This window comes from Larus michahellis, chromosome 3 (genome assembly GCF_964199755.1).
Source record: "Larus michahellis chromosome 3, bLarMic1.1, whole genome shotgun sequence".
In the NCBI taxonomy this organism is placed as follows: Eukaryota; Metazoa; Chordata; class Aves; order Charadriiformes; family Laridae; genus Larus; species Larus michahellis.
Window position 1 is genome coordinate 62,677,301 of NC_133898.1, and position 64,211 is coordinate 62,741,511.

General features: G+C 41.7%; 1 protein-coding gene across 1 annotated transcript; it reads left to right on the forward strand.

Annotated features, from left to right (window-relative positions):
• Window positions 1-27,125: 27,125 nt before the first annotated feature.
• OPRM1 (opioid receptor mu 1) lies at window positions 27,126-52,870 on the forward strand. The gene is made up of 4 exons (XM_074580454.1): window positions 27,126-27,631; window positions 42,453-42,805; window positions 43,931-44,451; window positions 50,432-52,870. Exons 1-4 carry the CDS (start codon window positions 27,285-27,287, stop codon window positions 50,468-50,470), a joined length of 1,260 nt encoding a protein of 419 aa, XP_074436555.1. The 5' UTR covers window positions 27,126-27,284; the 3' UTR covers window positions 50,471-52,870.
• Window positions 52,871-64,211: the final 11,341 nt, after the last annotated feature.

The window sequence follows — 64,211 nt, forward strand, 5'->3', positions numbered from 1 at the left end:
CATCTTCAAATGACATCTTATATGGGCTTCCTTTACTTTGCAATAAACTGGAAATGTCACAGTCTGATACAGTGCCTCAGCTGAGAGAAAAGCTGCTAGCAACTCGGGGTGGCAACTGGATGCTAGTTGTTCTATTTAATATTGTCAGGTAGCTGTCAGTGGGGATAGCTGAAATGAACTTTAAGTCAGTGCCAAAGTCCAATGTTAAATCTTAATTCAGATGTCTACAGTCCTTTCACAGATCTTGACGTAACGTAACATTTCTGCCATGCATATACCTCCATATAATATCATCTCTGAATCATGCACAGCAGCTACCTAGAGTGGTTTGGAAGTCTCCCTTTGCCCATTTTCAATATGTCACAACCACCAAAGCAAACTGAACGTACAGATGTTTTACCGAAATCAAACATAAAACAACCTTCTTTTTTTCTTTAATTTAAGCTACATTAAACAAACTGTAAATGTTGAACTTGTGACTTTCTGCTTGTCACAAACATCACCTTTCTCTGCACCTACCCAAAACTCAGCATCTCACTCTTCCCTTACAATTATTTTACCAAAACGTTACAAACAATGAAGTCCCTGGAAAGCTGATTATATTCCTATCTAGCCCTCAAAGAACCTATCAGTAGTCAGTACTTACATAGACACTTGCATAGAGTTCAATTAGTAAGCGACAGCAATTTGACCTCAGAGGGAATTACTTGCACAGAAGGAATGCAAACCTGGGCCTACTTATTGATTCATTTTTCCTGTTTCTTTAAACACCATCAGACGTATGACAAATATTGTTAGTTCCTTATTTAAAATTTCACAAAGCATGGGGCATGCTATCAGAGCTTGTCTTCCATGTACCAGTGAGCAGACTGCAGGTGTCACAAAGTTCAGTCTAACTCTTCTCAAATTTTTGCCCATGTGGCATCTTCTTCCCCTGGTACCAGAACCTGGTCCACCCTGTTCTCAAACAAACCTTGGACTGAAACCTCTGAAGGGCTGAACTGTCAGCAGCAAAAGTCTACCAATTGAGTCTTCTCCCTTTTCTTCCTTCCCATTCTTCTCTTAACTGCGTACTTCTGACTTCACATAAAACCTTGAAGCATCCCATGTGATAATTAATAATTTGAGCCAAAAGCTGTCAAGACAGCCTACTTTTACCTCTGGTTTTGCACAAAATTAAACTAGAAATTATGGAGAACACTACTCAGAATGACTAAATGAATGATTAAAATGATTAAATGACTGAATGAATAATAAAAACGATTAAACTAAAAACGACCCTAAAAACGGAAGGTCATCTACTCTGTGCCTCCCTAATCAGGATTAGTTGCTGATGAATGACAGGTGGGCTACTCTCCAACTCTCTCTAAACTCTCCAGTGCTGAAGATCCCATGACCTCCCTAGGCAGGGGTTAGCTGTCCCTGAGGAAGACACTCCATGGCAGGGTCAGAGAATGGTCCCAGGCAGTAAGTGGTCCTGTCTCACCTGTGACACAACAGTCCCCAAAGCATCAGGCAGACCAATGGCCCGTTATATTGCCTCAGCTCCAAGGTATGCTTCAAAGATCAGGTTTAGACTTAACTACTAAGCTACTCATAGGTTTTGCACTTAAAAAAGAGCTCAGCTATTACAGTATAAAACAAACCCATCAAATTGAAATAGTACCTTTGGAATGAAACCAAACTTCCTCCCTTAAGCTTTCTGTCCTGTGTTTGACTCAAGCCACAGATCAGGGAAGACTGAAACAAGAATCTCACCATACTAAGTGCAAAACAATTTTTATATCAATTATTCTGATTATTCAGACTACTAAAATGATTGAGTGATAGAGGTGAATTCCTAAAATCTTCCTTTCCTCTAAAAGCTAGAAGCCTATCTGGCACTAAGTAAAACCACAATCTGTAGCTATCGGATCTGGGAGAAAGAAGGAACAACATAATTGCAGCCTTCAAAGGAATCTCTTCGCTACAGTTGTTTCTAGCTGTTCATTGAACAGCATTTAAAATGTGTATCATTGGTGGTTATGTGGATACCAATTGAAAAAAAAAAATGTGAGAGGAAAAACAAAACTATTAAAAATCAGAAGTCAGACCCATATATAAAGCTAACTCATTAAAGTAGAAAATTTTGCCTACAATCAGAGGAAAGTTTCAAGGAGGTTTCTGAAGCATGTGGAAAATTCAGCATGTATATGAATTCAGTGCCAGAGGAGCACCACCTTGGCAAAGGACTATTCTTTTATCTTAATCACTAATATAAAATCATTTTACTGTATATAAAATCATTTTAATATATATAAAATGACTGGATACCTTTTTAACAAAATAAGATAAAATATACGTCCACTGCATTCTTTATGGTTAAGCTAGGCATTCTTGCTGGTGGAAATCCGTAAGTCACCTCTTTTTCTCATGTTAGTTTTCCAGTCACCTAATTTTCAAGTTAACTAAAGCTATGCTGATATAAACCCCTTGAAACAGTTACTCATATATGCTACGCTGCTACTTGTATCTCACTGTGTCCCTAGTGGCTGTCACGTATTATTTCCTATATTATCTGACAGTAACAGCTACAGTTAGGACTGCTAGAAGAACTGGTTTAAATGCATAAATAGTATCTGAAGAAACTGCTAATTGTGCTTACTTTTAGAGCCAGCCCTGACTTTAATTAACCTAAAGCACGCAATTTAAATAGGAGGTGAATGCATGGATACCTCTCTGGCTGAATCACAAATCAGGAATTCATATACTAAGGTCACAGCTTTCTTAACATTCATAAGGCATGTCTACAGATTCGATTTTTTCCTCCAAACATGGGAGCAATTCAAATAACACCAAAAATTAATCCATCACTGCGTTTTTGCTCATGCAGTAAACAGCACTCTCTTCCTGAGGAGAAACCAAATGAGGTAAGACTAGCAGTCCTAAGCCAGTTTTTCTCAAGCTGTGAGGAAGGGGCAAAGAAAAAGGACAAGAAAAAAAGGAAGCATTCTTTTTTTTTTTCCTAAAAAAAGAGAAGAGCTTACTTTTCTGTTCTTGCACTTTGTTTTCTTTGACAAAAATATTTTTTACAACCCCAAGGCTCTCTAGCTTTGCATGCCTTATCCCAGTAGTTTTCTTAATGGAACAGCAGATGAGGACGTGCCCAGCAAATTCATTCAGCTTTGATGTAGTAAAGGACAATGTGGAGCAAAGTGTAGGTGCAGCTTTAGCAAAAAAAACGTAACTGCATTCTCAGACTGCATGAATTATGAAATGTATTCCCACTGCAGGAGCTATTCACAAAGGTAGTACTAGATGTATGTGTAAAGCATGCTGAAGCAAACTGGATGGTCAGGGTGCTTGTTTGCATGCCAGCACTCAGGAAACTCCTGCACCCTGCAGACCTCGCGTGGCAGCGGCCCAGCCTGAGGCCTCGGAGTCAGTCTGAAAAACGTAAGCTTCTTCCAGCCTCTACAGGCTAGTCTGAGCACTTTCATGGCCAAAACTAGGCAAGCAAATAGTTCTTCGCATCTGCAGTGCTGTGCAGTTATACACAGAGGTTCATAAATTCATAACTGGCACCAAATCAGTGAATAGGGAAGGATTCTTCCCTGTTTCATTCATTACAAGAAGAATGCCCTGTAGTGTTGCCCTGCAGTACTGGAAAAGCTTTTTCCAGCTGCTACAGACTTGACAAAAGATGCTGTTAGTCTTATGCAAACCAGAGCCAAAACAGAAAAGTCAAACAGTGGCATTGATCCAATGACAACTATTTAAATTCAGATTTTACAATGGCATGACACCAGATTAATCAGAAAACCAATTAGAGGTCAGCAAGTCACTGTTAAGAACGCACAGGTAGTGGATGGCAAACAGTGGCCAAAAAAAGCAGAATATCATACAAGAAGAAATATGAATTGTTGTAGAAAATGTCTGCATGCCTAACATTCCAATATTGTGTCTTCAGAAATCATTGAACTCCATCCCTAATTGCATTGCCTACTGGCAGTCATGATGCATCGGTAGGGGCAGAGACACTGACATTTGGAAATATTACATGAAGTACAGATAGGTATTAATGTCTTTTAGACAAGAGAGGGCTAAATGCAAAATGCCTACGATTAAATTCTGTTGTTATTTGGACCTGAGAGTGGATTTCGGATTAATATATTGGGATAAGGATGGGTGTAGGCTGATCTCAGACAGTAGTAAATAGCATTACCATGTACCGTACTTAGTTGTCTATGAAAAAGAATAAAAAAGCTAAAAATGGGGGCCAGGGAAGGCTCACTGACGGTTCCCCACGGATTATTATAGCTCGTTATTACCATATTTATAATAATAAAAACTCTTTCACCTAGGAGAAAAAAAAAGAAAAAAAGAAAAAAATAAAACCGGTTGAGGAATAAGAAATCCAAGCATTCTTAACTGGCATTGCAATAGTGACTGGAGAGTGATTCCACACAATTTCTTTTTGGAACATCTCAGTAGAAACTAGCACGTATCTTTTTTCAAAATGAACAAATGGAAATATTTCTAACATAATGGATTGTTAAATCACGTACTCCTGAATGCTGTGGATGGTAAGAGTTTACATAGGTTCAAAGGGGACTGAATGAATTCCAAGAAAAAATAAGTTGTGTCTTAGCAAATGCAAAGATATCCCCTCTGTCTCGGGAAGTCCCCAAGTGAAAACCTGTGGAAACCAGAAGAAAATCTGTGCTGCTTGTCCTGCTACTATCCTGTTCCCAATAAACCTGCTATTGATCACTATCAGAGTCAGGAATTAGGCTAACATCCTTATATTCTTACCCCATACGTGGTTCTGTAAACCATAAATGGTATTCCAGCTTTCCCCAGTAAGCACAGCCTTGGTCTTTCAAAGGTCTGAGTTCTGCTGAAACATGTCAGTAGGTGATATGTTCACTTCAGCATTTGCTTACCACTGAATTCAGTGGAACTGCGATATGATTCACTGTAAATAAAACATAAGGACAGGATTCTCGTACTATTTAAGGACACCATATGGCTGCAATGACACAAGACTTCCTGGGGAGCCAGGGGGCCAGGAGAACACCATATAGGATATCTTTAATGACAACATATGTCTATGTTCAAGCAACTGAACTTCACCCTGTCTGGATTGTCCACTGAGAAAGGCTACAACAGTTCGGGACTGAGCCCTATAATTCCAGTTCAGCAGCCTACATTTCACAAAGCTTTTAGGCACATAACTGCTAAAGAACACTTAAATGCTCTGCTGCCTTGGGACACAGAGAAGGTACTAATTGTCTACAAGCCAGAGGAGAAGGAATGCTCCAGGACCTGCTCTGGAGAAGGTCAGAAACTTAAAGATTTTGTTCATTTCATTGATTAACGTAATTCCAATCTTTTTGATAATGAGAGAAACAACAGTGACTCCAACACTGAGTAATACAACGGTGCAGAGTGAGAAGATCATTCCATGTATAGAAGCAACATGGTGAACCTTATAGAGGTGGAGTGATAGAAAGAGACAAAAGGACTTGGTATCTGAAATGGAGGTTCTGGGAATGCCAAAACATTACACAGAGTGTCATGATTGTGGTGCAAACTGATTTTGATTGCAACTTTCATTTTAAAATTACAATTAGAGCAGATGAGACAAATCAGAATAAATCATAGATAGAAAAAAGGAAAAAAAAAGAAATTGTTTGGAAAGTAAAACTTTGCTCTGTGAATTTTTTATTTTTTTTTTAATTGTTTCTTGGCAAATTTTAAAATGTCAGGTTTCATACAAAATTGGAATGAAAGTAAATTTTTAAAACTCTAAATTTCTCTGAGAGAATGAATTTCTACTTTGTGCGTCTCAGAAAGGGATTCTGGCTGGGCTTGAGAAATTTACACAGGAACAAGTAATTTTAGAAGGAGACAGAAAAAGATGCAAGTAAAAGTAAATCATTGAAATTTGCACTGTCAGGCAATTTGAAACTGAATTGCCTTTTAGCTGCTGGACTTGTAAATTACATCCGAACCTTGCTTGGACATAAGGAGAAGGTATTTTAAATGAAAGTCACATTATGGCCAGACAGAGACAGCAGCTTGTGCTCTCCATTTGTGGAGTTGTTTGGGACATATATGTTAGAATGGGTCGCTTATTTTTTGGCGCCCCCAGTTTAAATTTGGAATATAGATTCCTGATTTCTTGTACGGTGTCCTTTCAGAGAGAGATATCAGAGGGAGACAAAGGACTTGATCTTTTCTTCTATCTGGAGGACCATACGAAGGAAGTCACGTGTTGTATACATAATATTTTCTCTCCACAGGTAGGCTGCCTTCTCTTTTTCTCTCCCTTCTTTCCCCTTTCTTCTACTCTTAATGCTAGAAATAAGCTTCACAAGTTTGGTGGGCTTCGTAGGAGTGGGAAGTTAAGGCCAAAATAGAGATATAGATCCATCCTTGTATTAAAGAACATCACATAAATTGAACGTTGATAATAACCATCCCTATACATCCTTAAACGCCATTCTGGGATTACAAGCAAACTCTTTTTTTAAAAGTGAATGGCTTCTATCCTGCAGGGCACAAATCTATTTCCCAAGATGACTGGAAATGTCTGGTAATGATGCCTCATCCCCTCTTCCCCATAAATATCTGTTAGGTTGGAATGAGCAAATCCTTTAAAAAGGAGATATCAGGTTGTTCTGATAGCACATTGGGACAGAAATCAGTCCTTTGCTCTTACAAAAGAGTGCATAAAGCTACTCTACTTATGTTTTTCTATACCACCAACAAAAATTCAAATCAACAGTTAAAAATAGTAAGATATCTATGGTGAGAAGACACTCACATCATCTGCTAACATCTGATGACAGATACTTTGGTTTATTTGCTAGTGTTGCATATAGAAAACCACAAAAAAAAAAAAAAAAAACAACAAAAAAACCCCACAAAAACAAAACAACAAAAAAAAAAAGAGGAAAATGTAGAGCAGTATGTACCAAGCGAGGAATCAGCCCAGGCACATCCTAAGGGTACCTGCCAGAGAGGCAGGTGTTATAGTGGTCACCCAACACAGCGAGGGCACAGCCTGGGATCTGAATCCATGTTGACACATCCAGCAGCAAGGAGCCGTCTGTTAACACATCAGACAGGGAATGTGCCCAGCTCCAGTTCAGGGTTCAATGCCTTTGTGCATGCACTGGTGTCTGGATGAAGAAGCGAGGAGGAGTAGCAAACAAGTCCTTTTATCAGCAAGTTACATCAGGTCAACTGATCTGTTCTCCCCAACTCCTTTCAACATCCACGCTGAAAATAAGACTCAAACCACCCCCACTCAGTTGTTGCAGCTCACCTGCATCTCTTTCCCCCTCTCCAGGGCTGTGACAAGCATCAGAGTCTAACCCAAAGAAAGAAGCTGGTACTTTATTATACCACAAACTTACAAGGAATACTAAGCAGAATGAATTCAAGAGAATATAGTACCAGCTGTCTTGAAAAGGCACAAGCCCACTGGCTCCTGCAAAGCTACCTCAATTTACAGCCAATAGAGAAAAAAAGCTGTTTCTTCCTGTCTTACAGTGCCATGGAAGAAAAGACATAGATAAACTTAAGTCAAACTTCTGTTGCCTTAGCCTGAAAACCTCGTGATTTTAGTCAATCAAAATGATTTCAGTTTATCCCCAGGTAATATAGGACACAATATGTTCTCATGAGCAAGTTATCACATGGGAATTAATTAAATTGAAGTCTACCTGCATTTTAATTACATTTGGGCACTTAACAGGGGCACCTCTGTTAGGGATTTTGAGGTCCAATTTAGTCCAGCATAGACAAAGTCAATGGAGAGACAGAAGCTTCCTCAGGAGGAAGAAAGCCCTCTCGCACACAATTCAATGTACTTCCCACTCTGATAGTAACAAATACTTCTCCCCACTGGAGTTCTGTTCTCTCTCCCTCTTGTACCTCCTGCGGAACTGGGACTCTCTCTTCAGTTCCTGGCAGGAAGGAAATCTCATTACAGCTGTGCTGGAATAACAGCAGGTGCCACAAGAAAAGTGATACTGGAAGTTGCTGCACTCTTATAATACTTGAGCACGAAGCATAACTTTCCTAGCAGGACCTGGAAGGGAAGAAATAAGCTCACTACCTTGCTGAGTTATTTATTATAGCCAGATCCTTAGCTGCAATTAACTCTTCTGTGCTACAGCTGAAGGACTGTATGCATTTGCTTACATTTTATTTTGCACTCATGCTCTAACCCCAAATAGCATTTGATGGTACAATGCTGTCCTGGGTGCTTGCGTTTCAAGAGCTCCATTAGAAGGGCCACCTGACTGATCAAGTGGGCTATTGGAAAGCATGAATCACTGGGTGCTCTGAAACCAGCTTCACCATACTTGTATATAAAAAGCCTTTATTCATTCAAAGAGGGCAGACTGACTTCAGCCTTTCTTCTGTGCAAATGATTCATTCCAGAACTAATGAAACTTCAAGGTTTTGGCAATCCATCCTCCCACAATCTGCCATATCAAAAGGCAAACTTACAATGATGATCTGAACTCTAAATTCATGTTCTAATTACTATGCTTACTCTACTTGACCTTAGAAGTGGTGCAGGGACCGCAAAGACAGTCATGCATGGCAGGTGAAATCTTCACAGTGCAGGATCATGGCTCCTGCCTTCTACGCTTCCTTTCATTTGTGCTTATTCTCACTCACGCTGACTTCATAAGCTCTTATGAGTTGCAGGATTTAGAATTGTTGTGATTTTCATATAAATAAAGTCTTCACAATGATTTGTCATTCTCCCTTCAAATGTGAGTGATACCAATGAGCAAAAAAATCTCACACCTCTTAATGCTATATTTGGCTAGTACCGCTGCACCACTTCAAGTGGCCTTCTAACCAAGAAAAGAACACTTCTACCCAAGAGTAACTTGATGAAAGATATATGTGCATGAAAAATTATGCATTCAATGGGTAATAACCATTTTGTGTGCTTCCACTGTACATGTCATCTGAGGATTGCAGAATACTTCTGAAATGTTAATTGAACTTTGTAATACCCTTCTGAGATACATAAAAGATGTAATGGATGCTTCAGCTCCACAGTAAAATGTACTAGCTTCTGAGAGAGAACCAAGAAATTATCTGACAGTATATACACACTTCAACAGGAAGTGAGAAATGACAGCATATTACTTTGAAATAAAACAAGGGAATTCAGTAGCAGTTTATTCTAGAAGGCTAAGGCATCTTTTGCATCAGATCTACCGAATCATTAATCAACACTTCAGTCAAGAATTCACTTATCTATCCTATTAGGACAGCAGATCCTTTAGTAATGCAAGTGCCCCCAAGCTCCTTGTGAAGTACTGGTGCAGTAACAAAAAGTGCCATCCATTGTTCCTCCATCTCCTGCAGCATTTGTTATCACCACGTGGTAGCTATACCATTAAATATGCCTACTGCAGAACCTCCCAAACTTCCCAACCCTGACATGGCTGCAGTGCAAGATGGTGTGGCCCCAGGCACCACCGAGTAGGCAGAGGGCTTCTTGTTGTTGTTTTCTTTCTCCTTGTCAGCCCCAGTCTGTGGGACCAAGGCTTTATTGACATTGTTTGCCACAACTCTTTGCCCTGGTGCTCCACACAATTAGTTATAGCAAAAGGGAGACCTTTTTCCCCTCAGAACTTGCAGTCTAAGTAAATCAATATACCAGACAGAATTTGTGTCCCCTGGTAACAATAACTGACAGGTCTTTTCTCAAGTTCCTGTTGTCCTGTGCAGCTCCACTAGTTTCAGTGGAATCATACCTTATATACTCCAGTAATATCAAAGCCAAATTAGATTTATAGTTTTCTTTTTAATTAGATGTTTTATGGTATACAAAGAATAGCGGCACCCACAAAAGGAAGTTTTACTATTTGAATGTGATGCTAAGGGTAGCATATCCAAAACAGGCAATAATAAGATACTACTATTCTATCATTTCAAGCACCTCAAGCACATAAAAACATTTGAAAACAAAACAAAAAAAAAAAAACCGCAACTATGACATCCATGTTTTTAGTCATCCATCATGCAGCTTTCCATTGCATATCCCATATGTGCTGCCATTTACCTCAGGCAAAAATGCACATGCTTCTTCACTCTATTAATTCTTCCAGCCGAAGACAGCATCAAAGTCACACTTCAGAGGTTACAAGAAATGTCAACCTAATAGACTACAGATATTTCATTGGAGAGAGAAAAGATTTTCTCACACAGTTGAAATTATGGAACTTACTGTAAACAATCATTTCTACAACCCCAAAAGGGCAAAAAAGACTATTTTTTCCTTTCACTTCAAATGTCAGTGTACCCAAACAAGACACCTTCTCATTGCCAGTGGCTGCTAGCATCCAGGATCTTAGTGACAAAATTAAAGGTCGTCTTCCTATATGTCATCTCCTACTTCGAATTAGCTTTTGCAGTCACTAATTGATGAGAAATTACAAGTGCTTATTATACAGACAAGTGTGAGAGCTTCACTTCAAGTTGTTTTCTTTCTACTATTGTGGGTTTTTTGGAAATGAATCATCTCCTACACTCTTTTTTTAGTAACTGCAGGCTACTTTATTTTTATAAATAAACAGAAAATAAAAAAGGAAGGAAGACAGAACAAAAACCAGAGAAATCAGAAACAAATGTCTCTTTCAAATTTTAGTTTTTATGTCACTTAAAAACACATAGATAAATACAGGACGTACTTACAACCTTTCATCCTGTTATAAGTAGTAGTATTATCCTTCCTATACAAATGTGAAAACTATGACTCAGGCAAGTTGTGTAGTTTGCTGACTCTGTTATGCATTTGATAAAGAGGCTTAATAATCACTGAGCAGAGTCTATGCACGCTTGCACGCATTCACAACACAACTACTTTATGATACTCTGAATACATAATACATCTTCACGTTCCACTGAAATCCTATGCCATGTGGCACCAAGAAAGATTACTACCTGTTCGTAAGCTATCATCTCTTGTACTTGCTTCACAGAAAGAAGCTGAGCAAGTGTACCTCTATGACAAAAATGAGCCAGGAAAACTTTGTTCTCTTGCAACGTCTCCTTTCACCGGGTTCATCACTCAAAATGGAGTAGTGTGGGAACAAGGGAACAGCAGTTCATCTCTTTCCTCAGCCCGTGAACAGGCAAGCAACAGGTGAAAGAAGAATCATCCCAAGATAGTTCTGCTTTCTGAGGCAACAAAAGTGAAGAAGTCTAAGTGCCTTTCTTTGGTGCATTATGTAGAGACACAATACTTGTAAGATGCAATCTTGAACATTTGTCAAAGGTATGACAAGGACGAATGCAAGTAAGCAAGCTCAGAAAGAACTTGCTTATTTTCTGTCATAAATCTAAACTGAAGCTCAGAAGACTACATCAGCATTCTGCTTAAGCTACTCCATTTAGACAATGTTATCATCTGGCAACAGTCATCTATAGAGGTGGTTTGAGTGCAAAACCAAGGGTGTCTTTACAGCAGGCATTTGCAAACGTTAAAAGGAATTTGAACACCAAAATCAGCAGTTCTGCTTGGGACTTAAGCTCCCTAACCCTACATTTCAGGGAGATGCCTCCCTCTAGTTTGAAATCACAACCACAATGACTTCTTCCACTGCTGGGTGCCCATCTCCATGTCACTTCATACATCACTGCTACTGCTGTGACACTTTTTCCTTCATACATCCTAACCAGCTCCTCAAGGACAGGAATACCTGCCCAGCAGCTGGAAGGCCTGAACTCACCTCTCTCATGAGATCAAAAGAACTTAAGCATAATATTTGGACAAGTGCCTAAACAGTAGTTGATATTCTGGGTGAGATGGGCAGAAAAGCGGAAGTGAAAGCTCTTTCTGTTTGGAAGCTGCTCCCCTTGACTTTGGATAATTAACCATTTACTTAGCCAGAGCAAAGGAACAATGATAATTCCTAATTCAGCAATTAAGGAGCTTTCCTTCTTGAGCTGAACCTTAGTACCTGTTCCTATTCCGATGAACACTGTAAGGATAAAATAGTTAGCATCTAGTGATGAATGGCAGCCAAATAGAAGTGTGGAACTTTATATTTTGGAAAAGGTTTGTGATTCGGTGGTTGCATACCTAAACCCTTTGGTCAAACTGACCCTTCATGGCTAAACTGATGACTTGACCTTTATTAATTCAAGTTGAGCTATGTTGCATCTTAAGGCGACTGTTCCCACCACCTAGTGACCCAAACTGAGTTTCAGGCTCCCTCACTGTTCTCAGGGGTTTCTATGGCTGCACCTGGTGTGTATGAGAAGCCAGAGTTTGACATCAGACTCTTTATGGAATTCAAGCTTTTCCGGCGTGTTTCTTCCTTTTCTGTTCTTTATAACTTTTCTCTGTCTTTAGCTCTGCTTCTGCCGTCTGGTCTATGTCTGTTTAACGCAAGCTTTAAAGTGTTGTGCTCAGTTACAGAAAACAGGCGGTCTTCCAGACCAGTTTTGAAAGCAGCAAGGCACACTGCCCGAAGCAAGAGCGCACACAAATGTTTCAAGGAGTATTTTGAGTATTCACTGCCATAGCAGACAAATCGAGCAGGAAACAACAATTACTTTCATGAGCTGGCAAACAAGGGGCCTTCTTTTACACTAATTGATACTTACCGGGAAGACAAAAGAGAGATTAATTCACCTTACAATATCAGTTACTGCGGAAAGGTTTGACAAGAAAAGCCCAAGGCATGCCTGTAGGTAATTGCTCCCAGTTGGGTTTGTTTCTGGTGGCTTTTGCAGAAACTGTTGAGAGGACACTGCTTTCATGATTTATAAGAGCATTTAAAATTATCTCCTATAAATTACTGTAGATATGGTGGTGAAGTGTGCTTCGTCTGCATGTGTAAGAATACAAAGATAAAGGCTGTAAGAAGGTGCAATGATTTTTTATTTTGGCTCATCGCAGTGGTGTCTCAGCTCTGGCTTATGTTTTTGTGAGGGAGCAAGGGTATTTGAAGGGCACATCAACAGTTTTCTCTCTTTATCCCCATTTTATTCAACTTAGCCTGGGGAAAAGAAAAGAAAATAATAGCAAAAAAATCCTAAAATGTAATATTTACTCTTTGCTAAGAAACATCACATTTCTTAGAAAATATTTTTCTAGGATTTAAGGTCCATAAGCTGAGCCAAGAAATCCATCTCTTCTCTGCTTCTCTTCACAGTAATTTACAGTCTATCTAATATCATTTTTTATTAGCCCTTTGAAATCTTCCATCAACTTCATACAGTGTACGCAGTTCCCCAGTGGAACACTCTGAAACAGTGTTATTCCTTCAGATTTTCTGAATGGCAGAAGCTTATTCTAGGAAGTTTAATTTTATGCTTTATATTAAAAGCAAGCATATTTCTGTTTATTTCAAAATAAAACGCTGATATGTGTGAACAAATGTATAAAGAACATTTGGTATTACCACTGTCATCTTATATTAGAAGCTATCTGAGTGTGAAGTATCATTGTAGAGTTTAAAACCCCCCCAGTAATTATCTGAAAAACACAAGTAATATCTCCCCACAAAACTATGGAAAACATATTCTTAACTTTTCCAGTGAGGCTAAGAAAAAGAGGTGGTAACTCCTTGATTAAGATTTAAATTTAAAATACGGTCTTTAGGACTTATTCAACTTCAAAAAGAGTGTTTTAGAGGCAAGACTCATACATACATAAAACTCTGAAACACCGACTTAACTACCACAGCATTGGACACTGTGTCCTTAGCTGACCATCTGGTCCAGCTTTAGAATCAAGAACACAGGAGTCCAGGGTCCTTGTTTCCTTGTGCACAAAACAAGCATATTTAGGCACTTCTGAAGGAGATCCACCAAACTCTGCCTGTCAAGGATGTGACCCCCTAGAGTTAGCTGACATGATATGGTGAGGACAAAGGTGAGTCTGACACCCTGCCCTGCTCAGTGCCTCAGAAGTAACAAAAGGTATCACTCTCCACTTGATCCTTCTCCCGAACCCTGACTAGAAAAGGACAGTTTTGTCTTTGAAAATAAAGTTGAAAGAGATTGTTTTTAGAGAAGAGTTAGTAATTCTGGATGATGACAGACACGGGTTCAAATCCTTCCTTTACCCTGTGCAAACCTCTGGAAAGTAGTCTGCTATTCCTGTTGAACTCATCTGATCAATAGGAGAAAATTCAAGATTCAGTGGATGAAGAACAGGAAACTAAGCACATAAATCTACAATCTAATAATTAGATTATAGAGAAAGACTTTCTCTTCCCCCTAAAAAGAAACATACTCTATTTATCACATAATACAAAATACATAAACAATCTTTGCAGCAGGACCAGAAATCTCCCAAAAGTACATACCCTTACCAAAAAAATCCTCACTCTGCTTTTGTGGAGGCTGAAATTCACCTAAGCATAAGCAAGAAGTTTTTGAGCAACTTTGAAGGTGAAATCTAGGTGAAAGGTTCATAATTTTAAAACTCAGAGCCTAAACTATGCTGATATCCTGCTGACCAAGATCCTTTTGATACTTGATATTTTTGCCCATGACAGGATGATATTTGGGTTCATTTAAGGAAAATTACGACTCCTAAGTAAACTGTATTGAAACTCAGGGAGTATCTGAAAGGACTGCAGACAAGAGTGAACTTACTAACCTAAACGAAGCTCACTAAAGACATTCAGAGGTCCTTCTAGAAGAACACAGAGACTTAAACTCACATCAAATGCTTGTGAAAACCAATGTATCCCTTTATGGGAAACATTACCAGGACGATCCGTTAGGATGCTGAACACCTCATATCTAAATCTAACTAATCCTTAAAGTATACTGCAGCTGCAAATGAACTCCTCAGAAGGAAGAGCGTACATCTCTGATTCAGACAAGTTGCTGACACCGCACTGTCAGCTGTCAGCTTCAGCTGCACACTTTTTTCAGCGCTCTCATCTTGTCTCAGTGTGTTCACCCCTTGTGAGCAAACAGCAGCAAAAAGGCAATAAAGTAGGAACATCACAACACAAAAGCAGCAATCCTTTTCCGTGCAGCACGACTTTTGCAATACATGTAACACCAGGAGGTCACTATCAAAAAGGGAAAGAAAATTTGCCAAAGCCTTGACAGCCATTAGATTTTAAGTTGTCTTCTTGAAATTTAAGAAAATATTTCTCTTACAACTTAAGGAGGCAACAGTTTCTGCCATCAAAAACCAAAAATACCTTTGACAACAAGAGGGAACTTGCAGTTGTAATTTTAACATGATGCTCTCAGTTCTTGCTGTTAAGCTGTTTTCACTCAGGGGCTTTTTAAAGTAACTCAGCATATATTTTTTCTTAAGTTGCATAAATTTAAGATTGGAATAACAGATACTCTAATCTTGGCCAGCACAGGGAGGAATAATTCCCCAAGTCAGGCCCGTTCTGAGAAGTGAGACATTGACAATTCTCTATGAAAACCTGTAGGAATAACTGACTGAAGTCACTGCTGCTTACTGCTTGTGCTTTTTGGACTCCCCCCTCCCCAGCTTTGATAAAAATAACAACTTCACTGTTGCATGCTAAAAGACAAGGCTGAGAATCTGACTTAATCTGACTAAAATATGTGTCAACAAAGGTAAATGTGCTTAGTGGTACAGGGGACCTGCCCCAGGGGTAAGTTAATCAGCTGTTTAAATTAAATCCTGTCTCCTCCGCTGTCTCCATCATTCCAGTAGCCAGGATCCAAACATTTTCAATTTTCCAACCTTGGAAGCTTACAGATGGCTTTCCTGAGGGCTGAAAATCTTGATTTTGCCTTGAGAGCAAGCTGCCATATGTGTTCTACCTAAACTTCAAAAATTTGAGATTCATATCCCTATATTGAGAATATCATTAGGAAAGACAATTATTCAGACTTGGCATCCTATTCTTCTTTCTCTAAGCTGTGAAATTTTAGAAAGGCAGGAAGGTGCAACTAACATTACATTTTTATTAGCTCTCTACTGTTTTGTTCCCTGCACCACAGCAGCCAGGGGAGACCTGGAGCATACCAGACATGTGTGACTGCATGGCTCTAGGGATGAAACAACCATGGGACCCGCTTTGAGGACCAAGAATTGCTAGGAATAAATGGGATACAGCTGCAGTGGGGCAAAGGCACACAGGCTAACCAGCCTGTCTGGAAAGCTTTGAACTAGGAATGATGGGGAGGAAGCAGACGACCAACAGTCGAGTGAGGAAGCAGTGGACTGGAGTGACAAGCAAAGTGAGCAGGATGATGTGAACAGGCGATAATCAACAAAACAGGGCAAAAGGGGGCCCACCCCAAGGGTGGCACACAAACAAGCAAATGACAGAGAGGTTGGGGAAGCTCTAACACCTCTTCTGGAAATCCCACATGCCTGGATGCCTCTCTGAAGTGGCTGTACACTAAAGCACGTGGCATGGGAAGGACACAGGAGGAGTTAGAGGTCTGTGTGCTTTTGCAGGGTTACAATCTCATTGAGATCACAGGGAAAAGGTGGTATAGCTCACGTGACTGTAGAGCTCCAAAGGATGGCTACAGGCTCTTTAGGAAGGACAGGCTGGGGCAGGGAGGAAGGGAGAGGGCAGTGGGAATGCAGAGCTCTACCTAGGGATGGATGAGGAGCCAGCTGAGATCTTATGGTTCCGGATTAGGGGACAGACTAATGTCTTAATTAGACAGAAGACCTGGTGAAAAAGGACAAGCAAAAGACCAAGATACTCGATGCCTTCTTCACCTCAATTTTAACAGATAAAACTGCCCTTCAGCAATCCCAAGCCCCAGCCCCTTGAGAAAGTCTGAAACAAGGAAAAGTTAACCTCTGGCGGAAGACCAAGTTTAAACAAACTGGACATACACAAATCTATGGGCGCTGATGGGACACACCCATGAGTGCTGAGGGAGCCAGCTGGTGTCACTGTGAGGTCATTCTTGACTATCTTTGGAAATCAAGGGAGATTCCAGAGGACTAAAAGAAAACAAACACCAGTCCTGCCTTCAAGAAGGGCAAGAAGGATGATCCGGGTGATGACAGGCTGGTCAGCCTCAGCTTGGTCCCTTGGAAGATGATGTAGAAAATTGTTCTAGAAAGCATTGCCAGACACATCAAGGACAAGAAGGTGATCGGGAGTAGTCAGCAGAGATCGTTACAAAGGGAAAGTCATTCCTGACCAATCTGATAGCCTTCTACAGTGAACTGAGTAGCCTAGTGGATGAGAGGATAGTAGTGGATTTTGTTTATCTTCTCTCTTTCAAGGCTTTCAACACTGTCTCCCATAATATCCTCACAAACTAACGATGTATGGAATAGATAAGCAGACAGTGAGGTGGATTGAAAACTGGCTGAATGGCTGGTCTTGAAATGTTGTGACCAGCAACACAAAGTCCAGCTGGAGACCAGTCAGTCATTAGTAGTGTACCTCAGGGGTCAATACTGGGGCCAGTGCTGGTTAACATCTCCATTAATGACCTGGACAATGAGGCAGTGTGCACTTTTAAGAAGTTCGCACGTGATACAAAACTGGGAGGACTGGTTGATACAACAGAAGGTTGTGCCACCATTTGGAGGGAGCTCAACAGGCTGGGGAAATAGGCCAGCTGGAATCTCATGAAGCTCAGCAAAGGGAAATGCCAAATCCTGACCCTGGGGAGGAATAACCCTTGCACCAGTACAGGCTCAGGGCTGAGTGGTTGGAGAGCACCTTGGCAGAGCAGGCCCTGGGGGTCCTGGCAAAGAGCACGCTGACATGAGCCTGCAGTGTGTCCTCACAGCAAAGAAGGCCAACAGCCTCCTGCACTGCATTAGCAAAAGCACCGCCAGCAGGTTGAGGGAGGTGATCCTTCCCCTCTGCTCAGCATGGGTGAGGCACTTCTGGCTCCAGTTCTGTGGTCCCCAGTACAAGAGAGACATGGACATACTCAAGATAGTCAAGCAAAGGGCTGCAAAGAAGATTAACGGACTGGAGCATCTGACATACGAGGAACAGCTGAGAGAGGTGGGACTGTTCAGCCTGGAGAAGAGAAGGCTCAGGAGCATCTTATCAATGTGTACAAGTACCTAATAGGGCAGCGTAGAGGATGGAGCCAGCAATGGGCACAAACTGAAATACCGGAAATTCCACTTAAACATAAGAAAAAGCTTCATTACCCTGTGTGTGGTTGAACACTGGAAGAGGTTGCCCAGAGGCGTTGTGCAATCTCCATCCTTGGAGTTATTCAAAACCTGATAGGACAGCCCTGAGCAACCTGCTGTAGATGACCCTACTCTGAGTGGGCTGTTGGGCTAGCTGATCTCCAGAGGGACCTCCTCACCTCAGTCATTCTGTGATATATGTGACCTAGGACACTGGCACCATCCTGAGCATTTGCACAAGTACTGAGAGACAGGTTATCTTTTTTCTTTGCAATAGACCCCCATCTTCTCCCTTGTAAGGCAACTGAAGAATAGAATTTATGAAGACACAGAGAACCAGATGAACATACACACTATAACCGATGAGACATTCAAGTCTGAACCACTGGTGCAATGAGGTTCATGATGTGTGAGCATGACCCTATAAACACACAATGTAGAGATCAAACTGTGCTCTTGACCAAGATATGCCTTATCTTTGACATTTTTAATTTTTATACGTAAGAATAACCAGGAATATAACTATCAATATATTTAAAACTTCCCATTATTTCAAATTAAGAGTATTCTTATGGGAACATGAATGATGGCAATTATATCATAGAGTTACACTGGACAGAATATTTGCCCATGGTAGATCAAATGTACCTCTTTATTACCACTTCTTGTAAGTGCTACAGAGGAAATGAGAAACAAGAAAGGATTTGAATGGGAACGGGATATGAGTTTTAAGGATGGAATAAATAATGCAGTCCTAAAAAAGATCCATAAGGGATGCTGTCACGGTTTAACCCCAGCTGGAAACTAAGCACCACACAGCCACTCACTCCCCCCACCCCGATGGAATGGGGGAGAGAATCAGAAAGGTAAAAGTGAGAAAACTCATAGGTTGAGCTAAAGACAGTTTAATAGGTAGAGCAAAAGCTGCACATGCAAGTAAAGCAAAACAAGGAATTCATTCACTGCTTCCCATTGGCCGGCAGGTGTTCAGCCATCTCCAGGAAAGGAGGGCTCCGTCACGTGTAACTGTTACTTGGGAAGACAAACGCCATAACTCAGAACGTCACCTTCTTCCTTCTTCTTCCCCCAGCTTTATATGCTGAGCATGACGTCACATGGTATGGAATATCCTTTTGGTCAGTTGGGGTCAACTGTCCCAGCTGTGTCCCCTCCCAACTTCTTGTGCACTCCCAGCCTGCTCGCTGGTGGGGTGGTGTGAGGAGCAGAAAAGGCATTGGCTGTGTGTAAGCACTGCTCAGCAAGAACAAAAACACTCCTTTATTATCAACAGTGGTTTCAGCACAAATCCAAAACATAGGCCCGTATTAGCTGATATGAAGAAAATTAACTCTATCCCAGCAAAACCAGCACAGAAGCGTAGAAAAATGTTTCGGAAATGTAGGCAGGTAGAGGCAACGAAATGCTAAGTTTGATAAACATGTCAGGCAACAACATCCCAGAGCTGGGTTTATGGAAAGAATCATAAGCTCACACTTCACACAGGAGCAAATTGAGACTATTTCCTCATTTGAAAATAAGTAGAGCTTGTCAGATTTTAAATTCTGCAGCTTTTAACTTTCTAAAATTAACAAAAACACACATCGGAAAATCCTCAAAAACATAATCAATATTTTCCCTCTCCTTTTAGTTCTGAAACAAATTTATTTCTCAAAATAAAATCACGTGGAGAAATCAAAAAGCTAGGCATTGCCATGACTACTCTGTAGCAATTTCACTAGTGTTCTTCCACTCCAAAAATCAAATTCACATCTTTATTCTGCAATATCATATTATTTAATTTCATTAAACAAATAATGGGTGTCAATTGCATAGTGTCACATAATGCTCTACTTTTAGTGCTAGCAAAATGGCATTAAACTGTGATTTAGAAGTGATATTTGTTACAGGACAATTTATGATGGCTCCTCAGAGTCTTCTGTTTATTTCAAAATGCTTTGTGGAACCTGTGAGGCCCATAATAAGTACTTTAGTACTTTATTTGTGCATTCTGAGGATTTCCTAAAAGTAAATCTTTTTTTTTTTTTAAATTGCCTATTTGGATATCCTCCCTTCAGTAAAAGACACAGAACCATTTTTCTCTACATTGCCATCTGCAGGTGGGCAGGGGACTCAGTCTCTTTGTGGACAGTATTTCTTCAACAGGTGCATCCTTTGCATATGTCTGATGCTGTCTTTCTGGCATATCAGAGAAATCAGTATTTAGCAGTGAGATTGCCAAAGATGACTCTCAAGTTACATGCTATGTGTCTCCACACATGCAAGGAGCAGCACGTGGGGGAACCCAAATAATGCTCTGCCCTGGCTACTCCAGGGGACACCACAGGAGCCATCGGCCCATCAAAGACCCGTCTCCCCACACAGGAAGGAGCAAGGGGCACAAGAGCAGGTGGGAGAATCCCAATAATGCCATCAGAGAAATGAGATCCCTCCCTAGACTGTCACTGAAGAGAGACACATGGTGTATATGTATATACATTCCCACTGGCAAACCTTCATCCTGAACAGACAGAGAAGGAAACAGGATGAGGCCGTTGGTGCTGTTTGTGCTTCTGTCATTACTGAGCATGTGTCTGTGCTGGTCTCTGTGGCCGTCCACGTGTATATGTTTATGTGTGGGTTCTATACAGGTGGTTGTGTGCATGACTGTTGAGAATAGAAGCCTAGCCTTGCTACTGGTTGGACCTGAGGGCACAGAGCTGCAGCAGCCTCCCCTCTGTTGAGCTACTGGATTTGGCAAGCCCAACCACGAATTAAACATGCAGAATCAAAATATTCAAGAGTTAGAAAATGTAAGACTGTATGAACATATATGTATATCACATACTAACTTCCTCTAGACCCTTATGTCGTTCAGTACAGCAGTAGTTTTTTGGAACGCCTTCCATTCTTCTCATTCAATATGTAGCTCCAACTCAGAAAATGCAAAATTATTAGTTTCTTCAAGGATCATTCTGTTAATACAGTCCTTAACAAACTCTAATGAATCTGCCTAGTAGCCTTGCCAGATTAGGAAGTTCAAGTCTATATCCCCAAACCATGATGCCCTTCAGACTTGTTATACAAACACAAAAGCTGTCACTCATAACTACACTTATTAAAGTTCGAAGATACATTTTATTTTTCACAAGTGCAGAAGAACTCAGAAATCCTGGAACCTAGAGCACTTATTTTCAACTAATGAATTTAGTATATGCCACCCCGCACATCACCCTTATCTGCAGAGTCACTGTCACAACTTAGCAAGGAGACACAGGTGACCTCAGTCGCTAATACGGAAGTAATGCAAATGACTGAGACTGCTTCTTCAATGTGAAGAAGGAAAAAGCTGAACACAGAAACTTCTACTTTCCACAAAGATAATTGACTGTAGACCAGCCTAGTCCATCAGTTATTAATACGTGTTATTATCCACATGCTAGAAAACGAGGCAAAAATGTTTGCAGCAAATTTGTTCAGGCATTCAATTAATTTTAGGGACGCAAACTGTAGCAAGCATGTCACATATTCCTAGCACCACAGAATTCACAGCAGCCCTCCAGGCTTTTTGGGCTGTTTGCACTGGTGTCCCTCGTTTCCAAAAACCAGTCCTCACATGGCTACTATAAAGCACAAACTAGTCAATTCTAAACATATTGTTTTAAACGATGTGCACACAGATTTTATGCCGGAAGTCAGGACAGCTCTCATTTCCCCAAATCAGCCCCTGGTTCCCTCACAGCTAAACATCTGTAAGAGCAAAGGAAAAGCCCTACTATGACAGACCAGTGATCTGTCTCACACCTAACCTCTCTGATGCTGGCTTGTACTAGACACCTAAACTGAGTTGGTTTGTCTTTCACTTCGTTTTACTAAGGCACACCACAGTCCTACCTACCCAAGCCTCTCACAACCTGGATCTTTCCTTCACCACCACCTCCCTCCTACCAACTGCTCCTTACCCTGGCTTCTGCATTTCATCTCATTAGCTACCACAATTTACCCTAATCTTTTCTTCAACTGGCTAGCTCTTGGGCTCCTACTGCCAAAATCCATGCAACTGTTTTCATTGTCTACGAAGACTAGGAGCAGAATTTTCAAAAGAACATAATCCAATGCTAAACATTTTTACAAATCCTGAAGTTATACGAAAAAAAGTGTTGAAATCTATGATTCTAGATTATGTGTATTTATCATCATCTGAATTTTGTAGCCTAAGTCTAAGTCCCAGCATCATTATATAAAAAGCGTACTTAAAATCCCTATACATTGAACAATGGAAGATTTACTTGCTTCAGGGAAGAAAGACAAGTTTTGGATAAAACACTGCACTGAAACTAAAGAGACAAAGATACGGTGATCTCAATTAGTGTGACTTTGGGTAAATGGCTTAAAGAAGAAACAAGATATACAGATAGTATCTGAGTTACATTAGATAAAATATCAACCAATGTGACCACAGTGGGTTCTTCTGGCCACTGAAATATTAATATTAATTAACAGACTTGCCTGTAAATTCTTAAATAACATTTTCCATGCCACACTTTCCTTACGTTGCACAGTGAGTGCAGTGGACTAGTTTCACATGGTAAAGAGCTGTAGGATCTCATCCTCCTGCTGTCCAGGACCATATGCTGTTACTTACACATGGTAGAATTCCACACCCATTTTGCACAGGTGAAAGCTAAAGTTACTAAGGAACCAAGAGGTAAGGACCACATTTAGTCTGTTCTAGATATGCACCAGTTTGCTCTGCCCAAACACCAGCCAAACTCGAGGCCAGGTCACACAGCCCATTAGTATGGTATATGTGGTTTAAAATAGCCTTTACAATGCTGCCACCAAAACACTATCACTATATCACCTTGAGGATGTCCTTGAGGGGAAAAAGGAGGATGTGTCTTTGGAGGACTTCAGGACAGGTTGAAGGCTATGATGCAAATGGCCCTGGGATTACTGAGATAGTGCCCTCCTTCCCCTCTCTCGCATGATTTCTGCTCCTCACTCTGATCAGGCTACATGGACACAGCACAGGCTCTTAGGTAATACAATGCGAGGAGGGATAATACTTCCACCAGCAAGGGCAAAGGAAAGCACAGTCTGCTTCCCAACCCCTTCTTGCCTTGCTCCTTAGAAGAAACTAGTATACAGGTGTGGTGGGTTGACCTTGGCTGGACACCAGGTGCCCACCAAGCCACTCTATCACTCCCCCTCCTCAGCTGGGCAGGGGAGAGAAAATATAACAAAAGGTTCATGGGTCAAGATAAGGACAGGGAGATCACTCAGCAATTACCATCACAGGCAAAACACGCTTGACTTGGAGAAATTAGTTTAATTTATTGCCAATTAGAAATCAGAGTAGGGTAATGAGAAATAAAAACTAAATATTAGAACACTTTCCCCCCATCCCTCCCTTCTTTTTGGGCTCAACTTCACCCCTGATTTTTCTCTACCTCCTCCCCTGAGCAGCGTAGGGGGATGAGTAATGGCGGTTGTGGTCAGTTCATCACATGTTGTCTCTGCTGCTCCTTCCTCCTCAGGAGGACAACTCCTCACACTCTTTCCCTGCTCCATCGTGGGTCCCTTCCACAGGGTGCAGTCGTTCAGGAACAGACTGCTCCAGTGTGGGTCCCCCATGGGGTCACAAGTCCTGCCAGCAAACCTGCTCCAGCATAGGCTCCTCTCCCCACGGTCCTGCCAGGACCCTGCTCCAGTGTGGGCTTCCCACAGGGTCACAGCCTCCTTCAGGCATTCACCTGCTCTGGTGTGGTGTCCTCCATGGGCTGCAGGTGGATATCTCCTCCACCATTAACCTCCACAGGCTGCAGGGCGACAGCCAGCCTCACCATAGTCTTCACCAGGGGCTGCAGGGGAATCTCTGCTCCAGTGCCTGGAACGCCTCCACCCCCTCCTTCCTCACTGACCTTGGTGTCTGAAGAGCTGTTTCTCTCACATATTCTCACACCTTTCTCTCATTGCAATTGCTCATTTTTTTTTCCTTCTTAAATATACAGAGGTGGTACCACCGACACTGGTTGGCTCAGCCTCAGACAATGGTGGGTCCGTCTTGGAGCCAGCTGGCATTGGCTCTATCAGACACAGAGGAAGCTTCTAGCAGCTTCTCACAGAAGCCACCCCTATAGCTCCCCCACTACCAAAACCTTGCCATACAAACCCAATGCAACAGGACACCTTTACAAAGTGCCAAGCCACAAAACCCCCACCTCTCAGCTCTGTTTATTAACTAGACCATAGTTTAGGACTCATGGAGAGAGTGTGGAAATGAACCTGCTACATGAAAATCTGTGTTTGCTATTGATACATATATAGATATATATATATATGTATATCTATGTATATAACTGCATCAGTGTGACCTCATTGACCAGTACTCCTAGGACAGTCTTTGACATAGTATTTTCACCCTGAAATTCTCTACAAGTCTTGAGTCCTGATCATGTCTTCAGCCCATCCATTTCTAGTTACAGCCCTGGGAACTTTCCTATTCCTAGTGCTTTGCAGAGACAAGCAAAAATCTGATTTGAGATGGAGACTGTGATTCTGACCCCAACCTGATGTTGAGGCATCCATTTAAAATGTACATGTCTCAAAGCTATGTATTTCCCTTTCCTACATGTACTACACTACTACCCACAAGAAGGAATTATTGGTTTGCAACTTCACAAATACCTTTTCAGCAGAATCTTGACTACGCGTTCCTTCATTATCTGAAATTATTTGAAGGGTCTCAGGCATTATTATACTTAAAATGTCCCTCACCGTTTGAAAGCGTTATTGTAAAGGTTTATTTCATATTGCCTATGTCCTTGAGCAATAACATTGTTATAACTTTACAAAAAGGTGCATTCAACTATCATTCCCCCACCTTGAGATTCTGCTTAACGAGGCCTATCTTAAATGGGCTCAACTCCCAGGGCTTTCTGCCAGTCCTCTCTGCAGCCCAAGTTTTCATCTCCACCTGCCAAACGGTTGATTTAATCAGCCATAATAATTCTTTTGTCTCTAATAGCAGAGACTTGTATATAACACTAGATTTACATGGGCATCCGTTTTTAAGGCTTTTTTAAGATACTCGTTTTTAATATGCCAAAGATCCTTCTGACATTGAGGATGATACAAATCTGGCTGTGACACGAGGTACAGAGTGCATCTGTCAGCAGCCTGGATTTTTGCTCCCTGTCTTCCCCGTCCCTTCCACAGCCAGACACAGGTGTACTCAAAGGGCTAAATACTAATTGTGTCCAGGCTTACATCAAACTCTTCTGATGGCTTTGGTGGAACAAAGGGCAAGCACAGAGAGAGGCTCCTGCACACTGTGCACATACTCAGAGCTAAAAGTCTTTGAGAATGGCCAAGTTTTAAAGCCTTGCTCCTCCCTCTCTGTGTATGACTAAATATGCTATACTTCATAAGGGGAACAAGTAACTTTGACATGTGAAATCCAAGTTCTTGCTTTCATTTCCCCTTGTCCACAACCTTTTTCCAGCAACAATGTAATTCCTATCCCAAAGCTCTTTTTCTGACTATGATGCTAAATGGCTCTCTCCTGTCAATAAAGGATGCTGCAAATACTCTCTGGCCATGAAGTGATAGATGCTATCCATAAAAAGTGCCCATTAACAGCTTACTTGATCTTGATCTTCTTCCTCCATTCCACTATAAGGCTGATAAGAGTTGACAGTACATAACTTGAAAAAAGGAATATCGGCTACCCAGGTCTATGTCCTTCTCAAAGTCCAGTGACACCCCTTTCCCTTTCCCTCCTCCTCCTCCTCCCCACTGCTAATGATCAGAGATACTTTGGAAGAGTGTGTGGTCTACCTTTGCTACTGTTCCCTGCCCTAATCTGCACTGGTTCCCATTGCTCGCAGCATGCAAACGTGGGAACTCCTCAGACTAAAATGCCTGGGGTTTTGCACCTTTCTGTCAGGGTGCAACTTGCTGCTTCTTCTCCACTTCTGCCATTACCACTCTTGGAAGTAGCGGGAGGTGCTCTGCACATGATGAGCAGATACACTAAGCATGTGTCCATGATATGGCAGCAGGAGCAACCACTGCCACTCTATCTCCTTCTCGCTCACTAGAAGGAATTTTTTCTGCCTTATCAAGGATCCCGTCTGCTTTCATTGATAAGACAGTAAAAGAACTAGGTCCTAGTAATCAGTGATCAGCCATCCAGCAGGCAGTGCTGGAGATGCACCTCTTTCTTTGCTCGTCTGGAACAAACTGATCATGGAAATGTGCTGATGGAAATAAGCAGTGTGCGAGTCAAGCACCCGGTACAATGCATGTACAGTTCAGAGAATGGTTTGGATATCTGTCTTCCTTATCTGTGTTATTGCATGTGATAACAATCACACCAATGTCTAGGGGAGAGCACCCTTGGAGCTCTGGAGCAGAAAAGTCCTCTGAAAATCCTGAGAATCTGTGCGATCCGAGTGATTTCCAAAGCACAATTCTGTCCACAGTCACCCTCCCAGCACGGGGCCGTACAGTTCAACACGTTTTATCACGAGGCTCAGCTACCTCTATAAACACAGAGGGCATCGTTTTGTCAAGATCCCTGACTCATTACGTCGATCAGTCGCGTACTGATCTCCTTCCTCCCTGCCCCGCTCCATAGACGGCGAAGTCAATCTCTCCTGGTACTTTCTCTCCGGTGCTCGCCACCGATACCTGCGGCGCTCGGGAAGGGAACGTGTTCAGCGCTTTGCTTTCAAGTGCCACCCCGCAGGGAAGGGGAAACCTGCTGTCTCGCCCCCCGCTCTCCCCGGCCTTCCAGAGGCGCGACGGGGCGGGCCGGCCCCGCTCCGCACCAGCTGCGCCCCAGCGGGGGCTCCGCTCACGGCGGGAGACGGCAGCGCCGGAGGGCTGCCCGTGCCCCGCCGGCCCGAAGGGGGGGACCGGGAGGGGAAACCCCGCCTCCCCGCCGCCCTCCGCCGCTCCTGCAGCCGCAGGCCCCTCCTCCCCCGCCCGCCCCGCCCGCCGCACACATGTGCCCGCACCCAGCGGCGGGACGCGCCGTCGGGGCGGGCGGGCGCCGCCGCCTCCCCGGCACCGCGCAGCGCCACAGCAGCGCAGCGCCACAGCAGCGCGCCGGGCATCCCTCGGGCGGACAGAGCCGGCCGCCGCGCTGAAGCCGCTGCGCGCCATGGCCGTCGCCTACCTGCTGGGCAATGGCTCCGCGCCGCTCCTCGCCGGCGCCCTGGAGGTCCCCTTCGCCAACGCCTCCGCCGCCGCCTGCCGCCCCGCATCGCCGCCCTGCGCGGCCGCGCCGCCGGGCGCCTGGGGCAACGCCTCGGTGGCGGCGGCGGCGGCGGGCTGGAACCGCTCCGAGCCCTGCGGCGGCGCCAATGGCAGTGCGGGCGGCGGCGGGCCCTGCGCGCCCACGGGCGGCGGCCCCTCCGTGGTCACGGCCATCGCCATCATGGCCGTCTACTCCGTGGTCTGCGTCGTGGGACTCTTCGGCAACTTCTTGGTCATGTATGTCATCGTCAGGTGAGTGCCGTCCCGCCCCCACCTGCCCTGTCCCGCAGCCCCCGGCCGCTGCCGTCGGGGCGGACGCCCCGCCGCGGGGAGCCGGGCTGCGGGCCGGCGTCCCGACGGGGGATGCTGCGGTCCCTCTCCGGCAGGCAGCGCTCAGCGGGCCGCCCGGGAGGGGCTCCTGCCGCCGCGGGGAAAGGGTAGGAGGCTTTTGAGAAAGCGCCAGAGCGGAGCGGGCGATCGGGGAAGAGAAACTTGCGATGGGGCCGTGAGGACCGGCCGGGCTGGGAGGTCCGTCAGAAACCGCTGCAGGTCCGGGGATGCTCTACGGACCCTCCGCGCTGCAGCACCTCTGCGAGCTGCTCTGGCCAACGAGGCCTGAATCCCGCACCTGTCCGCTGGGCAGGGAGGACTTAAAGGGACTTTCGCCGCTGCCTGGGAGCGTGTGCGGGTATAGGCGCGCACACGGACACCCGGCAGACATCTTCGCATTTTTCCCTCAACCTCTTCCCAAACGCACAAGCAGAATGTAAATGGCATCGCGGCTAAAAGAGTCTCTCTGCCTGGATTTATAGATCCTCTGCCTCAAGTCGTGATATATATGTTTATATTCATATGCATTTATATATGTGTGTATACATACAAGCGTATACATGTGTACAAATACGCCAGGATCGCAGCCGCTGTCCGTAATCCCAGCTTCTTGGCTGTGCTGCAGCACTTCGCAGCTTTCCCTCCCGCAAGCCCACCCGGGCTTTGACAGGTCACTCCCAACTGTGTCTTTCACGCACGAGAAATCCCACGCCCGTGAACCGGCGGCAAGCAGGTGAGAGCGAGATTAAACGGGCTCCTTTGCCCGCCTGGGAGCGGGGCGGGCGGCTTCCGTGGGGGAACACCGCCACCTCCCGGGAGCGGGGCGGCGGGACGCGACGGGACCGGGGTGATCCAGCACCTCTTCCTTCCTGGCTGCCCGTCGTTTCCAAATCAAGCAGCCGCTGAGCCCTGCAGAGCCCAGCGAGCGATGCTGAAGGCGGGGGGTACCCCTGCCGGGGCCCTTCCTGTTTCCCCAGGTCTAGAAAGCATCCCTTTTCCCTTTGAACACTGTGTTTCCCAAAGAGTCAGGGGAGCAGCCGTCGGGCAGGGGTGCCGAGGCAGCAAGGAGCTGGCAGGAGCAGAGCTTGGTGTCCAGCATCGTTTGCAGGCCAGTGGCAACGGGGTGGCTTCATGGTGGGTGCAGCGCTGACAGCGCTAGCCATCAAAAGCCAGGGGTGAGGACAGCGGTCAAGGCAGGGTGCTGTGGCTCGGCAGAGGATGATTCCTTCAGCATGTATTGGGGGTGTCACTGCAAAGCCTGTGCAGCTGGTAGACCTGGTGGGAACACAAGTAATATGCATCAGTGGTTCAAACTGCAGCAGTTCAGAAATCTGGTGGCTTTAACTATAATTTAGAGTCTTCATTTTAAATGTGCAGAGGTAGGGAGATTCTCTTCTGCCCTGTGGCAGGGAGACTCAGGCTAGCTACGTGAAGATACAGCTGCAGAAAGGCTTCTGAACAGGCACATGACTGCGATCGGCTGAGCAAGTGTTTGAATGCATTCCTCTGGGAGAAAAAGCAGATGCACAATGTAACAGAGCCAGGATAACTCTTAGAGAAATATGCTACAGGTTGTCCCTGGAATTATATATTTATACTGGGCATAACCCATACTAGGTCCGTATTTCTTACATTAATTAATTGAATTACGCTTGCACTACAAAGCCAAATTGAATGAGGCACTTGCATTTAGATTTCTATCTAAAGAGAGCATCTTTCCCCGAGATTACATCTTAAAAACAAAAACCAGAAGCAATAGGAGAAAGCAAAAATATATTTTCATTTTACAGAAGAAAACACAAATAAATTAAATAGCTTCTCCAAAACCATCCAGGAATTTTATGACAAAGGCAGGGTGGAACCCACGTCTCCTGTGCAAGAACAGCTTTCAGAATGACAGAGTTCCTTCCCAATTAATATCATGCAGCTGTTTACCAATTTGGGATGAAAAAGAGTTTACATGTTAATGGTTGAACAGGATCTGTGATTTCTGCATTTCCTTTCTGTGCTTCTTTCTCTGTAGGTTTAGTGTAACTGGACAGCAATAGGGAACTTTTCTATTTATTTCCTGTTGCAAGCTATACTAACATGACAATATTCTGAATCATATAATATGCATACATGAAATAGTGAGCATATGTGCTCACGTTCATGTATCTTTGGATCCAGCTACAGATAGGAGGCAAAACTGTCACTGAATTCAATTTGGCATTGTATAAAGCTCCCCTTCTTTATCTACCTTTCACACCACGCCTGCTCAGGAGGAGCAAAACACTGAAGTTCGTATTAATTCTGAGAAGAATCAAGACTACTACAAATAAGATTTTAAAGTGATATTGGTACCTAGATAGCCTTGAAAATACTAGGAGTTGGGAGGTAAGTGCTTAGATATTTGAAACTCTGTCCCCACTCACCTTTCAGAGTCCAGCCCCGGTGAAAGCAACAGTGACTTCATATTCAGTGTGCTGCACACTAATATCTCATGTTCAGGTTCTTTATAAATATTTTTAATAACTATTATATTATTCTTATAAAAATTATTATTCTTTCAACTTTTCCATATGAGGCAGATCCATGGGTTTGGAGCCAGAGCCGTGCAAGTGCTTGCCTGATGTGGCACTGACACTATCAGTCCACAATGCCACCCTGTTATCCCAGCAGGGGTCAGAAAGTAAACATTTCCAACAAGGAGATAGAAATGTATTGTCATTATTGATACAAAAGTCAGGCTCTTCACGCAAAGCAGTTCCATAGATTTCCAATTTATGTACCTGCTACTTTATAATTAATGCATTCTCATCCACCCTCCTCATTCTCGCAAATGGTTCCTGTTCAGATGAATACTCTCATCATTGAATTAATATTTACGTGTTGTATCTGTAGTGTGTAAGGCTGAACCTCATGTCACTAACATTGAGCTGTTTCCTTTGTCAAGTACCAAAAAAATGTCTTTTGAGTGACAGCAGTAATAGTCAGGTTTTACTGCCAGCTATGAATTTCCTGTAATCTGAAAAATCTTAAGATAATTTTTATTATCTGTTTTCCTCACGTGCTTTGTGTAAGTGTAAATTACTAAAATGAACACAGTGTTGTTATGGCTATGTCAACAGCAAATGCTACTTCTAGCTGCTGCAGAGTACAACGAGACAGTGTACAATTAGTACCATGTGGTATTGAATAAATTTACACAGTAATCTATAGGCTTTTCCAGCTTTCTCATCAAGTCAGTGGGATTAGTCACACATTAGAGTGGGAAGAAGAATATGCCCTGTGATTAAGGCAATATGCTAGAAAGCTGTAATAGATCATAGATGAAAATGTTTAGCATCACTGGTCTGGAAGGGAGGAATAGCTCTTGGATGCCCCTGTCCTCCACGGTGCTGTGCCCTGAGAGGACTGTAATTCCACCAACAGCCGCTAGTCAACTCAAGTCGAGTGATTCCTTAATTGCTTTGCTATTAATTTTGTCACGTATCATAAACAAAGGGGCCTCAGGTTCTCCGTGATCCTTCGCAGGAGGAAAGAAATGTCTTGTTTCATTACGGTAAATGATTGCTCTGGTTAAAAAAAAAAATAAATAAATAAAGCAGGGAGAGAATTTGTCTCTGAAACAGACACTTCTTTCTACGTTTCTCAAAACTACCTCCCAATAGCGATTTGAAAAAAAAGAGCTGTGACTTAAACATCACCTAATCTGGAAAGACTATGCAGTACTGAAAGCTCTGGTTACTTCTGCCCAGCTCACTCACACTTCAGGAAAACTGTTTTGCTAAGTAGAACGGAATTTGGAGTGAAATTTCAATTGTAGAAAGAATTGATGACACCAGAGGAATAAATATTCTCAAGCATGTGCACAGAAAGGGAAAAGTGAGGGGTTTGGAAAGGCGTCATAACATCCGAAATGGAAAGAGTCTGTTTAAATAAACTGAAAATGATCCCAAGCTTGAAAAGTGTCTGAAGCAAAGCAAGGTTTTCTAAAAAACAGGGGTTCTTTGCAAGGAGACATGGAGTTACGGATGCAGTGTGAAAGAAGGCCTACAGCATCTCTCAAACCAAGAAATGCATGAAATTCATTCTTTTCTTTCCCGTCCACAGCCGCATGAACTTCTCTGCATTTGGATGGCATTGCATGTGCGAATGTGTGTCCTGCCTGTTCCACTGTCTGCAAAGAAAAGGTCCCACCCCATTGCCAAGAGCTGTTAACTAAAGCTACGGCACCCTTAACCAGTTAGGTCAATTATGAATTGATACTGCTCACCAGCAAGAGTCAGAGAAGATTTGGGGATGGGACGGAGGGAGACAGAGCGGAGGGAGACAGGTTGGGCAGGAACAGGACAGGAGCCGAATTAAATGAGCAGCGTAGTGAGGGGGTGACCCTCAGCATCCTGCATTACAGAAAGACAGGTGTCCCTGTTTGCACACTGCTTGTGATACAAGTTTACCAACCTCTGCTAGTGGGTAAATGTTTGACTAGCAAACTGCTTGCCTCCCTCCCCCAAGATCAGGGGAAGCAGACAGGTAAAACAGCATGGATACCTTTGTATTTTATTATATTTTTTTTTAAATTATATTGGCACAGCTATGGTCAAAATTTGGCCCAAAATACATTAGCCTGCAACGTGGAGATAACCCCCCTCTCCCTGAGGGAGCAGAGGCGACTGCAGGTAAAGTGAGAGCAGCAGCCAGCTCTGCAGCCCCACATTCGTCCCCAGACCCTGTGCCACCCTGTGCCCTGTGCCGCTCCCAGCCAGGTCTCACCCACGGGACAGCACACCTGCCCCAGGAGGACAGCCCTCTCTGCTCTGCTAGCGGCTACCCCCGGGCACTTCTGGGCAGAAAACATCCCCTCTCACTCAATTTCTCTTGAAAAAGCTGTTCTGATCCCACCGTATTTTTCCTGGAGTATTATTTTGGTAATGGCTGTCATGAAAAATAATGTTAAGCACTTCCTGATTTTTTTTAATTTCATCATAAAAATAAGTCAAATTGTACCAGCTTTTCATGGCTTCAGTAAAATTGAGAAATATTGTAAGCACATATTGTTTGCATTATGTAATTATTAGCAAGCTAATGACTAATAAGCTAATTATCTAACATAATTGTGAAGTACTGCTTTATTTTAACTTACAGTAGTTTTTCAAATCATCAGGCAAAGCTTCTGCTGAACGCTGTTGATAAGCTTTTAGAATCTTTCTAGATCAAAAGGTGGCATATTTACAAAAATCTCAAACATAACAAGATGTATGCCCGAATGTCTCAGAATCATAGGCTAGCTAACTAACCTCTTTTCCAGCCATGGGCACCAGCTGGTGTGTAGTCGGAGAGTGGAAGCAATAGGAGCATCACTGTGAGAGTCATTCGAACAGTCTGTTAGACCGCAGAGGGACTTTCTGAGCTGGAGTTTGCATCAGCATTTTATTCAATAGCTTTTTGTCAACATTTCTACCATGCAGCAGTCAAAAAAAAACCCAAAACAACAGAATCAAAAATAATGTTGGAAAAAAAGGTCACAAATACTACCATGTCTAAACAACGCTGGTTTGAAACAAACATTTTCTAAAGTTAAATTTCAGAAACCTGAAACCTTTTTAATGATTTTAAGTTGGTTATTTTTAAGCTTAGGTGTTCTAAGATGGGTATTATAGGGATCCTCATTAACAGACATTTTCAAAAAATGATTTACTTTTGTTATGATTGCAAGTGAAAATAAGTTTTCAGTCCTTGATTATTATAACTATATTTTAAAAAAAATCTGAAAGCAACTATTTTCTGAATTGCTGTGATTAGGCTGGTCTCAAACGGACTTCTTTTTATAACTATCTGTGCCTTCTTTGGTTTATACCATGAAGTTTGGATTTGTGGTATTCTAAGCAGGGCTGCTATTATCTTTCAAAAAGCCTGCTCCCTTTTGGAAGTTGGCTTTTAATGGTGTTCACTAGCAAGGAGTTCCACAGCTTAGCCCAGGTGTGTTAAGAAGATTCTTATTCATCCGTTTAATGTTAAACACTTTTAAATTTTGTTTATACTTCCCTTTGAATATGCATGATGAAAAAGGTAAGAATGACAGGCTGTAGCTTGTCAGGTAACTGTGAAAGACATGAAATAGCATATTTTGTCCACCTTCTCACTGAGAAGTGTTCAATTATCAGCTATAAGATCTTGTATCTCAGATCAGGAATAAAACTTCAAAACAAAAATGTTTGTGTAAAATGGAGCATCTGCTTCTCAATGTGTTGTACGGAGCAATCTCAGCCGAGAGATATCTCTTAAGGGGGAACAGGGAGCAGCAATGAGGTATCTTTTCCTGTTTTCCCCTTGCACAGTACTAACCTTCAGCACTGGGATGTGCTGCCTCTACAGAAAAATCATGGAAGAAGCCAGTTACCCAAATTCTTCTCACAAGGTGATGGTCTCAGTCTTCCCCTCAGAGCCCCAGTTTCAGACGCAGTCTCATCCTTGTCAAATGGAGACTAAATCTATGATTCACGGTACTTTTCATCTGGTCTTCTCAAAAGACATAATTGTGCTCTTTCTCTCTGTCATGCCTGCCTCCATCATCGCCTGCATTTCCCCATTCTGCTCATCATGGCCAAGTCTTCCTCTGCCTTTATTCTCTCTGCAGTCTCTTTTTCTCATCTCTGTCGCTCTTTTACAGATCACACTCGACAGCTTCACTGGAAGATCCCTACAATACCTTGTATACTTAACATTACTTTGGTCTGTATAGTCTATGGCATTGCCTCAAGCCCCGTGCTACCTCTCCGATACCCTCTTACCTCTGCTGTTCCCCATCACACCTTTAAGGATCTCACATCTACCAGTGGTAAAACTGTCTTCAAAGGTTTCCCCGACAGCTTCCCTGCCAAGCTGGGGATGTTTCACGTACACCTGAGGTGATCAGTCCACAAATCGGGAGGAGGGAACCAGCACCTGGAAACCAGAGAAAATACCTGTTTACTTATCCCCCCTAGAAAAATGTCAGCACAGTTATCATAGCTGTAGTCAGTGGTTTTACTGTCAGTCACGCTTCTGACCCAGGTAGAAGGGAGAAAGTTCAGTTGAAGTCACAGACAGTTTTCCTTTCCATGTCTTCCTAGCAAAGCAAAAATTTCAGCAATAAGCACCCGCTGCTGGATAATGACAGTATATTGGAGTTAGCCCTATTAGCACCATTGATTTATTTCCGAGAGATGTGTTACACAAAGACTGTGAAAGCAGCAACCTTTACTGGAGACCCATATACGCCTCAGCGCCAGGCAAACAGAGACTCAGCTAAAGGTGGTTTAACAAACAGGCCAGATTAAGTCCTGGAATAATTTGCAGATAATTTTTCCCCCGTTTAACTAGGGTGGAAGGGAAGGAAGTGTAGCAGCAGATGAGTGTTTGGGCATTGGGGCATGTATGTCACTGTAATTTGTTTTTTGTGATTACGTAGCTTCTTGTGGTGTCTGGGAAAAAAAAAAGAAATGAGGGTAATGGGAGTTATAAAACATCGCAACATCTTAAATCTTTGTGTGGCAAGTTGATATGAATATATCTATCAAGACCTGTTCTGGCAGGTTCCCCTCCCCTTTTTGGAAAAAGAATGCATCGCATCGGCTTTATTTTGTATAAATTTCTGCCAGGATATTATGCATACAGATGTAATTTTAAAAGGGATGAAAATAATAAGAGAGAAATAATAAAGTTGTTACCTGTTATGACTGCTGTGGAGTTTGTGTGTTCTGTCTGAAGTAATCTCCTTGCTCGTTAATTCTGTCAGTCAGACACCAAGGAAAAGGACCAGCCTTCCTCCCCAAAATAGCTATTTTTCCTAAAGAAAGAAGTTTGTTTTGTTTTCTCTGAGAAGGGACAGACTCATTAATTCAAACTAAGTAGCAGAAAGAGGACCTCTTTATGCTGCCTTTCTGTAGAAAAAAAAAGCAGGAGAGCCATAAAAAAAAGCAACAAGTGAATTTTAGCCCAAAGCCAGTACAGAATTGTAATTAATTGAAAACAGGATGAGTCAGATGTTCTCCCGACTCTCTTGGCTCCCGACATTGTTCCCAAAAAGACCTGCACAGGAGTCTGAAGAAAGCTGACTCCGCCTAAAAGGCTTTTGTTTAGCTCGCTCTCTTCCACCGCTGAGTTGTGAGAGAAGTCACTAATTGGTTCTGAGAACAGGAGAAAAGGCCTGAAGCCCATGCTTCTTCACGAGGAGTGGTGGGCTCTGCCTGCTTCTCCTGCCTGGGTCCTGTAAGCAAATGCTGGTGGATTTCCACATGCTTTGGGACAGCCCCTGGTGCAAAGGAAAGGACACGCTGGGAAGTCAAAGATGCTAGCAAGATAACCCGAGCGCATTTTGGTGAAAATCTGGATTAATTTCACTTGTGCTATGGAGGAGAATAAAGTGGAAAAGGAACTTGGCAGCGTGAAAACGAAGTATTAGGGAGAAAAGAGGTAGCAGCTAAAGCAGCTACAGTCCAATGCTTATCTGCCCTATGTTCAGATACACATTCAGCACATACATTCAAACTCCTCCAGAAGATGGACATCCCCTTGCCACTGTGTGAGGAAGGGAGGGGAAGGCTGCTCCAGCATAATGGGTGTGGAGGCCTTTCTGCATTCCCCACCGAGTATGTCAAATACGGAGGTCTTGCTATTTTAGATCTACTACACCCCCTTAGTATGTCATGCCTTGACACCTGAAGTGATGCTTGGTGTTTGTATGTCACAGAGGTGACCAGGTAGCACCATGCTGGGAGTCAGGATGCAAGGCTTTAACAGGAGGAAACAACCTCTGCCTCTGTCTTTCTTAAAGGCAGTAAAATCTTGTTCCCTTCCCTAGTTCAGCTTTTACCCTCAAACTCCGTATCAGTGCAGGAAGTAAGTAAATGTACCTGCAAAATGCACAATTTCATTGTAACTAAGTGTGAACATTTTCTGCTATGATGTTGTTTATGGGTTTATTTGTCGTTTGTTTGTTTTCCCTGAGGGCTTATTATTTTTAAATTACATCCTTGTATATGATCTCTTCAAAAGAATATAAATCAGAAGGACCGAGTAGATTGTTAACCGTAGTATTGCACCTCTGACCTGGGTGGTCTGACCGCATAATAATGTGTAAGTGTTGTGCACAAATTTATGGTGCTTGTACCCAGAGCTTGAATTTCATGGCTCAAGGCATAAGCATTCTGAAATATCCCTGAATAGAAAAATCAAAGACCAAATCTTCAGGCTAATTAAATCATATTGTCTCCCAGACAGATAGGTTAGGCTCAGACAGAATATATATGACTTCAAAACTTTAATAGGTAACAGCCTGACACAGCGCACATCACAGCTGTGGCTGAAAAGCGGTATGGGTCTTCACTCCATAGAGAACCACTACCATGCAAAGGAAGAAAAAGGTCAATGAGATAGAATGGCCATCAGTTAAGTCTTTCATTTGAGAGCCCTTAGCTCAAAGGTATTTTCCAGGCTATGACTTAGCTGACAGACATCACTTCACTGTCAAACATACTCATTGGATTGGCAGAAAGGAATTGGTGTTGTGTGGGGTGGGTTTTTTTGGGGGGTTGTTCCAGGCTGTCCTGAATAGGACAAGACCTTTGTCAAAGCTGTGAGGGCTCGACAAAAAATGAAAGTACATGATTTCTCAGGAAAGCATGCAAAAAACAAAAATCCCTCTTTCCTACCATTTTTGAGTTGCATATACAAGATGCACCAGAACAGACATGGAAATAAAAGTTCATTTAAATTGGTTCAACTAGGCATACCTTACATATTTTAGTCTTCCCACCCAAGGAGACCTCAACTAATCTAATGTATGCACATAATGATTCTTCATTTGTTTAACAAGTCATTTATGCAAGAAGAACATGAATTTGAAACGCTAACCTAATCTCCTCCAGCATCAACAAGACTTATGTCAGGTTGTCTGTATGCAAGACCTAATTGCTGGCTGTTGTTTCTTTCAGCAGCCAAACCATTTTCATGAATGATTGCTTTCTGCAATGAATCTCCTGTAATTAAGCCAAGTTTTCATATATTTTGCATTGAACTTAAACACTGATCAGTTGAAGCAGGCTTTGTCTCCAAATTTGCATTCTGTGGACAAAAGCTTTCATGCCTTTGTGTTGCTGAAAGCAGTTATTACCAATCTGTCATTGGCCAGCCCATTTCCTAAGCACAAAAGGTTGTTTCACCTTTTCTCCTCACTATTCCTATTCAGATGGGAGCAGTTTTCTAGTTTATTTGTAGTGGTATGCATTACTATATTCATTGGGCTAGACATGACCCTCTCTCTGACTTCTTTGCACTAGCCTCGTGGATGCTGTAAAACTGATCTGGTAAAGAAGGGCTGAAGGGTCTGGAGGAAGGTATATTTCAACAGTCCACACAGATGTAAACGACTTGTCCAAGAAGCGACAGGGACAAGACTCAGGTGGCAGTACACCAACCGTGTCTACTAAGCTTAGAAAAAGCGTGATGCAAACTAAAAATGCCATGATTTTTTAAGAAAAGAAATGGTCTTCGTGTTATTTGTTCTTTACTTTTGAGCAATGCAAGACCTCCAAAAATTTTTGGAGGTGATAAGATGGAGACTAAACCACTGGCGTGGGCAGGAAACAGAAAGCTGTGGCACATGTCTTGCAGAAAGAGAAGGAGGCACAAGTGTGCTCAAATCTCTTTTGTCGCCTGTCTGTGAGGTGGAAAGGAAAGGCGCTTGTGGCTCCTGTTCAAGATGCTGTTACACTTTGTGCAATGGAGCTGGGGGTCTCTCTGTGTTATTTTGGTGAACCTTTTATTTGGTTTGCAAACTACTAGTGGCCCATGGACTGCCAGTTGAAGCGGTCATTTCAAGACTTCCTATTTATCCTTGAGTACCAGGAACTTAGTGACTAGCCGAGTAGGATTCTCATGATTTTCTGTATTGCTTTTTCTTATTCCAAGTAAATCTCACTTGAGTCGACCTCTACGTGTCAGATCTTCAAGCTTTAAGTATATTTTAAAGCTTTGCTGGATTGAAGATAAAGGCAAGGCTGAGTTTGCCCTACAGAATTAGACAGACATAAAGTATATTCTTACTGTTGGAAATCTGATCTATCATATACTACTACCAATAAAAAAATGCTTCATAGACAGACATTTTCTGTTATAAAACCTGCACTGAGGATATAGAAAGGGCATACTAGTGGGTGCCAGTATTATAATGAGCATAATTAATTTGAATATGTATGAAGAGCAGTATCGAGCTAAATAGTCACAAAAAATTGAATCATCGCGTTGCTCTATTAGTCTTTCAATGCAGAGCTGTAAAAATAAAATTAATGTTGCCCAAAGCCAAGTCTTTACTTGCAACCTTGCTCATTGTCATGCAAAATTTAATATACATAGTATTTCAGATGCTGAAATTTCAATGCAATCTAAATACCAGCATTCAGATTTCCATGGTTTGCATTTAAGACTCTTTATTTACACATCTGTTCATTTTTAGATTCTCTAGTGGTTTTGAATGAAAGTGCAAAAACAGTATCTGTTAAAAGATTGCATTTATAAATCCCATACTTTTGGTATTATAAGTCATACAGATACCCTGTGACTTTAATTACATATAAAATCCAGTCCCTCTGAAGTATTGACATCTCATCACATACACATCTATGTCTGGGTGATGGAAATATTTGTGCTGCTTGTTCAAATAGGTAGACTGATACCTTAGCAAAAGATATAATAACAGCTAAGATCAAGGCTTTCAAGATCTCCATTTTGAGGGACTGTTATTTTCCATGCTGTTAAAATTACTTTTAATCAGTTGCTTCAGTATTTATTTGTTCGTACCAAAAAAATTATCTGGGGGACACTGATAATCTACTTAGTTGGAAAAATACATGTTTAACAAAATGTACCTTTTAGAAATAAGCCCTGTATAAAGTCTTGAAAAATTCAATACAGAAAAACACCCAAATGCCATAGAATTCACCGAAAAGAATATTGTAAATTTCAATAGGCTTTTGTTGATTAGGCAATTGTGGAGGTAAATACTTTCTATTACCACAAAAGGTCCACTTCCTTTCTTTGTAAGAACAGTGTGATTAGAAATATAAAGATTACAGAGTACATGAAGCAAAATCCTTCATGAATAGCCTATAGAGGCCATTAAACAAAATAAGTCCAAAAACTTTTAATCTTAAACTGACAATGAAAGCAAGGCAGCAAAACTGAAAAATGTGTAGCATTTAAGCGGGATAAGGCCCATGCCAGTCCCAGTGAAGAAGCTTTATTCCATTTATTCAGAGCTTTTCTCTCCCCATCCTCTGGCATGCCAACCTGAGAGTCACTTACATATTGGTTGGTGTATTTATTTTTTTGCTGTATTAAGCATTGCCTTTAAATCATCTGAATGGCTACGATTACCGATAAATAATATTATCATCTGATGATGTGCTCTCCAGACAGAACTGTGCCAGAATCATGTGTGATGGCAGCAGCACTGAGCAGCACACCTAAGAGTGATTTCTTGTCCAGCCATAAAGATAGGGCAATCACCTCAGAGCTGAGTAGGGATCGGCAGCCTGGGCGAGGGCGCAGGATCCTCATCGCCTTTCCTTGTCTGTGCAGAACTGAGAGCCACTGTCCCTCCGCTGCTGTTGCTGCCTGAGCGGCTCAGACTGGAACAAGTTGGATATGTCTGCTCATACCGCAATCACACCTCCAAGCTGGCTCTCTGAACACAATCTTAGCTAGTCCTGGATCTGTTGTCCGACCTATGGGAAAGATGTTCATTTTTGACAAACAAGAGTCATGGCAAAAGGAGGGTAATAGTAAAGTCAATATAAAAATGTTGCTGTTTTCATTCTCCTCTGCAAGATTCTCCAGCAAATTGCCCAGAAAATATTTTCTCCTCCCTCCAAACCGTTTTTAGGGCTGCACCTTATTGTGCACCTCTCCCACACAGCAATCCTCTACATTTTTTCTAAATAATTCCCAGCAGAGAGGGGCATGGATGCTTGCAGCATCTACCCCTTCCTAAGTCAGTGTTAACAATCTGTTGGATAAATGTAGTGCTCCTGTAAGAAAAGCTTTTTAACGTACTTTCAGGATATAGCTTGGAAGTATCATACTCAGATCATACTTTCTCAAGACAGCAGTCAAGAAAGAGCTTGAAAATCTTTTTTTTAAAAAACACCCTAAATTTCAGTTAGGATTACTAGTGGCTCCTCACGCACAGTGCTAGAAAATGAGAGAACAAAGCCGGGCAAACTTCGTCAGATGTTCACCATAAAAGCTATCTAGGTACATTCAGCATGAAGTCTGAATTTCTCCAGACCCTACCAAAAAAGTTCCAAGTGTATGTTCCCTACACAGCCCTGTCACCGTGTCTTTGCAGCTGACTCGTGTTCTAAAGAGATCAAAGTCAGAGACAAAAACCATGAAATACTGTATTTTACACTTTGTCTTCTCCAGCAGGTTGCCTGAAAGATCTTTTTAAATGGGCTGTTCCTCTTGCAAATCACTCCATAAATTGTAAAATGTTTGATCAAACACTGTACTTGTTACTTTGCAGAAACAGAAGGGAGTTTTATCAAAAGAGCAATCCATCTGTCCCCTCAAAAGCCAGTGCCCAGCAACCTCAGCAGCAAGCAGGACAGCAGGGCAGCATAGCCAGGAACATTACTTAGAGTGAGACAGTCATTGTACCACTGCAAAAGTATAGCATCCTCATCAACAGTGCATCTCAAGTGCTGCTCAGGTGACACAAGGAGTTGAAAGTGTAAAGGGCGCTACACAAAAGTTGATGAAAATAAAGAGGAATTCGGACTCTACTTTTAGCAATGCAAGCACAAATTAGAACATAAAAAAACTCTCCCTGCTCAGCTGTGATTGAAGTGTGAAATTCAAAATTCAAAAAGTGGGGTTTAGGTAGCTAGTGGCGCAGACTTAGCAAGAGGGAGGTGCAAAGAAGTTTGAAGACCCTTCAGCTGAGATAGGCACCATGGAGCAAAGCATGCATTCCTACCTCAAGCAACAGGGCTGCAGCATCTACCCGGGGTGGTGGTTCTATTGATATGCCCAAGGCATCTGATTAATTGCATCTGGTTAATAGCATCTGTCTTCTCATTTAGTTGGAAGAACCATCTGTCCAACTCATATAGCACATTAAGATTAGTAAAGCAATGTAATAACCATCATTACAAATGATTTTTGAATTTTATAATTATAAACAAATGAGAAAATCTTAAAAGTCTTATTTTTTAGCCACAGCAGATTTGATAATTACACTAATCTTTCTAATCTTTTAGGTACTTATTCCCTAAGGAATGATATCATTATTACTCCACAACCTACAAATGAGTTTCTCATTTCTCTACACCATAGTTCCGATACTTGATGTGACATCAGCAGACACAGAAAATCTACCCATTCAATGCAGGGTCCAGCATGTACAAATACAATTTTTTCAAATAATTTCTCAGTTCTTTAGCATCCATAATATTGTTCCTTCTATGTGTATCCTTTCTCTCTGCGCAACTTAAATTAATCTTTTCTTTCTTACACCATTTAACTAATGTTTCACTGAACTGCAAAGATTATTTAGACAAGCCTTAGCAAGGTCTTTTGGTTAAAAGCAGAAAAGATGACATTTTACAGTATCAAGCCCATTATTTCACAGGAGTTTCTTATACATGGTGCACTGGACTCAGTTTTGTTTAACATTGTCAGTTGCGGTCATTCACGTGCTTTGCTGATTTTTTTCTAGGTACACGAAGATGAAGACTGCCACCAATATCTATATTTTCAATCTTGCATTGGCAGATGCCCTAGCAACAAGTACTCTGCCATTCCAGAGTGTGAATTACTTGATGGGAACATGGCCATTTGGTACAATCCTTTGTAAGATCGTTATATCCATAGACTACTACAACATGTTCACCAGTATCTTCACACTCTGCACCATGAGTGTGGATCGCTACGTAGCTGTTTGCCACCCAGTTAAGGCCCTTGATTTCCGTACCCCCAGAAATGCCAAAATTGTCAATGTCTGCAACTGGATTCTTTCTTCTGCAATTGGCCTGCCAGTTATGTTCATGGCAACTACTAAATACAGGCATGGTAAGTCTGACTTTCATTCCTAAATTGAATATTTCGATGTTTAAACTCCTTTCCGCATTGTTTCAATTTATTGTAGAGGCGTTGAATTAACTTCTGACCTCCAGCCCGTATAAAGCAGGTGTCAGCGCAAATGGACCCCCTCAACAGTTTTGCGTCTGGCTCTAGTTGACTGGACACAGCACTGCACACGTTCTGTCTTTTACAACAGGCAGCTCCAGATCCTTCTGTGAATCCGTGCGAGTCCCACTGCCCCACACACTTACTGTAGTGTTTGGAAAAGCATCTGTGCCTGCCTGCCTCCTGCTGTGGGGAGGTTATGCACTCTCCTATGGCACAGAAGCCTGTGCTTTACCTGTGATATTCCTGCAGAAGTCGGCACTCATACATATTTTGTACATAGTCTGGCGGGACGCAATACAGAGCAGAGAACACATTCTGGATCATGGAATCATAGAATAGTTTGGGTTGGAAGGGACCTGTAAAGGTCATCTAGTTCAACTCCCCTGCAATGAGCAGGGACATCTTCAGGTACATCAGGTTGTTCAGACCCCCATCCAACCTGACCCTGAATGTTTCCAGGGATGGGGCATCTGCCACCTCCCTGGGCAACCTGTGCCAGTGTTTCACCACTGGCGCTAAAGACCTTCCAAGAAGTGACAGCACCTCAGCATAAACCCAAACCCTTCATTGTGCACAGTTAACAAGTGTCATGTCATCCTCTTCCCCATTGCCCTGAAATGCCCAAACTCTCAGCAGATACGGTGGTTAAACCATCTCTTTTTTTTTTGCCAGGTTTTATACTGAAAGTGAAAATGAGTCAAAATTTAAGCATTTATGACAATTAATCTCTTTTTCTTGTACAATATACATGCAATTCCAAGCCATAAAATGCAAAAAGGGAACACATTACTTAGGTTTTGTTTTTTCTAATTGATGTTTCTTACATGTTTTGCAGCAGTGTGTCCATGTTTGTGCCAATGACAGGTCACAAATTGCTTCATTTTAGCTGTTTGCTTAGTAAATCTTCATACATTTGCCCATGATATTTAACAAAAAAGGTTTAAAGACAAGCAAATGAAAAACTAACACACTTGTTCTTCTCTGCTGTTTTCTTTTTTTCTCTAGGCTCCATTGACTGCACACTTACGTTCTCCCACCCTGCTTGGTACTGGGAGAACCTCCTGAAAATCTGTGTGTTCATCTTTGCCTTCATCATGCCAGTCCTGATCATTACCGTGTGCTATGGGCTGATGATTTTACGCCTAAAGAGCGTTCGCATGTTATCTGGCTCCAAAGAGAAGGACAGAAACCTGCGAAGAATCACCAGGATGGTTCTCGTAGTGGTGGCAGTGTTTATCATCTGCTGGACTCCCATCCACATTTATGTCATCGTTAAAGCCCTGGTCAACATCCCAGAAACTACTTTCCAGACTGTCTCCTGGCACTTCTGTATTGCTTTAGGGTACACAAATAGCTGCCTTAATCCAGTCCTTTATGCATTTCTAGATGAGAATTTCAAAAGGTGTTTCAGAGAGTTCTGCATCCCCACTTCCTCAACCATTGAGCAGCAAAACTCCACCCGAGTCCGACAAAACACTCGTGACCATGCTTCCACTGCCAACACTGTGGACAGGACTAACCATCAGGTATGACTAGCAGTGGAGATGTCATCTCTGGATCCAGGCCTTCCGCTTGGAGATGACATGTATTCTGAAGTTACAGTTTATACTGATTTGTAGCTATTTGAAGGTCTAAACACCTTCAAGGTTGTATTTGAAACTGGTGTCTGCATACACTGAGACCCCAGTCCTGCATGGTGTTAGTTGTTCTGCCCTCTAGTTGATGCTCAGAAGCTGAGGGCTTTCAGAGGCACCTTGTATGATTGGGTCCAGCGTGCATGCACCTACACGGCACACAAAACAGTGTTTCCTTTGCAGGATGTTTACAACAGGTGACTGCTTTAGAACTGGCTGGAGAATAATCAGATTTCTCTATTCCTATTCCTTGTCTGCTGAGGGAGACAGGAGTGGGACAGAATCTATATCTCTCTTCTCCTATTGCAACAGCGACTAAAAAAGAGAAGAAATTGTAGTTGTACACTTTTGGTTGGTGTACGAAGAAGGCCTACCTGGCCTTGTTCGTCCTGAAAGAAGCGCAAGAAGTAGACAAAGGCTTGTCTACATGCAGTTCTTGTATCAGATAATTATCTGTGTTGGCTAGGGTGGGTTTTGAGATATGTATACACGTATAAATATATATACGCACATATTAGAATAGAATAGAACAGAACAGAATAGAACAGAACAGAATAGAACAGAACAGAATAGAGCAGAGTAGAATAGAATAGAATAGAATAGAATAGAATAGAATAGAATAGAATAGAATAGAATAGAATAGAATAGAATAGAATAGTTGCTAGGGACCTACAATGATCATCTAGTCCAACTGTTAGGGAGTATTGTGCCACCTTTGCTATTTAAGGTCTACTGAGAATATATCTTTTCCATGTAGAAAAAGCTTTTGAGAAGTAGGGATTTTATGGCACAGCAGATACCAAGAGAAACAGACTTTTTTTTCAGGCTATTTTTGCTTAGCTTTTGCAAAGAAGCTGTTTTGTTACATTTTCAACGTCCATGTTCCTGTGATTAGTCCTGAGAATTTCCAGTCCACATCCCTCAGTTGACATCAAGCAAAACATGAAGGCCAATCTTAACATTCATGAAAGTAACTCATGCACAGCACAAGCACTAGAAAAAGTTTGAGTCGTCTCTGTAACACATTACAAAGAACAAAAGGCACAAGCCTAGTTCATTCCTTGACACATCACCTTTCAGCAATATACTTAGGTTGCTTCTGCACCAGCTCACTGCTGCCACAAGGTAGCTGCCTCCTGCAGGTGCAGAAGTCGATGGCTTCTTGTGAAAAGAATCACATAACTGTCACTCAGCTGCTGCCAGAAAGCCCACATCAGAACGCTGTCATCTCCAAACAGACAAAATAGTCATTGCACCAGAAGAGAAGAGGAGGGAGCAGGCTAACGGGAGAAGGGGAAGCGTTATTAAGCATCTGCAGTGTTGTAGTTCACCAGCATCTGATTCATACATGCCAAACTGTGGCCTGTGAAATCAGTTAGTACCTGCTCAGTCTTAACGCACACTTTGGTGGTGGAGCAGAACTGCCAAACTTGGCATAGGCACATACATAACTGTATGTATGTATATATGTCTAGCATTTACTATGTGTACCAAAAATTTATTAGACAGAATCAGCTGTTAATAATGTATTTGTAACCCTCAGTGGAGTCAATTTTGTGCATGTGTCTGACAATAGGATTGTCTCTATATCTAGTATAATTCCAGCTTTTTACAGTGCAGGGTGTATGCACGCACCTTCTACATTTAATTATGCTTCTTTATATTATTTTTAGGAGAGCTGTAACCTTCTAAACTTCTAACCTTAGCAAAGATTAATGTGGTACTTATTGCCCAGAGGCTGAGTGAAATAAAGTCTATTTCCCTGGGCACTGAGCAAACACAGAATAGAGGATGATCCTTCCCACAAAGATCTTTCAACGTACACCACCAAGGGAGAGAGCCAGCTGAGGCAGGAGTAGACCAAGCAAGTGAAGTGAGCTTTATTGTGGCAACAAGGAGGAAGCCAGTCTCATAGTTGGGTTCTTTGTTGGTTGTTTTGGGGTGGTGGTTGTTTTGTTGTTTTTTTTTTATTTACGGGATAGTGATGGAATTAGTTAAGAGATAAAGCACATGCAAAGAGAAGTGAAGGGGAAGAAGCTGAAGGAAAAGGGAGGTGAGAGGAAGAGTGCAGAGGAGAAAGGGGAACATCGGGAATGAGGTCTGAGTGAGGTAGTAAGGAAAGAAACTGAAGCAAAGAGCCAATACGCAGGGAACAAAGAAAGTGTATGTGGAGCTGTAAAAAATTGTATGACTTCTCAGCTTTATGTACTTGCGTAGCTCTTCCTAGCAGCTAGCCATCAGTTTTCCCCAGGGCCGGGGAGAAGAAGACAACACTTGGAAGCTCATATCCTCATGGATGGCTGGAGCTTTGCATGGTCTGGTATTTGAAAGAATTTGAAGTGGCCATAAATGGGCCGGATTTCGCTTCCCTCACCACCATCCCTGCAGTCCTTGCTTCAGCAGCTGCTGCCTCTGTCACCGGTTTATTTCTGCCGGATGTGCCCACTGGGTGCTGACCTCAGCCTTCGCACTGCTGCGTTTGCTGGAGTACAGCACAGCAGCTATTGGTTGCAGTCTTTCTCACCCTCTGCAAAGTCCCAAGAATACATTGACACCAAGCCACGTTCAAAATTCTATATTAAACAACCTTTTTTTTTTTTTTCCTCCAGCAAACATGTCAGTAAGAGACAATATTTTTGTTGTCTGCTACCATCAGAATGACAGACAGGGTTGTAGGACTAATCTACACTAGAAAGGTTCTCTGGTATAGTAGTTACAAGTGTAACATCTAATTTATTTTTTTTTTCTTTTTTAAACAGAGAAAGCCCTAGGGTGAATGCAGCTTTTTCTTTCAGAAAAGAAATATAAAAGCCAAAATAAAGAAAAAAAAAAAGAAAAAAAAAGAAAAAAACAACACTGTTTTCTAAAACAGTGAGCTTTTGTAAATTCTATCAACAGGGCATTCTTTTCACAGGTAAATGCTTTCTCTACAAGAAAGTCTAGCTAGTATATCTGTATCGATCTAAGTATACTGACAAGCTCTTTCTTGTGCAGACAACGCCTCAGAGAGCATTCGGTATGAATTCTAATTGCAAGGCTGTATAGTACTCAGCACAGTTCAAGTCATTTTCGAAGAAACAGATGTTCTACAAGTTGTTTTTTTGCCAAGTGAGAATTCTTTACTTCTGCTGAAGTTAATGAGAACTGCAAGCCCTCAATCACTCAGCAGCTTAGGGCCTCACACTTAAAAATAAGCATTCACTGGTGGAAGGAACAACTGTGCTTTCTGTCAGTACAAAAGCAGTAACAGAAAACACCACAATTATTCATATTATTCTGCATTCAGATAACGCCATTTGGTCTACTTTATGGCTCTTTGACATTACCAAAACCACCTTCTAGATTAAGAGTTTGATTGTTGTTTCATCAGCATTTACGAAAAGTGGAAGAGCAAAACAAGTTCAGACCTCCTCCATAAATGTAGCTTCTTTCAAATGCACAAAGTAGCATCTGATCCATAACACTGATGGTATGAGCACTTATAGAAATAGTACGCAGTCAATGGAGTAGCCTATTTCTGAGGGAATAAAAACCACAGGCATGCAAAAACTTGAAGTGTTATAAGACTGAGATGTTTGACATCTGGGGGGAAGTATCCTGTTCAACTGAACTAACTCCTGCAGTAAAATGCACAGATTACATTTGTTCCAAATCGAGTTTAAAGGCTTGGCTCACTTTAATTTTCAGGGAGGCATATGCAGTCTTATCAGTGCATTTGCATGAAGAGTTAAAACAAGAGTAGGAGTGATGAAAGTCCTGGAAAAATGGCTTGCAAAGCAAAACCGCTTACTCTGAATTTTTCTCTGTATGACCCAATATTGATAGGGAACAGTAGTAAAGGAACAAATGCTAGTTTTTGCAGATATCTGAGGGTTTTTGATGTCATTGACATTAACCTGATTCATAACAAAGACCTTGACAAAGATTTTGAAATAGCTTTTACTTCAGATGCACAGAGACTCTGCGTATTAATTTATCTCTGAGATTAAAAAAAGTTTGAATTTTTTTTAAATTTGAAATTCATTGATAATCTTTTTTCCTGAAAACTATTTTTTCAGATGCCTTTTATTTTTGTTAATATCTGCTAATAATAAAAAATCCTAAATACTTAGGAAAGTGGATTATTAATAATTATAGAAATCTGATAAATTTAATTTGTTTCAGTGAGTTAGTTTCCTTGTGACCCATTTAAGTTTTTATAGCAGCCTCACCTGAATGTATCCAAGCAACTAAGCAAATTATGTGCAGGCACATTTTCAAGACTATTTTTCATCCTATGTAACTATTTTTTGTATTTTTAGCTTCTGCTGCTTTCTCCTTAACCACTGAAGTGTCCAAATGCCATAATGGAAGCTGCAAATCCTCCTCATGTGCTGAAAATGAGGCCTTAGATAGGTTCAGTAACCAGAAGCTTTGGTATTTCTGTTCAGCTCTGAAAGCTTTGCCCTTACTGGATTGGCAGCCACGCGCAAAAACGAAAAGGATACTGGATTAAAGAAAAACTATTTTTAAGTTGAAAACAGGAAAAGTTGAAAGCTAGCTTCAGTTTGATTACATAAATTAAGAAAGTGCTTTCTTACATTTTAATTTTCCCAGTGCTATATGACAGATACAAACAAATACGGGGAACACTGTAGAGTCCTATGCAGAAACATGACAAAAGCTGGGCAAATTCTGTAACTCCAAGCCTTGACAGATTCACATCTACCTGTATGAGCAGACACTTATCCATACGGATAAGTGAATATGAACTTCAAAATTAATTTCTGGATCTAGACTTCTCCGAAAGTTAGGGACGTTCACATTTAGAATCAGGTCAGTTTCTGGCCAAAAGGAGCTGAGGAGTAATATTCCCAATGCAGAATAAAGAAAATCCCTAAGTGTAGCATGCTGAATTGAACAAGCATTTGAGTTTTGTTGTGGTCTTGGAGAAATTTGTCTCCAAATCAGAAGTCCTAACTGCCTCCCCTCTGCCTAATGTGCTTGGAAAGCAATCCAGTTAGAAAATGCACTTTCCTTCTCCCTGCCCCAAAATCCTTACCCATGTGCTGTTGCTTTCACAGGAGCACATTCCCTCTCTTGTCTCAATCAAGTTTCATCCATGACTCTACTTTCCGTACCATAAACCCTTTATTTGCAGTGTCTCCGACCCTGTTTTCAGCAGGGTCGAGTGCTGTAGGACGACATTGGCTGGGCGGTAAAAGGGGTTGCAGACTTTTGGGACGTGCTGTGCACTAAGCGGATTTTCTTGATGAAAACATCTGTAGTGCTATTGTGCCTGTATGTGAATGGGACTAAACGTGGATACTGTGGACACACGGGGTTGAGAGGTCGTTGGATTTGTTTGCTGATGTAAGTCCATCTCACACAGAATTTAAACTAGACTTTAACTGCAAATCCCAAAGTTAGCCAATGTACTGATGTGAGCACGGAAGGTATTATTAAAATACTAACTCCCATGCAATTGCTACAAAAAGAATACAGGGAGGGAGTGAAGTCCTTCAATAGTCATGAAATTCAAAGAGGGTTTCACTCTAGAAAGAGAACAACTGGCTTGTTATGAAATATATTCTAATGCTAATTCGAATTTCAGATCTACTAACATTTCTTTACCTTTAAAGGTCAGACATGAAACTTTTCTGTGATCACTTCCTCTGCCTCTGTTGCTTTATTGCAAAAGCATAGTCTCGCCTTAGTGTCTGGGCTACCCGTTTAGCTTTATACACCAGGACAGTAGCTGCAAATGATAAGTAAATTCCGCTTTAAAAAAAAAAAACAAAAAACCACACGCACACGCAAACACACGCACAAACTTGTGGGTGGGAAGAGAACAAGTAATTGTTCATTGTACTTGCAATTTCTTTCCTTTCAGTTGGAACTTCAAGAAGCTGAAACTACTCCACTGCCGTGACAGGGTGTCCTGCCGCATAGCTCTCAAAGCCCTTGCACACCAGTGCCACGGTGTCTCTGGGCAGTATGCTATGGGAAAGTGTGGGATACACTTTCCCGCAAAAAAAAAAAAAAAAAAAAAAAAATAACTACAGAGGAAAGTGCCTGCTTTTCCAGTCTGTCAAAAATTGCTTCTGCATCACTCCTACATTGCGCATAACAGAAGCATGAAACTTATCAGCGAGCAGAGCCAAGAGGTGCGGGGGCTTGCCAGGCCCCAGTGTTCAAAACAGTCATGTTTACCAGGAAAACATACATTAGTCTAAATAAAGGTACTGTACCTGTAGCGATCTGACATGCTTTTGGCGAGTGACAGTGGTGTTAAACAGGTTGGAAATAAAAATTCAAAGGCTAGACAACTATAGTTCGAAAAATAAAGGTGAGATTTTACGTATTGGAAAAAATGGGAAACTAAGCTGTACTACTGCTGGGTATTCGATTTACTCTTAAAATTTATTTGTAGAGATGTTTTCTGTCCAGATTATTCGTGTGCTGAAGTCTCACAAGGTCATCTAGAAGAATACATTTGCAGTTCAAGAGGTCTTCTCTTACAAGGATTGCATGTCCCACAATTTCAAAGGGAAAATATTTCTTTCAGTGCTCACTTACCAAAAAAACAGAACTCCAAGCTTCGCCTGCTGCTTCTACTTCTCACATAAGAAATAGACTTTAAAATCAAAACAACAAGCTATCATTTCTTCTAAAAGAGATGAATAAATGAAAGTATTCCACGTTGTTACCGGTTGTCGAATGATCCCCAAAACAGCACGGACTCTATTAACATGAATTCCCGTGTGAATAGCAAAGTAGCGGTAAGCCTGTCAGGGCTGGCACAGGCTGCTGACGACTTCTCTTTCAACTAGTTTCCCAAATTCCAACTGCCCTGTCAGCAACTTTTCCAACTTGTAAGTCATTGACAGTCCCTATGTGAACTGCGTGGAGCGGTTAAAGCATTAGACCTTACATTTTGCTAGAAATCTATTTTTTTCTTAACCAAACCCATTATATGTTTGCTTTTCTAACTAATGTAATACAGTCTGCATCTCCATTTTGTATTATCTGCTAAACACATTAAGATTTATGGAAGAAACATTGTACTGAAGTGATTGCCACCTTAGCTGTTTTCTAGTATGAAAAATAGAAATATCCATGTAGATAATTTGTGATGCAATGGTATTTTCCAGCCATTGTTTGTTACTTGCTTTGTAAATAAATCATCAGTAGTTTACCAGGGGAAAATGTACTTTGATAAATTTAAGTGTATTCTAAAATACAACTCTATGGTATAAGTTGTGGTTTTTTTCCTTTTTATTTCTGCAGCCAAAATGTATTTCTTATTTTCCTTGTTAAAAACTCTGTAACAATATGCTTTTAATGTGAAATTGTTTGTTTCTGACACGGACTGCATAATAAAGATTGAAGGCCAAATCCTTGTAAGTTGTAAATGAAAGTAACACATGCGTTTCATCAGTGTGTTGCAGCTAAATATGTAGCCCTTTGTATCATCAGAATAGGAAACTAGATATAGCAGAAGTGCCTTAATTTTTTTCCCTTTTCTGTTGAAAATTCCACTGTGCTGTCATAGAGATTTAGTATTTAATTTTGTATTAGTTTAGCAGGATCTCCTTTACCAGATACAGTTAATCTCCATCATTAAAGTTTAAACCAAGGTTGTCACCATCCTAAGAGGTTTTGCATCTAATTTTTAAACAGTGTAAGATAAGCACTCAGAAGAATTTGACATATTGTTTTGCACTACACGGCAGTATTATTTAGATAACAAGAAGAACATAGAGTACACCAGAAATACAAACAGGATAGCATCATACAACATCATTACCATCAGACAGGTTGTGAGTAGTCTGCCATGCTCAGAAAATTTAAATACGTTGGATGACCATTTGAAGTCTCAACTGATAAATCAGAAATACATGTAATTCAACTTAAAATCATAGTTTCATGACTACTCAAAAGTTCATCAGCTTTCACAGAATTTACATGATCAATTGAAACCATTATTTGTTTTGTACTTAGAATGGAATGGAGCTCACAGGCAAAATACTACAACTTGCCTACAGGCAGCCTCGTATTTTTAAAGATATTTTAGGTTTCTACAGTCCAATAATTAATTGAGCAACCTGACTGTAAATATTTTTAGCAGTAATAATGTTGTTGTAGTCTTGATGGTCTAAGGATATGAGGAAGAAAATTTTATTAGCAGAGCATTAGCCAAAATAAGTAAAATGTCTTGTTTTTTTTCCAGAAGGCATAAATGTTCATTGGTAGTGCTTTGAAGTAAGTAGCATATTATTACACAACTTCTGTATCGTCTTTGGAAACCTTTAATAAAAATATTTATGTTTCTCATATATTTGCAACATACTGTATTCTAATACACGTTGATTAACATGTTATGCCATATATTAATAACTTCGCTTTAAGAAATGCCGTGCAATCAACCGATACCAACACCATTGCCTTGCAGGTTCTCAGATGAATTATCTGATTGCTTTAAAGAATACATTCTATTTTTTATTTAAAAAAGGGGAAATCCCAATAGCTCATTATTTAAAAAAAAAAAAAAAAAAAAGCATATAGGCAGAATTTGGTTTTGATCCAAACCACACGCGTCCCTCCTGTGCTGAGAACTTGCTGTCAGGGCTCAGCTCCAGGATCCAGCCAGGGCGGGAGCCTGCCTCCGGCAACAGAAGGACAAGGGGAGCAGAGAAACTTTCCATTTCCTGCTTCTGTCAGACGGAGGCTTCCCACCTTCTTTCCTATTAAATTAAACAGGCTGGGCACGTGCCCAGGCACTGGAACAAGTTTGCCTGTACTACTAAATCCAGAGGCAGGGTAGATCCTGGGGCTACTGCCTGGGCCCAGGGTCCCTGCTGACCTGCATGCTACTACACAATTTTGGAGGCTAAAAGAATTTACTAGCTTAAATGCAGGCTGTTTTGTCCTAGTGGGTCTCGGTGTCCCAACAATGTTACCGGGCACATTTTCTCTGTTGTTTTAGAAGAACTCGTCGTGTTTAAAAGACTTTGGTGAATTTTTCTTTATGGAGTGACTGGAAAAATTCCTCAGTCTACAAATTGATAGACGTTGTTACCTAAAACGTCCTCTAGTAAGGAGTCCTCGAGCAAGAGTGGATGAGTTGTGCTAAAATATTCTTGTTTTGTTGATATTGCAGGTTCTGCCAGATATTTTATTCGGGCATAACTATTTCTTATATCTGGAGGAAAAACAAAAAGGTGAATAATGGCCATTCAGTACAACATTTGAGCAAAACAATATGAATATGACTATTCAGTAAGGAGTAACGATGACTATTTTTATTCTCTTCTTTATACTGGTCACAATTTTACAGATCTTATTGTATAACTCTTCAGTTTCTTCTTTCTTAGCATGCTCATTGCCATTTTGAACACTTCTGAGCACTGCATGGATGGTTTCAGGAAATTACCCATAATGACTCAAGGTCTTTTGCCTGTGACAACTAATTTACTACCCACTGTTGTACACATGTGATTGGGATTTTTTTTCTCATTTTTACATTATTTTGTATATATCAACTTTGCACATCATCCATCATTTAATCCCTCAATCACCCAATACCATGAGCTCTTTGTCACATCTGGTCCAGCTTTGACTATTTTAAATAACTGTGTGTTTTTGTAAACATTGTTACTTCACTGCATGCCCCACTGAAAAATCAGAATTACCTATCAATAGTTTCCTTTCCTCAGTATCGTGGTTTAACACCAGTTGGCAGCTAGGACCACGCAGCCGCTCACGGAGTTCTCCCCCTTCCCCTAGTAGGGCAGGGAGAAGAGGGAGAAAAGGAGGGGAAAAGGAAAGGAAAAAAAACCTCGTGAGTTGAGACGAAGACAGGTTAATAGAACAATAATAGAAAAGGAAAATAACAACAACAACAATAATAATAACAGTCATGACACAATGTTGCTCTTACCAGTCCATGAATTGGTACCTTCCCAAGCAGTGTTCATGGATTCCCTGCCCTGACCAACCCCCATTCATATATTGAGCATGACATCTATGGTATGGAATATTCCACTGGCCATTCCATTGTTCTGTCTGTGCTCTGTCTCAGCTTCTGTGAGAAACTGAAGAGAGTCCTTGGAAAGTATAAACATCTAAGTGCAACATGCTAAGTGCAACAACTGAAACAATATGTATTATTGACATCCATTTCACAGCAATCGCTAGAAAGAAAATTAAATCTTTCCCAGCTGAAACCAGGACACTCAGGATCTTCTTTTTTTTAAAAAAAGAAAGAGTTTCCCAACTGCCATGTATTATTTTAGTTCTGAAGTCTGTTTTAAAGTGCATAATAGTAGCTCAGCAATTTCATACCTGAGTTCTTTTAGAAATAACATCTGGCCCTCACTGTTTGATCCTATTGGAAAATTTGATTTATTCTAAGCCACTTCAGCTGATACTTCATTATGAGATGCCTCTTCAGGCTTCTGCTCTATGGAGGATGCAACAAAAAAACTCCCTTAAGTTCCTCTGTAATGAACTCACATGTGAAGGATTGACACATCTTTTCATTTTTCCACCATGTCTTTAATTTCCTGGTTATTTATTGGACCCTTGGCAGCCTTCCAGTTTGTCATGCTATGTTTACTCTAGGTCATAATAGCATTTTTTCATATTTCCAACAAATAACAGGAGCAGTCAAAGAAGCTAAGTCCATAGCAAAAATAGCTAACTGGCCTATGATAACTGTCTGAGTCAGAAACTGCATCATCTGGAGAAATATCACACATGCTGGAGAAATAACTTACTATACCCAGAGATCCCTTCAAAACACCATATCTATGATTCTGCAATTGCATAGTACAGCACACAGCGCCTCAGTGAAGTTTTTGATATAGAAGAAAGGAAAAAAATGCTCTATATTAGTGGCTTTGCTTTATGTCCATTCTGCACCCACATTTCTCTGTGAGTAGAAGTGAGATGAAGCAAGCTGCTGAACACACTGCTTTCAGCTGTTCCCAGACCATGTAAGCCCCTGGAGAAGAACTATTGCCCTCAGGGAGCACATCAGCTGACATCAGGAACTAGCACAATGACACAAGACAAGAGAATCCCACAGAGAAAAAAAAGATGATGCGAAACTGCATCAATCCCCAGGTTCCATTTGTTTCATAGACACCACCTGGCCAGAAAGTAAACGAGCATCCAGACATAGTAAGCCATGTGCTGGTGTCAAGAAAGGATGGGGAGGTAACAAGAGAGAAACCACAGTAGGTTCAGTTCCCAAAGACAGATTTGCACATAGTAGGCAGCCGCATTAGGTCAGCCTGAGCAGTGGAGCATGGCCTGAACCATGATGCCACTTTGGGCAGTTTCTCCAGCCTTCAGTCTTTCAATGATTTTATTGCTTTGGAAGAGATGAAGCCCCACTATGTGAGTTTACATCTTCCCTGATGCACTATCTACCGCCTGGATAGGAAGCAGTGATAAATGCTGTTTATGATCCAAGGGAAGCTGCACAGACACCGCGCAGCTCCCCAGCAAGACATAGCTGGCCTTTGGGATGTAGAGCCATCTGCGCCCCCTCCAAAATCCCACAGTAAAATGACTCATCAGGTTAAGGGCAGGACATAGTGTTTTCTTTGGATGAGGATCTTTGCAACCACGTCATACTCCTCCTCTCTCTGCTAAGGTTTACAGTAAGGATCAGCACAATAACTATACACAAACCTGTATTCAGTTTTTAATGTAGCATCAAAATAATTCCACTGCACCAAATTCACCTTTGGCATTAGTTGAAGAAACAGAAGATAGTTTTTCTTTGCTGAACAATTCAGTGAAAGTTTTGGATTGATTTGTAATATCAGGCTAAGTTCCTGTGTGCTACATTCATGAGGAATATAAAAGCAGTATGGCTATAGGAGAAAGACAGACATTTGTTGTGTATTAGTCCAATTAATTACTTCTAATCCAACAGCCTTTTCTGGACTACACATAAATTTACACATAAGTGCAAATTCACAGGTTAATATGCTGATATTGGTTGCAACATAACACCCTGAGCTTGAAGAAAAATGTGTTAAAGCCTGTAAAATTATGGAACACTCACAGTATTTTTTGCTTCATAACACTTTTTAGATAACATTTTATTTCACTGTTCTTTTCATCATAAATTCAGAGGAAAAAAAAGTGATGCTTCTCTTCAGACTCTCATTGGTATCTCTGCAAAAAGCCCAGCAACAGGCATCAAAGGCGTTAACAGAAACTAGGCATTTAAAAGGAAGAATCATTTCTAGAAAGGAATAGGACCGGAAAGAAAAGCATTATGCACCGAAGAGAAGATTGCTGCTGTGTTGGGGAAGAAGCAGCAGTAGGTCCACTGAGCTGACACCAGACAGGCGGTAATACAGCAGCTACAAAGCAGAGGCAGCAATGTTAAAGGGAAAGGGGTGGGGGAGTGGGAAGGGGAAACCTTAATAAAACAGCCTGTGGAGATAACCACCTACGTGACATCCAAAACATGCCCTGGATTTTACTCCAGTATAGGTAATCCTGGTTTCACTGAATTTTCCTCCATGGTAAATTTACTTATACTATTCTGTCTGTTTTCTTTTTCTCACTCACTTCTAAGTTGTATTTTATTGTTGATGTATGTTTGTTCAGGGCCTGTAAGAGATTTACTGAAGTTTTGCCTTGGTTACCTAAAATCTACTGCTACTAGTGACCTGTATTATTACTTTTAAACCAAAACACCCTGAGGATTTCTTCAAATGGTGTTTTGCTCATCCCTTACAGGCAAATTCACCAGGCCAGAGATTTGAAGGCAAAACCCAAATGCTATAACCTTCTATTCTGACTTTCTACAAAACCATTCTGCTAATCTTTTACCAAGTCCAACTGACCCCACAGCGTGGTGTAATATGTTGGGGTTTTTTTAAAGAAAAGTGGGGAAGAAGGGTATTCTTGATTCAATGACTTTAAAGGACAGAAATCTCATTATATCCTTATGATACTTCTGTCCAAAACATGTATCTGCTACATATATTTTACACAGGGGAGCTACCTGAATTAGCCGTTGCTTCACTTCCTACCTATTGCAATGCCTTTTCTGAGAGTTTAAGGACTCCATGCTATTAGAAGCCACATCCTTGCCCATTGGCTTTGTATGAGGTACTTCTTACAGGGGTAACTTTGTTCTAGTGAATTTATTCTTCCAACTTTCCCTTGAGTAGATTCAAGGCAGAGAGGCAGGCTCCCCCAGGGCAGTTCAGAGCATTTATCACTGGGAGCTGCATCTGAACTGGCCTGAGGTTCAGCCTCATTAGGAAAAAGCAGACCTTGCAAAAGCTTTCTACTTCTCTGAATACATTAAATGAAACCCTTTGCACTTCTTAGTTTTATTCCTACAAGGCGTGGTTTCCAAATTTCCATTCATTGTGTAACACTTACTGCCAACTAGCCTGCTAATACCAGTGTCTGTGTTGGTGTGGAAATGAGAACAGTATCCAAAGTTTCAGACAAATGCATGAAATTTCAGAAATGCATTCATATACTAGCCACTGTCCTTCCTGCATATTTAGAGGGGGCACATTCATCCAGGGGTTATATTCTCCAAGGGCTTTATTCACTTTTTCAGCATAATATCAGGAGCTCCTACTCATTTAATTGTTTGCTTTTATCTAAAAATGTGTCACAGTTATTTTATTTCAGAAGATTTTTTGTTCACAGATCCATGATTTTGTATCTGCCTGTATTAAGACATACAAGGTTCAAATGAGTCTCCTTTATCAAGCTCAATCATCAAAAGCCAAAATAATAATGAGTGAACAGAAGTTTGAACATGAAACTGAAGCAAACTCTTCAATTTCCTAAAAAACAACTTCAGAAAATTAAATAGTGATAAAATAAATAAATGTTTTTTTTAAAAACTCTGTTAGCTGTCACATTCAAATTTAAAACTTCTAGCTGGTGAAGGGTCTAGAACACAAGTCTTGTGAGGAGCGGCTGAGGGAACTGGGGTTGCTCAGCCTGGAGAAAAGGAGGCTTGGGCAAAACCCTATTGCTCTCTACACCTACCTGAAAGAAGGGTGTAGAGAGGTGGGGGTCTGTCTTTTCTCACGAGAAACAGGCGATAGGACAAGAGGAAACAGCCTCAAGTTGCGCCAGGGAAGATTTAGATTGGATATTAGGAAAAATTTCTTCACCAAAAGGGTTATCAAGCATTGGAACAGGCTGCCCAGGGAAGTGGTGGAGTCACCATCCCTGGAGGTATTTAAAAGACATGTAGATGTGGCACTTAGGGACATGGTTTAGTGGTGGACTTGTCAGTGTTTGGTTAACGGTTGGACTCATTGATCTTAAAGGTCTTTCCCAAACTAAATTATTCTGTGATTCTACTGCAGCAGAACCAATAGACAGAAACATAGGTGGTGCAACTGTGAATGTGTAATTCTGCTGCTACTTTTCCTGTTTGCATACAATTAACATGGAGTTTCTCTGTAACTCTTGTGCATGGTTTTCTTAGGAGAGAAGAAAAGCTTTCTTAAAATTATCCCGTATTCATATTCCAAATGACAGAGATAATGACAGCAATATAAAAATGCAACATAAATGCTTTATCAAATACTTTAAAAAATTAGTCTTGTGTTACTCTGTAAATGAACTGCATTAGGCCAGAGACCATCAGCACAGGAGGAGATTATAGATATTAGCAACAGCAAACCAATAGGAGGCCTCCTGGTCACAGTTCATCTAGTGATGATATTCATCTTCTCCATTGCCAGGAGTTAATGTCAGTGCATGAATTCTGATCCATCATACGCTGATGCTTAGATTTGGTCTAATCCTCTCTGGGAAAAAAAAAGATCTCTTAAACATTGCATAATAACTTTTGTGTTAGTCAGTGTTATGCTGCCACCATTCTCTACTTTTATCTAATTGCATTATGATACATGGAAGCAATCTTGGTTTGTAGATCTTTCAGAACAACAGGGTTTGACTGTTCCAGTCATCAGACCTCCCAATACCAGGTTGTATTTATCCCTCTGACTCAACATGCAGGGAACTGGGAAGAATGCTTTCTTTTGCTGCTGCTTACTAAGAACACTACAAGAGAAAAATAAAATAGATATTTACAGAAAGAGGCAGTGACATTAAACAGATGTGCAGAAACACCCAAGGGATGCATCATTTACATGTGAATGGTGCATGCCTTTAGCCCTCCTGTTCCCTTGTCTTTTGTCTTCTGATTCTCTGGAACATCAGACACAAGGAAATATTCCTATGAAGAAATGCAAAAAAGTAATTAAATTTGAACAGTCTGTATCATCTCTGCACTATTAACTAAAATAAGCAAACATTCAGCAATAGAGGTTGACTATGTACATTCACAGACTCATTAAGCAATGGGAGAGAATATGGATTATCCTGAACCATAAAGTGCACCTTATTCACAAATATATTTTTCTTCCAAAAGTGAAAAAGAAAACACTAGTTGTTAGAAATCTCAGGGGGAGGGAAAGCAGAAGAAAGGAGAAGAAAATTCTGTGCCTGGTAAAAATTCAGCCAAAATGTATGGAAGTAGAGGTAGTTTTGCCTTCATTCTCTTTGCCAAAATGTAATACATGGAAGCACTAATCAGGAGAAAATTTTTATAAGTCCAAGAGAAACAGCAGACAGTCAAATTAGAAACTGGATACCAGTGGAAAGTAAAGTGTTCATCTTGTTGCCTTGTTCGGAGATTTCAGTGTTTGCAATCCCTATATGATGTATTTTCCAATCAGTTATCAATCCTGTCGCAAAAGTGGTCAATTTTATCCTAGATGATGCAGATATAAGTTTGGTACAGAGCAAAAATAGAAAGGAGGTCTTTCAGTTTGTTTGTAGAAAAAGGCTTTCAAAAGAACTCAGCATGATCTCAAAAAAACCATAGTTCTGAGAAAATCAGATAGCTCCAATGTAAGTCACTGCAAAAATTACTGAATGGTCTATGGAAAATCATAGCTAATCTTTTTTCATGTTAATTTACCAAAACATTGACCCTATAGTGATACCGTTTTTGGTCAAATCAGAAAGTGAGTAATAAGTAAGCAAGGAGGACAGGGACACGCCTAAGGGGCAGTGGCTGCAGGCAAACCCACGCAGGGGCAGGAACCGTCCTGAGGCTACTGAAGTAGTATTTCGATCACTGCATCTGACACATTTTAGTTGATTTCCAGAGCTTTCTCCCAGTACCTGGATCCTGATGAAAAGGTTGTGTTAATTGGCAAGAATTAGTCAAGACTGTTTTGCCCATTACACAGCCTGCCATCAGCGCCCTATTTTTTCCTGTTAATTTGGATAGGTGAAAGGGCCTGGTGTGGATTTTTAACATAACTTCCTATTACTCAAAACGAGAGTCAGATGCCTGTAGCACAGATAAGCCTCCCCATGCTGCCTTGACTTCAGTAAAAGCCAAAAAGACAGGGAGTTCGTTCAGCTGTTGAGCCCCACTCTGCAGGTTGCCAGCTGAGCCCACCCCTCCCTTCCTTAGGTGAGTGAATTCACACAAGCCAGCTCAAAGCCAGCTGAGCTGCATATTTCTTTTGCAAAAGCATCTGCAATTGCACACAGCCATATTCTGGCCTCAGAAGAGACCAAGTCACACAAGGAGAATTGGGCTCATGAGGTCTAACTCTGCAGTGGACAATGTCAGGTCCAGGATGCAGCACCTCTTGTCAGAGGTGACACTTCGGCAGGAAATCCCTCCAACTTTCCTCTTCCCCTACACAGAGCATCCTGAAAGTATATCGCCAGCAGCGACCCACATGTGAATCGTCGGTACTCAAGGTCTGAAAGATTCACCATGTTACCATTGATTGCCACAGCCTGTATTGGCAACGCCATGGCATCCTCTATTTAATCAGTGGAGTAGCACTGCTGGATTCACAGCCCTCTGCAGTAGACACTTCTCATCACCAAGTTACAAACAGGGGACTGAGTGACTGGGTAGGAGTGATTTAATCAAAATCACACATATTACCTGTGTCTGGAAGTTGAACTTTGATCCTTCAAATCTACATCCAACATTGTACACCTTAAATTACTTTTTCCACACATACGCACCCTCTGCACAACAAAATTACAGACAGGAAATTTATTATTATTCAGAGTAGATCAGACTCTTTCTTCTGGGGTGAAATCAACACATTATGTTACACTGCTACTTCTAACTTGCCTGACCACCTACTGCCATGTCATACATCACTTCTTTTCATGCAGTGTTGCTTTTACTGCCCAAAGAAAGACCCAGCATCACTTTGGGAGCAGGGAAGGATGGCCCAACTCAGAACGTGTCTGTGGAACATAAATAGCAAAAGGGCTGCAGTGTTGTCTCCTTTTGTGACTCTAAAATATCCAAATATATCAATTTTTTTTCTTATTTTCCACAGCAAATTTTCCTACAGGAGAGATCCTAACAGGAAGGTGGGAAGTCCAAGAGTAGCCCTTTCATGGCAGCCCCACCTATGAACTACATCCCAGTGGTTCCATAGGCTCCAGACTCCCTGAGTGTCTGTGGGGCTTCTCTGCCTCTCTGCCTGCACCAGACCCAACCTAGTCCCACCTTCTAGCTCAGTGCTAGAGATCTCAGAGAAGATCCACCAGAAACTCTAAAATTCATTCTGAGAACGTGAATGTATCAAATATAGCAGGTTTCAGTATAGCAACCTCTACAGGGGAAGCTTTGTCCTCAGAAAGCACTCAAAGTCCATTTATTTAGCAGGAAGCAGTTGAGGTCACCTTAAGACACACAAGCCAGACACCACTCTCCAAGGCTGTGCAAGTTTGGTTTCACTTGAGCTGTTATCTGCGTTCTTTTTGCCAGTGCCCATGTACATTAAAAAGAACAATTATGCAACCTGTTTTCTTACACATCCAGACTGTGACTTCCTCTGTCAGAGCTGGTCCAGGATTTCTGCCCTCTGCCTCCATCTTTGCTGAGGCACAAAGCTGCCCTCTAGAGTTGCGATAGAAGTTCAGGGGAATATTTATGGTCTTCGAAGCAGTATTCAGTTTCTCTCTGCTTAGGGAAAGCACTCATGTAATCAAGGACTGATGAGCCTGCAGTAGTGCTGGGCCTAGAGACACCAAATTACATTTAAGGCCATTACAGACAAAAGCCACAATTAGGGCACAGGTAGAACAGGTCTAGGATGGGCAGGGACTCAGAAGCCAATGTCAGCACATGGACTAACCCTAGCCCGATTGTTAGTTGTCACCCTAACCTGAGAATGCCACCCAACCCCAAAATTAAAAGAAAGACAACAGCCTTTGCTAACCCTAAAACATCCTCTGAGATTTTTCTGCTACCTGGAAAACAATCTGTACCTTCAGCTCCCACTATACCAAACTGAATGCAACCCTAAAGACAAGTTTCTGTCTACCCCGGGCTCTCCTGTCTTAAATGGATCCCATTTGTTCATCAAGGACCTAGTAATAGAGATCCTAAACAATTTCTGTCCTGAACCCTGACACAATCCAAGCATAAATTCAATCATGAGCCCCGCTTTGGTACACACCAGGGCCACAGCTAGGAGCAAAGCAAGGTTAAGTGCATGATGCAGTGCTAGCTCACCTCTGCGACCTCTCCTACACCCAATGTTAACCCTCTCTTCCTCTGAAACAAAAGCTAGTCTTAACTTTAGACTAATCTCTATCAGCAAGAACCACTGCACCGACTCTGAAATATGAACAAGAAACCCTGCCCAGCCTTAGACACAACTGCAGTCCAAGAGGTTTCACACGACGAGGCCAATAAACCAGGCACTTCATCCACTGCACCCTACTGCAGGCACGCTCCCAGGCAGAAATTAAAATGCAGAACTAGATCGGCTAATCCAAGCTGGGCCCGGATCCACAAATCAGCATCATGCCAGAGAACAGCTAGCATGGGTGCTAACATCTGGAGGAAAGGCCTGGACACATCGTCTCTCATTCCCCTGGCCCAGCACCCGGATCTGATGGGGGTATGGCCTGACCAGCTTGCCCTGCCGTCACTCAGGGCAGCCATGCTCCAAAACCAGCCCCTACCTTCTGCACCTGGCCTTTGGTCACAGGGGTTATTTCACACTCAGGTGTTTGTATGAATAGAAACTTTGCCTTCAGCATTCCACTGATTCTTCCTGGGACTAGTTTCCTTCCTTTGTTTAATGAATGAGGTTCCTGCCTCCCCTTTCCAAGGCACACACATCATTTGTGTCACTGTCTCCAAAGTGCTGAGCTTTGTTTGCTGCCTCAGTCCTAAGGATTCTCACCTGCTTCTTCCAACCAATATCAGCACCATAATTCATCCTTTTTTGTTTGTTAGAAAACCCCATTCAGAAACAGCACATAAGACGCAGCCACCCAAATTGCCTCAACTTGTCATCGGCAAGGTGAGCAGAATAAATTGTTTCACAGAAAATGAGTGATGCTCATGATGAAATATCACATCAAGCTGGAAAGGTGATGTGTATGTTTTACAGCAGTATGAAATCTTATTTGGGTCGCATCCTGGCATTTGTAGGGCGAAATTTTCAAATTACACAGGAAAGGATAGCACCACCAGGGTCATCTTCTTACATCACAGCATCTGTTGTAATTTATGAACTTAAGTGCTAGCCAAGGTGAGATTAATTTACTGTCTGTAATAAAAATTAGATTTAAGAAAACGCACCTTAGAA

What these genes read in the sequence shown, in the direction of transcription:
- OPRM1 (XM_074580454.1), top strand. Translation starts at nt 27,285, where the DNA reads ATGGCCGTCGCCTACCTGCTGGGCAATGGCTCCGCGCCGCTCCTCGCC. An exon ending in GTCATGTATGTCATCGTCAG is followed by an intron (nt 27,632 to 42,452) that starts GTGAGTGCCGTC and finishes ATTTTTTTCTAG; the next exon opens with GTACACGAAGATGAAGACTG. An exon ending in TGGACAGGACTAACCATCAG is followed by an intron (nt 44,452 to 50,431) that starts GTATGACTAGCA and finishes CTTTCCTTTCAG; the next exon opens with TTGGAACTTCAAGAAGCTGA.